At 33.8% G+C, this 72,089-nt stretch overlaps 1 long non-coding RNA gene across 1 annotated transcript; it reads left to right on the top strand.

Moving 5' to 3' along the window:
- The first annotated feature begins 54,160 nt into the window (after positions 1-54,160).
- LOC126184808 (uncharacterized) lies at positions 54,161-70,118 on the top strand. The gene is made up of 2 exons (XR_007536881.1): positions 54,161-54,584; positions 70,036-70,118. It is a non-coding gene; the product is annotated as an uncharacterized LOC126184808 (long non-coding RNA).
- The last annotated feature ends 1,971 nt before the right edge of the window (positions 70,119-72,089 follow it).

The raw sequence follows: 72,089 nt of genomic DNA, 5'->3' as shown, positions 1-72,089 counted from the left end.
GGATACCCTAATATAGGACTAATATGGAATCTTTTGCCAATAAAGAAATCATCATGACACTTTTTTCAATTAAAACCCACATTTGGTGTTGATAAACATAATGTGTATTTATTGCATTGGTTTCTACTGGCTTTTGCATCCTCATACCATTTAACATTGCTGATTCTTCCGACTTTTAGTGGCAGTTTCCCACGCCAAGGCAAGAGAGTGCATTGAACCTCTGTCTGCTCCTCTGCGCTCTTTGACATTGCCCATGGGGATGACTTATTATGCTCGAAATCTTCGGCTACTGTTGCTGTTACTCAAAATTTAAGCAATAGCTGAGTTCAACCTGGTCCCACGGCCAAAGAAATATTTTAATTTGGTGTTAAAGATGTCATCAAGCCAAGTTTTAAATCACCCAGATTTAGATTTATCATGATTTCCCTAACGTACTTACGGGAAATCTTCCGATGATACAACTGTAAGGACACTGCCAGTTCTCTTCTGGATTCTTCCTGCCACATCTCCAACGATCTCGTTGTCGATGACAATTTACATATTCAACTTCTTTATTTCTTTGCCCTTTGAAACCTGTCCGTTGGATATGATGAGTAATTCAGACCAAAACAATTCTCCTTGAATCACCACAAATGACACGATCCGCATTCACCGCCTAATTCCCTCCACCCTATCCGTCATCGGTTTCAAAAGCAAACAATATTATACGAATGTTAAACATTTCCATTTGGCGCACGATTTTCGAACCATAAACAATACTCTTTTTAACCATCAAAGGTGCAATATACGGTATGTCACCGCAAGTAATTCCTATAACCTTAAAAAAATGACACTTAATAAAAACACATGCAGTAATCTGTGAGACAACACACCGAACAAGAACGCTCCGAATGTATGCAGGAAATCTGCTTCTTTTTCAGAAACAAACTTATTGTCGCAGTGCTGTTGTTACTACACGTGTTTCTCTCGGTTTGCCGAATATTTTAGCACTGAAAGTCAAACCACAATAATAAACAACTTTATGCTTACAAAGACATTATACTCTGTGCAGACGTAGCTATGAAAATATATCTTGGTCAATGAAGAACCGCAACAGCTGTTAAATGTTACTTCATCAAACCGACCACTTTCTCATATTGTAGGTGCAGCTTTAGGTACATATCAGAGACGAAAAAATGGGAAAAATGTATCCCAAGTTAAACTATGATGTAATAATTAACGGCTTAAAATTCTCACAGTCAGTTCATATCAAATCCAAGCTGCGATTAAATCGATGACTTAACATTGTCAGTCAGGTCAAAATAAAACGTCCGTCGAAAGAGCGGTAGTCAGCTAATAAAATCGGCAGAACGATGGAGTCAACCACACCAAGTATCAAGGGCTCCTGCAATGTAAACCAAGAGAACTGATAGGGTCTAAAATTAATAGTTTGACAACGTGGAATTAGAATTACGGTAATTACTAAGAAGGGAATAAAGAAACTCAAAGTTGGGAGGGTAACAATATGACAATAGCATACGGTGGTATGCACGCAGAAACCAGACGAGTAGCAATCGCAATAAAATTGAAAGCCTAAAATATAAAAATTGAGCATTAGTAGCCAACTAAGGTAGGTAGGGAGGGGGGAGGGGGAGGGAGTGGATATAGAGAAACACACTAACTAAACTAATACATTGTGTTCTGCTTACGGCAGATCTTGTCATGGGGGAAGCCTCGCCAGAGAGTTCCTCCGCATGAGCGTCTAGGGAAGTGATTCCATTGGTGGTTTCCAGTTGCCTTCCACTGATGATGATGAAGTGATAATGAGGGCAACACAACACCCAGTCCCTGAGCGGAGAAAATCTCCGACCCAGCCGGGAATCAAACCCGGGCCCCTTGGCGTGACAGGCCACCGCGCTGACCACTTAGCTATTGGGGCAGACACACTAACCAAAAGACACTGAGAAATTGAAGAAGGACGATATTAAAGGAATTAAAAGAATGTAAAACCCAGAAGCATGAAATCGGAAAAAAGTCAGGTGAGACCGGGCAGAACACTGAGCTTAGCGGCAAGGAGCCTGCCGGGTAGGTCAGGCACACGGACATGGTAATAAGCGACAACACTCAAGCATGTTCGAAGTCATAACTGGTATATAAGGGGACAGAGAAAGTTGGGTAGCTTTCTTACACAGCTGATTAATAGAAAGGTGACAAAATATAATAAAACCTGTAACATGAATAATCTTGATAGAATGTAAAATACATTACATACAGCCAGTATTCATAACCTTAAAATAATTATGAAAACTCATAATTATAGTGATGAGAGAGGCGAAAGGGATCACAAGAAGAGAGGGGTTGTAGGAAAATAAATTAGTACTAGGATAACACTGAGAAGATAAACAGGAGTGAACGGAGCGTAAGTGGCAGGAGAAGGAAACACAAGGTCTACAGAACAGGACGAAAATATGTAACAAAAAATAGCGTTTCAATAGTAAAAATACGTATATAACTAAGTACCGTTATCGAGACAATCAATATTCGCAACAGGGTTGTGATGTCTCAATTCAGTTTCACTATTCAGTGCGCATTGTGGGAATCGATACTTAGAACGTAATATCTCCGGCTCTTCCAAAATATTTAGAGTTTTACCTTCATTTCCACCGCATAAAATTTTCACATTATTCAGTAGATTGGTAATGGAATGCCTTTGTTCGCAGAAGTGTGTACTCGAAGCCGATTCTGAATTGGTTAAATTCGGATGTTCTCGAAATCTGATGTCGAAACCTCTTCCTCCGTGACGAATGTACCACTTGGGACAGTTGTCACATCGGATACAATATACACCTGTGGTACAGTATTTTTGGACGGTAATACACTATTTGCGTCTGTATCTGCTACGTATATTATTGGGTATAAAGTACGTGGGTTCATATTTTTAGCTTGATGATTTGAGCTATCTTCTCCGATATTGTACCGAACCTAATGTTTTTCATTCACCAGCTTTATATAATCTCTGCTAGAACCATGAAAGATGGAGGGCTTTAACTTTATTAATATACCTTTGTTAATGTTATTCACAAAATTAGCGTGCTAGCCATTACTGTATGCTATGTATTGAAAGAGTTCATATTCTCTTTTTAAGGCTTTCTTGGACAAGTGGTTGTTGTACAGCATATAAAGCAGTGACCCGAATGAAGCCATTTTGTATGTTGAGAAATGATAAGAGGTATTGTGAATAACAGGACTGGTAGTAGCGGCTCTCTTTTATATGTCGAAATCAAGGTTAAAATTGTTTATCGTAATCAAAAGATACGAGTAAGGAAGTGATCTGCCTTTGTATTGTTGTATAGTGGAATGGATTTTGTGATGTAAACTGTTTAACTCATCCATGAAATGGGAACTGTCATCCTTGGTTCCCTTGCATAAACAAAAATATTGTTCACATTTTTTGGGATGATCTTACTCATCTTATTCAAAGGTAGTCATAACCATAAATTTCACATTTTGTAACCTGCCTAAAAGAAAAAATTACAGATTTACATGAAAAGTAAATTGGCAGATTATGTGCCAATGACCACCATTTTCTTAGTTGTGAGATGGCCAACAAAAATTTTAAATTTTATCTGAAAGTACGAAATCTTACTGATACAGTTTTTAGTAGTGAAGAAATGTAATTATAGCAAAAAGGTTTACCTAGTAATGTACATGACAGCCCGCCTGGCCAGCCGTGCGATCTAATGCACTGCTTCCCGAGTGGGAAGACGTGCCTCTCCCTGGCATGAATCCGCGCTGCGGATTAGTGTCGAGGTCCAGTGTGCCGGGCAGCCTGTGGATGGTTTTTAAGGTGGATCCCCTTATTCCACCTCAGTTACACTATGTCGGCGATTGCTGTGCAAACACTGTCTCCACCTCCACGCCCACCATAATTACTCTACTATGCAAACATTTGGGGCTACATTCATCTGGTGCGAGACGTTCCCAGGGGGGTGGGGGGGCGGGGGGTGCGGTGGGTGTCCGCTGGGGGCTGAGCCCCACAATAACCCTGGGTTCGGTGTGGGGCGGCGGTCAGGTGAGTGGACTGCTGTAGCCTGGCTTGGGGCTGTGAACCACTGAGGGCAATGGTGGGGCAAAGTCCCTCCGTCGTTCCTGGGTCTCCAGTTCAATACAATACAATACAATGTACATAATAGGTTATTTTATCTATAAACAAGAATTTTCATTAACGTCAAACATTAATTATCCAGGCAGATAAAAGTAAAACTTCCATGATAACACAAGGGAACCATTATGTTGAATAAATGTGAAACTGATTTTACTGTAGAAAATGTAGTCAATTTAAACAAAGTACACAATAATATTAAAATTTTCCTAAAAAAATTTCTGGAAAGAGACTCATTCCAGTGACCCCAACAGCCCATAAGTCAAGGGAACAATTTAGCTTCATAAGGATAATCTGCTGTCAGAACTTAAAGTAATACAGAAAGGTTAGGAAATTACATCAAACTTTCTGCAATTACTATGTTCAGTACAGAGAGGATCTAATTGAAACCCTGTCAACTTATCCATTACGACAGGGACACATGTCACTAGACGTTCAGAATATGTATCCCAATGTTCCTTTAGACCAAGTACTGGACATCACTGTTTAAAATTTATATACAAAACTAATTCGCCCGCAGACGAGATCAATGACATCCTCACGTTACTTGATACTGTTTTTGAAATTTAACTACTTTAAGTTCGGTAATTATGCTTTGATTCTGAATCAAGGACTGGCAATGTAATCAGTATTGCAAGCTATCTGTCCAATATTTTTATGACTACCTTAGAATATGACGTTATGGCAAATTTTCCAAGTCATCCCAAAAACTTGTATTGTGGAGTAGATATGTGGACGATATCCTGGGTTTATACGAAGGGACAAGGAATGATTGTTGAAATGCCATGTATCAGTTTAACTGTTTACATAAGAAAATCCATTTCACAATCCAATATAACGAGAGTGAAACACTTCCTTACTTGTATCTTTTGAACACTATAAACAAAAAAATGGTTCAAATGGCCCTGAGCACTATGGGACTTAGCTGCTGTGGTCATTAGTCCCCTAGAACTTAGAACTATTTAAACCTAACTAACCTAAGGACATCACACACATCCTTGCCCGAGGCAGGATTCGAACCTGCGCCGTAGCGGTCGCGTGGTTCCAGACTGTAGCGCCTTTAACCGCTCGGCCACTTCAGCCGGCCACTATAAACAATTTTAACCCTAATTCGATATATACAGTATAGCAAGTACTATCGATCTTGTTATTCATAACACCTGTACTCATCAATCAACGCACAAAACGGCTACATTCAGGTCACTGTGTTATATGATGTAAAACTTTCCCTCGAAAAAGAACGCCTTAGGAAGAGAATATAGTTTCATTCAATGCATAGTGTACAGCACTGGCTATAATGCTAATTTTGTGAATAACATTAATAAAGGGATTTTTAAAAAATTAATGCCACCCACCTTTCGTAGCTCTAGGTGAGATTATGTAACCCTGATTAATGCAGACCATGGGATTATGGATGAAGATATTTATTGTTGGTTTCAATACTTCAGTAGAATATCGGAGAAGATAGCTCCAACCACCATGCTGAAAATATAAAGCCCACCTGTTTCATAGCCGATAGTATCAGTAGCAGATACAGACACAAAGAATGTACCACGAAACGAAAATAATGTCCAAAATGTACACTGGCCAAACAGGAAGGGATTTTGACATCAGATTTCGAGAAAATCAGAATTTAACCTATTCAAAATCTTCCCTCGGGGAAGATCAGTTTGGATTCTGTAGAAATGTTGAAACACGTGAGGCAGTACTGACCTTACGACTTATCTTAGAAGGAAGATTAAGGAAAGACAAACCTACGTTTCTAGCATTTGTAGACTTAGAGAAAGCTTTTGACAATGTTGACTGGAATACTCTCTTTCAAATTCTAAAGGTGTAAGGGGTTAAATAAAGGAAGCTAAAGGCTATTTACAATTTGTACAGAATCCAGATGTCAGTTATGAGAGTCGAGGTGCAAGAAAGGGGAGCAGTGGTTGGGAAGGGAGTGAGACAGGGTTGTAGCCTCTCCCTGATGTTATTCAATCTGTATATTTAGCAAGCAGTACAGGAAACAAAAGAAAAATTTGGAGTAGGTGTTAAAAACCAGGGAGAAGAAATAAAAACTTTGAGGTTCGCCGATGACATTGTAATTCTGTCAGAGACAGCAAAGGACTGGGAAGAGCAGTTGAATGGAATGGACAGTGTCTTGAAAGGAGGATATAAGATGAACATCAACAAAAGCGAATCGAAGATAATGGAATGTGGTCGAATTAAGTCGGGTGATGCTGAGGGATTTAGATTAGGAAATGAGACACTTAAAGTAGTAAAGGAGTTTTGGTATTTGGGGAGCAAAATAACTAATGATGGTCGAAGTAGAGAGGATATAAAATGTAGACTGGCAATGGCAAGGAAAGCGTTTCTGAAGAAGAGAAATTTGTTAACATCGAGTATAGATGTTAGTGTCAGGAAGTCGTTTCTGAAAGTATTTGTATGGAGTGTAGCCATGTATGGAAGTGAAACATTGACAATAAATAGTTTGGACAGGAAGAGAATAGAAGCTTTTGAAATGTGGTGCTACAGAAGAATGTTGAAGATTAGGTGGGTAGATCACGTAACTAATGAGGAGGTATTGAATAGGAGTGGGGAGAAGAGAAGTTTGTGGCACAATGTGACTAGAAAAAGGGATCAGTTGGTAGGACATGTCCTGAGGCATCAAAGGATCACAAATTTAGCATTGGAGGGCAGTTTGGAGGGTAAAAATCGTAGAGGGAGACCAAGAGATGAATGCACTAAGCAGATTCAGAAGAATGTAGGTTGCAGTAGGTACTGGGAGATGAAGGAGCTTGCACAGGATAGATTAGCATGGAGAGCTGCATCATACCAGTCTCAGGACTGAAGACCACAACAACAACAAAATCAGAGTCGAGTGCCCACCTCCATGGATAAAGGCATTCCGTTAGCAGTCTCTCGAATAATGAAATCATTTTATACAGTAAAAATAAAAGGGAACCCTAAGTATTTTGGAAGAAACTGAGATGGTACTTTCCAAGAATCATTTCCCACAACATACACTAAATGGTCCAGTTGATATGAGACATCGAAATCCTCCTCCAAATTTTGAGTGTCTTAATACAGTTACTTAACTTTATTCATATTTTTTCTGTTACAGTACCATGTTTTATATTTTCGCCCCATTTTCTATGCCTTTTGTTTTCTCCCTCCCACGCACGTTTCCTTCACTTGCCTTTCCCTTATCAGCATTATCCAATGACTGTTTCATCTTCTTCCACTTCTTGTGATATTCTTTGCGTTTATTACCACCTTAATCTTGAGTTTTCATCATTATTTTAAGCCAGTGACTATTGACTGGGTGTTAATTTTGTATTGTAGGTATGTTATTCATGTCCCACATTTTTTATATTTTGCTGTCTTTGTGTTAATCAGCTATATAAGAATGCCACCCATCTTTCCCTGTCCCATTACACTGTAGCAGTGATTGCGTCTGCCACATTCATGTACTGTCAGCACGTACTGCAGGCGTTGACCTTTCCGTCCAGCTTCTTGCCCAAAATCCTCTCATTGTTCCTCCCACTTTCACCTGAGTTTGTTCTGGCTAAGTGACTGTCTGGAATTTACATTCTGGAAATTTCTTTAATACCACCCTCCTTCAACTTTTCAGTGTCTTTTGGTTAGTAAGTTACTCTATATCTGCCTCCCAACCCCCTCCCCCCCAAACTGCCTTTATTAGCTATTAATGGTTCATTCTTATATTCTAAGTTCTGTATTGTATTTTGCTTGCTATTTGATGTGTTTTGCTGCATATTGGGTCATCGATTTAAGCCCAGTTAGGGTTTTATACGAATTGATTGTGAGTACTTTTATCCGTTATTCACTACATTTTTGAACTTAGGGTATATACAGTACTGTTTATTATAATTTTTTTTCAGTTTTTCTACTCATATGTATGCTTGAGGATTCAGTTATAAGCTTCAAAACTGGTCTTTTAATATTGCATCACTTAACAATTGTTTTGAGTCTTCATTTATCAAGATAAATTTTATGCTTGTCAGTCCTAATGTTGCAACATGTGGTATTGCTGACAGGCGCGAAGCGCTAAGTATTGCCATCAGCTGGGCGGATGCTGGCTGTCATCAGGAGTCTGGTGGCTGTTGGCTATCACCTGTTTCATAGAGACCAGCAATGGTTCTGATAACAACAGGAGCAATGAGCTCTTACGTTAAACTGTTATTTGAAATATCTTCCTGTTTTCATCAGCCTGATACTTTTATAAGTCAAACTGTGGTCTGAAAACAAAAGAAGTAGCCTGCTCGAACTCTCGACTTATTTCAATGCAGGTTGATCTTGTCCGAGTCTGTGTTTCTTTACACCATTTTTGTGGATTCAGGTGGTCTTGTGGACTGGTGCTTGCACGTAATATGAAGGTCTCGTGATCGACTCTCACCACTGCAACAAATTTTAACACTCATAAAAAGGTATCCATTACTTCCGGCATGGCCATCTGAAGTACACCAGGCTCGATCGTTGCTCAGAATTGATTGTATGACAATCTCGACCGCTGTTAACTGGGCTGATGTTGGTTTAGGTTAGACCATCAAATAGGCGGATGGCACGGAAAACGAATATTCCTACACAAGGAATTTTTGTTTTTGTGACAGTATTGAAACATAAGTCAATTAAAAAAAACATCATCCTCTTTGGAACAGATGGCTTCGCCAAATTCATTAGGTGATACACAGTTCAATGTTTCTTTTCGTAGCATTCACACTCATACAAAGTTATGGAACAATACCGTGCATGACCACAGTAATATTTCGGGCGTGGTGGTCTAGCAGAATCGAAACCCTCATCCCATCCTCTCCTTCACGGTGACGGTCGCGACATTTTGAACCCACTCTGACCCATATCTCCAACTTCATTGTAGAGTACAGCTATGCACATGATGGCCTCCCGACCATGTGCCCACCGAGGACAATTGATTTTTCCCAGATGCTACTGCGAAATGTTCGATGTAATGACATAGAAGCCAAGCACCCAGAGGTACGATGGCCAACAGTGTGGCAGTCGATTCACATGCCCTTTCTTCTCACCACAGTCAGATCATTATGTTACCTTAATATTAAGCACGAACTTGGGATGTAGCTACGTCTCCACAATATGAGACTAACCGATTCGCCTTTGTGCCAGAATTGTCTTCGTCTGTGTACTAACGAACACTGAATGACGTGCACAAGTGCGGAAATTGGTGACACATATCCTTGCATATTACCTTCGCTCTCCTACTGCAGTTGTTGAACCACAGATGTTTCCCTATCCAGCAGACTATCACTTCCCCCCGGCAAAACATAAGAAACTCACGTGGTTTAAATGAATTTCCGCTGTGTATCTCTTCCGGGATGAGAAGGAAACGGAACTTGGTTATTGGTAATATGTCCAGGACACCCACGACATCCTCAAACGCATGCCATGATACCGACACATCCCTGCCCATCCTTCTCCCCTAACCTCCTGGCAGACCGCTTTGTTCATTTTTGTGGAAAAAATAAAAAAATAGGAGGAGATAAGGATGAACGTTCCTAGAAATCGAGAGCTAGTGGGATCGAATCTCCGTTTGACAACGAATAGTTCTGTCTTAGTTTTAACCTCACTCTTACCTCTCAACGATGGGAAGAGTCGCCAGAAACGAGACGTGATTCGGACTCCACCTTGAACAGTAGACCTCGTCTTCCCGGTTGGATAACTGGGCTAGATTAGAGTTACTTAAGTTCTGAAGTAGCGCCAACTGAAAGACTTACAATAGCCCATTTCGCCATACGAAATAATTATTATTATTACCACAATAATTTCCATGTGATCCATCAGTATTATAACAATTACTTTATCATCTTTCATTCAGATAGCCACATCATATTGAACAGTGTGGAGAACTGCAACAAAAAGTGATAATGACAGGACACAAACCATCAGAATTTATTTTTATTGATAAATGTTACGTCAGCTGGTCAGAGTTACTAAGTAAGCGTAACTTTGCAGAGCAGGTGACTTACTGGTCCCACTGTTGAGAAAACTAATTACCAGGGGAACTTGAGACTCAAAGGTTTGTTTTTGCCTGGCTTCTTTTATAACTACGTTTCCACATTGAGCCAAGATGCTTGGTAGGTTATTGTGTTGATAATGTATTTATAAAAAATTCTCATCAAACATATCACAGCTTTTATTTTTCGTAGATTTAAATTAATATTTTACTTACTGCATCTACTGTAAGTTTTAAAGCGTAACTGAGACGAGAATTAGAATGAAACAGTTGTCGTCATCGTAGCGCCTGATAAAGGCAATGGGTGGATACTAAGGTGACCAGACAAAAATTAATCATCCCAGTACACACACACACAGACGAATTGTAGAGCCTTTTCAGATGATGTAGCAATCGAATCACATGCTCAACCATGTGAACAGTGCCCCTACATAAACCTAACGAAGTGGCGATCAGTGAGACATTTATTTTGCAAGTGGATATTGTATGTAAACATGGGCAAATGTAACGACAAGAAAGAGTGGCAAAAAGGACAATCATGTCTGGTGGTGCGAATGGTCTTTGGGTGTGTGAAGTAGCTGGACTTGTTGGCATTCCACGACGAACAGTCCAACACTTCTAGATGCTGTGGTGCACCGCAAGTGGCTACGAAACTCGACCTAAGAATTATAGTCAGAAAATGATACTGGCTGAGACTGACCAGAGACGCATTTCATGGCCTGTGATTTAAAAGCATTTCCAAATTCGATAGGCAGAGCTACATGCAGTGACCTAAGGCCCATCCCAAACTTTAGCAAGAGAACATTGCGACAATAACTGCTTGCAATGAACATTTGTGTTCGCCACGTCATAAGAGGCCACTGCTCACACAAGCACATAAAGCTGCACATCTTCAGTGGACTAGAAATCATTGAACATGGACAGTAAGTATTTGTAACTGACGAATCACATTTTTGCCTAGATTCAAATGATGCATGTCGTCGAGTACGCCAAAGGCCACATGAAACATTTCAAGCTAAAATTATATAAGGTCAGGTGCAAGCCAGAGGTGGGTCTGTGATCTTTTGTGGGTGTTTTTCTCACCATGAATGGGACTCATTCACTGATGTGAGCACTGCCAGGTACCGAAATTTTTGTTTAAACGTTCTGAATGTTCAGGTGTTTCCTTTCAGTGAACAATTAAATGATAAGTATGGTATTGATACTCCCATTTCTCTAGACAACAATAGTGAAGTTCATGGGACTGAAAGAATATGTAACTGGTTCTTCAAACAGTCCCCCACCCTACTACATCTCCAATGTCCTGCAAAATCACCTGACTTGAAAATCATCGAAAATCTGTGCAGCATATTGGAATAGCGGGTAAGTCAACTGCATCAACATCTACATAATTTGGTGGAATTACGCGTTCAAATTCTCAGCGAGTGGCTTAACCTGGCTATGATGTACCTGCATAGCGTTACTGAGTCACTTCCCAACCAAATCCAGGTGTTTTCAAGTCCGGGGCCTAATTATACGGTATTTAATGACCCCTGTGACATGTGTGTAGCGCACATTGGAGTTTTATTAGGTCAGTGAACACGCCCTTCCCCGCCTCCCACTGGGAAAAGAGGCGAATTGCCTGCCAAAATCAAGGTTTCAACATTGGTATCGCTTGTTGAAAGATATGCTTTTCTAGTGGGGGGGGGGGGGATATCAACTTGCCCTAATATAGATTTGGAGAGTCATGCTATCAAAACTGGAGTCAAGGACAAGGATAGTTGTATACGTATGAGAGTTATGGACCAAAGGGAACATTTTTTAAAAATCTCTCAATATGAAATCAAGATTTTTCTGTTGCTGTCCCCATTTAAAACTCTATCTACATCTGTGAACGAGATTTTCATTTAATTGCCAAAAAAAATGTAAAAATTCTAAAATTTATCAGATTCAATAACATGAATTGAACCATCTTTATTTTGTTTGATACCTCAAAAAATAATATTTAATCCAACAATTTTCTCCAATTTACCATAATATTCTGAAAATACTTTAGTATAACGAACTGGAAATGTAATTTTATATTTCCCATCTAAAAGTAATAAAACTTTTTCAACATTTTAGTTATTAAAATTTCAGCTGTCGAAATACTGTAAGATTTATTTATTTTAAGTACTGATAATTTAGTGAAAACTTCCTCACAACCTTTACTATAACTGTTAAGTTTGCTTACTAGATTTTCTAAATTACCATTAATGTTCGTATTGTTTTACTTTTATTTATATACAAATATGTAAGTTTCCAAAAATTAAAATGTTTGATAAACATTTTACCTTCTGTATCACTCTAAAAATATTTCATAAGCAAATGTAAAATTCAAGATAACACTTTATAACTTTTTAAATTTTTTATTCATTTGTTGTTGTTGTGGTCTTCAGTCCACAGATTAGTTCAGTGCAGTTCTCCATGATACTCTACCCTGTGCAAGCCTGTTCATCTTCAAGTAACTACTGCAACCTACATCCTTCTTAACATACATACTGTATTCCTCTCTTGGTCTTCCTCTACAATTTTTACCCACCACACTTCCCTCCAATACTAAATTAGTGATCTCTTGATGACTCAAAATGTGTCCTATCACCCGATCCCTTCTTCTAGTCAAGTTGTGCCACAAATTCCACTTGTCCCCAATTCTATTCATTACCTCCCATTAGTTATGTGATCTAGCCATCTAATCTTCAGCATTCTTCTATGACACCACATTTCGAAGGCTTCTGTTCTCTTCTTGTCCACACTGTTTACTATGCATCTTCCACTGTCATACATGGATACACGCCTACATATGTTTTCAGAAACTACTTCCTGACACTTAAATCGGTACTCGATGTTAACAAATTTCTCTTCTTCATAAACGCTTTCCTTGCCATTGTCAGTCTATATTTTACATCCTCTCCACTTCAACCATCATCAGTTATTTTGCTTCCAAATAGCAAAACTCATATACTACTTTAAGGATCTCATATACTAATCTAATTCCCACAGCATTGCCTGATTTAATTCAGCTACATTCCATTACCTTCATTTTGTTTTTGTTGATGTTCATCTTATATCATCCTTTCAAGACAGCTGCTCCTCCAGTTCCTTTGCTGTCTCTGACAGGATCACAATGTCATTGACAAACTTTATTCACTTATGTAATCAAAAATTTTCAGTTCAAACTTTATTTTCTGAATCATAAGTTAAATTATTTTTACCATAGAAAATTATACATGCAATTCTACCATCAGGTATACTTTCATTAAAAATGCACATAATTTCATTTTTATTTTTGAGGAATCAAAACATTCATTCTTTTACTCTTATTTATCACATACATAGGATAACTTTGAATAAAATGTAATGGATTTACGTTTACACTGTTATTTAATTGTGTAATTCTTTGTGAATCTGTAAATGTATCATGAGCTTTTAAAAAGTTTTTTGGAGGATCAAGATTCAATAATTCTTGATGCAGAATTTAATTTCTTCAATTTTTAATATAAATAATTTGTAATTTAACATGATCAAATCAATAAATATCATTTAACTGAAATTTTTTTGGATTAGTTTGGTAAACAACGATAATGAAGTAAGATTTATCAAATTCTGCAGAATTATAATTATTAGTAATATCTGGTTGAAAATTTCTTTTTCCATGTAATACAATAAATTAAGTTGCTTGTAGTTCAGAGAAATGGTTGGAATTTTTGAGTTTTTAAGTCTTTCTCCTTCTAGGTCCAGTTTCATATTTAACAGCAGGAACACGAATTTCCATACTTTTTACAACATTTTTACATTCTTTTGAAAGTGTGCTATTATCATTATTAATAGTACATGGAAGAACAGAATCTTCTTGATCTTTTCTGGAACTCCAAGTGAAAAGTAGTCTAAAATCTCCTTCCCTAATAAATGTTTTAAACTCCTTAAAAATTTACCAATTAATTGTAATATATTAGGTACTTCATTCTGTTTGTTTTTACTTTCATCAAAGCTAAGAATATGTCCTTCTACAGCTAATTCATTTGACAGAGATGTAGTTAATTGAATTAGAGTTAATGAAGAAATAAATGGCTGTTCTATTGCAGGTAAAATATTTTCATTTTTAATTGTAATAGCATCAAACAATTTTATCAGATATTGATCAATTAGTTTAGAGATTTGATTTAGCATCACATTCTGAGAAATCTAATCCATCTCTGTGAATAATATATTAATTTCTATTTTTGATAGGAAGTTTTTAACTGTTTATTGTTTTGCCATTAACAGGAAATGAGTAAAATTGATAACTCTCGATGTGATTCATGATTTAGAAAGGAAAAATTTATTAATTCATTTTTAAAACACCTTGTACATAAGCAAAATTGAAGTGAATCAAATTAGCATTTCCATCAGTGATAGTAATAATTCAATTTTGAATAGTATCAAATACTGGAATATTTTCTGGATAATTTAGTTCTTAAATTATTGGTCCTCCAAATTAAATGTTTGGTTTAAATGAAGAAATAATGTTATATTCTCTATGAAAATGATCATTACACTTAACAGTAAAATTTATTTTTATTAATTGGAATGCAATAATTTTAGGAAAGTTATTAACAAACAATCTGTCAATAGTTTCAATAACTTGATTATTAAATCCTAAAATTTTCACAATGTAATCTTCTTTATGCATAAATAATTTAATATCACTTTCAATAATAACTCTATTTACAAATGTATCTTCTTTAATATGCATGTTAAGTTTTTTTGAGTGATCAACTTTTTCCACATTTCTTAAACTACGTTCACCAACAGAAGTTTCTATCATTTCTCCATTCATGTATAATTTATTGTTTTTTGTTGCAGTTTTGCATTAAAAAGTTGAATAAGAAGCAACTACTGAAGCACTTGTATAAGTTTCTTTTATTGAACAGTATGTTACTTTTGAAAAGATGAATTATCACTCTATCAAAATAATCTAATCTTTTATATTAGTAAAAATTATGTAAAGAATTCCTGAAAGTAAATTAAAAAATAATCATTGTAAGCTTTTACCAAATTCTATTCGATGTTTAATAATAGGACTATGCGGTTGAGGGAAACCGACATTGATGATTGATAATTATATTCTAGCTCCAGGATGATTAAACTGGAAGAAATTAATCATTTGTACATTTATTCTAAAAGTTAAATCAATCAAAATGTCAAGATGTGAAACACTGAAGATAAAATTAAAGAACAAATTGAAACTTCCTGGAAGATTAAATCTGTGTGGCAGACCGAGACTCAAACTCAGGTTCTTTGTCTTTTGTGGGAAAGTGCTCTACCGTCTGAGCTACCCAAGCACGACTCACACCCCGTCCTTACAGCTTTACTTTTGCCAGTACCTCGTCTCCTACCTTTAAACTTTACAGAAGCTCTCCTGCAAACCTTGAGGAACTACCATTCCTTAAAGAAAGGATACGTGGAGACATGGCTTAGCCACAGGGTAGGGGATGTTTCCAGAATGAAATTTTCACTCTGCAGTGGAGTGTGCGCTGATATGAACCTTCCTGGCAGATTAAAACTGTGTGCCAGACTGAGACTCGAACTCAGGACCTTTGCCTTTTGCGGGCAAATGCTCTACCATCTGAGGAACAAATTGCTAATTTTACTGCAAATAATAATGAAAATATTCCATTAGATGTAAAAGACACAGTATACAAACGATACTAGTTAATGAATTAAATAATCAGCTAAAGCTGAATATACATTTTTTAATGCAGTTGAATAATTATGTCAGTAAAACGAATTTTACTCAGCCCAATAAAACTAATCTGAATGATTACTTTACAAAAAAGGAAATAGAAAAGTCTTTTTCACATTATTTCTCATAAATGGATTAACTCCATATTTAAACAAGTTAGGTAATCTTAAAGATAAAGTATATGGTAAACAAATTATTGAATTTACAATTGTGCCTGGAAGTGAACAAAAATGCACAATTTAAAATGTATGTTATTTAATTTTTTTAAAGTTATTACTTTTGGTAAAAATGTAAACAGAAAGGTAATAATTATTTATTTTTATCTTTCAATGAGTGTTTTTGAGCAAATTTACAATCTAACTACTGATATCCAGTCAATAAAAGTAGTCCACAAATCAAATTTTCTAACTGCAGAATTCAAAGCTTCTGATAAAACTGTACCAGTTGATGTAAACTTAAATGTAATTGATGAAATAATTTAAATATTTTTTTTATTCTATATAAATGGTTAACCAGAACCACATCAAATATTTGAAATGTCAATGTTTACCTAATCCTCATAGAGTAAAAACTAAAAATGGAAATCTATATGATTTTTTCAAAATTGGCTTGCGCTATTCTACTCACAGATAAAAGAAGTAAAACATAGTCCATTCTTTTGAATACTTCAGTCAATAGAATCAAAAATGTTAGAAATAGTCAGGGTACAGAATTTTATAATAAAAAATTTCAAGAATTAAAAAAAATAATTTTAAACATCAATCAACTTTAGGTGAATTAAAAGCATCTGTTCTTGAACAATTGAATAGAACATTTAAAGAATAAATGTGAAAAAAATTTGACTGACAAGTAAATTATTAATGTTTTGAACTAGTATCAAAATTAGTTGTTGAATTTAATAACACAAAATATTCAACAATAAAATGAAACAAAACATGTAAACAAAGCCAACAAAAAACTTTTGAAAACTCTTTATGTAACAAATTTGTTGAATACTAGTACAAAATATTTAATTGGTGACAAAGAAAGAGTAAATAAATTAAAAAGAGATTTCAGAATACGATTTACAGCAAAATTTTCAATGGAAGTTTTTGAAATTGAAATTCTTATTCCTCCTAATCCAATCACACATAAATTGAAAGGTTTAAATGGTGAAGACATAAAAGGAAATTTTGGTGAACAGGTACCATTGAAAACAAATTTTCCATATGTTTATCTTATTTAAAAAGTTTGAAATGACAAAAGTAATAAAGTATACATGAATTAGTTGGGATTTTAATAATTTACACAATAGATGGCTAAATAAAAATAATCTAATTTTAGAAAAAGGTTAACATAAATGCTATATGTAATGAAGTTAGTTATTGAAAATTTAAACATGTCTCATATTGATAATAAAATTCATTATAAACACTGTATTACTAAACAAGATAGAGTGTATTTCGATAACTATACAAAGGTTAACAAAAATAATTTAATGTTTGAATTACTTGAAAAATTTAAACTGGAATTATTGCAATAAGATGGTTTTAATGAACATTGTGTATTAGAGGTATATAAATCGTTATTAATTATATATAAAATTTAATCATGAAGAAAGTAGTTGGAAATTAATTTTATTCTCTAAGAAAAATTGCTAAGGTTAAATAAAATGTCATTCATTTGTTCTTGTGGATAATTATCCAAAATATTTAAATAATTATGATTACAGACAACATTATATCTTTCTTTAATCCTTTGAAATAAAGTTATTGAATCTGAAACATAAATAATTTTTAAATTTTATTCATGATTTGAATATTTATTTCTTAGATTATTTTTTGTAATTCAACATTATAATTTAAAATGTGTTCGAATTATGTACTAATCATCATTAAAATTATTATCACATAATATTAAAATAACAAAAGTAGATCTTTATTTTTCATCAGGTGTTTGAGGAACAACATGTGGTGATAAACTATTTATTTGTTCAATACTTTCATTTAATATTAGTATAGTAATATATTTTACCTAATTTCCGTATGTTTATTCTTATCATTATTTAGATCTTTAAATGAGTTATTTGACCCCCACAGAGCTGTTTTAGATTAAATTTTATTTCATATTCACCATAATTTGGAACAGATGTAAGACTTCTGCATAAACCCAATTTTGAAAACTTTTCTCAAAATAGCATTTGTGCATTCATAATTAAAGAGTATCAACTAGGTTGATTAATAAATTTTATATGAGGATGAATATTTTTACATTGAAACCTTTCATTGTTTTTGAAATTTTCATGTTTTAAAATATTGATCCTTCACAAAATCTTTACAGCTTCTTGAGAACATTTAAACACTTAGATATCACCAACGTTATTTGCACAAATCCAAATTTTAGAGAACTTATTTATAAAGAAAAAATTATGAGATATTTTTTAATGAATGTTTGGTTCATGGATGTAGATAAATCCTTAAATGGGAGACAGGATACAATTTTCCAGGTGTTGGAGGGGTCAGTATCAAATATTTAGTGATGAGGATGAAGATGTGGCACCCAGATCGAAAAAATTCAAAAGTATTGTTCAATGTGCCTTAGTCAAGTAAGTTCTGTGCAAGATCTTAAATGATGGGAAGGTCCCACCATACTGCAATGGCTGTAATAGAATACTTTACATAAACAAAGATGGTTGCATCGCAGATTCAAGACAATTCATAACCTAGCTGACAAGCAAAACCTGATAGAAGCAGTAATCAGTGTAAGGAAATCAATGAGAGAAGCGTTCAGTGACTTTGAAAGTAAAATGTTTTCAGCTGATCTGAGAAAAGACCCTAAGAGGTTTTTCGTCTCATGTAAAATAAGTAAGTGGTTCGAAATCATCTGTTCGTTCATTCAGATACTGTATTGGCACCGAAACTGGAGATTACAGACAGAAGGTCGAAATACTGAATTCAGTCTTCCAAATTTACTTTACCCTGAAAGGTCATAACACAGTCTCTCCTCTCAATCTTCGTATGAATGTTTAAGCGACAGATACTGAGACATACGATCGCTGAATGGAAAAACAACTACAATTATTAGTGGTAAGGGATCAGGACTTGCTTCCCTTCAAGCAGATGTTTATCGTAGATCGCTGGAGCAACAAAGGGTACCTAGCGACTGGAAAAAGGCACAGATCATTCCCACTTTTAATAGGGGTCATAGGATAGATGCACACAATTATAGATCTATATCAGTTTTTTCTAGGATTATGGAACATGTTTCATGCTCAAGAATTATGACGCTTTAGGAGAATGGAAATCTCCTCTATAAAAGTCAGCATGGATTCCGCAAAGAGATATCTTATGAAACTCAGTTCGCCCTATTCCTCCATGAGATCCATAGTACAGTAGACAACGCGCTCAGGCTGATACAGTGTTCCTCGACTTGAGAGAGGAATTTGACATCGTCTCGCACTACCGTTTAGTTTAAAAATTCGTGCTTATCGAATATCGAACCAGATTTGACACTGGATTCAAGACATACATGCAGGTGGAACTCAGTAGGTGGTTCTTAACGGAACAAAATCGACAGGTGTATAGGTAACATCCGGAGTACGCCAAGGAAATGTGATAGGACCGTTACTGCTTACAGTAACACTGGGGGAATCGCACTGGTTATAAAAATGCCAAACTCTCGGTCAGGTACACACTGTGAAGAGTGCTCTGCCAGCCGAATGTAGCAGAGACGACAAGCGACAGCAACACAGCCCGTTATGTTATGCTGGTACGTTGGTATGTAAGTTCTTAGCGATTTTCAATAAGTTTAATGAAGACAATAGATACACATACGAAAGAATTTAGTCATCAACAGTATGTTCTCCATCACTGTTTACAACAGTGTGTAACTTTATAATTCCGCAACCGTTGAACTTAACGGGATTTAAGGCAATGAACCCATCGACCTATGAACGGAGCGTATTTTCATCCGAAAAGGAGGTTCCTTAAAGGTTGTTCGATAGAGAACGGAAAAGGTGACAAACTGAGAGTACAATATCCGGTGAACAAGGTGGAGGCGGAATGATTTCATAACCCAACTCCTATATTCTGATTTTTTGTCAGTCTGGCAAAATGCAGGTGGTCGTTATCATGGAGTATCACCAACTCACGAGTCTCCTTGGTCGTTGTCCTCGAACTGTCTCTGCGAGACGTCTCAGTTATTGACAGTAAATGTTAGCAGTAATGATTGTACCTTGAGAAGCAATTCCTGGTACACTACACCATCGATGCTCCACCATACGCATAACATTTCCTTTTGTGAATGAGCGCAGGTTTTGTACGAGGAGTTGCTGTTTCGTTTTGGGCTCATCCATGCCTTTCTTTTACTGATGTTAGGATCAAGACTCAATTTCTCGTCACCAGTAACAATACAGTGTAGGAATGCCCAGCGTCGTTCACGAGTCAGTTGATGACGTGCAAGCAGAGAAGCACATATGGCCAGTTGCTAATTTTTGTGATTTGACTTAGAGCATGTGGTACCCATACATCCGAGTTTAGAACCTTCCACATTGCATGCACGTGTTGCACAATGGTGGTATGAACACAGTTCATCAAACTTGCCAGTGCTCGACTATACTGGCTTGGATCATAGTGGATTAATGCGTTTAAATTATCCTCAACAAAACCTGAAGGTCTTCTTGAACGTAATAGTCACTAATCTCAAAACAATCCCCTTAACATGAGAAAAGCACTTTCTGGTCGTGCTCTGTGCAATAGCATTATCGCCATACAATGTGCAAATGTTTCTGGCTGCCTCCGCTAGTGTCAGCCCTCTACTGAACTCAAACAGAAGGATATGTCGGAAATGTTCCTATTTTTACACTTGGCACTCTATTTTCTAAAGTCCACAGATCTACTCACTATCTCGACATTTACAAAATGTCAGTATGTAAATTCAAATAGCAACAGTGAATCACAGATAAAAACTGACAGTCGATAAATAAACCCATAGAAACCGGAATACCAACAGGCAAAGCAATATGCTTGGAACTTGTATACCAGACTAATAATAACGGTTATCTGTCTTACGCAATCCACGTAACTCTTCACAGATTCTCCATGTCTCTGAGTTATCCCATTAAGGTGTTGCTGATATTATTTAGATGTGTCCCTTTTTTTATACCGTTCCACTAGTCCTTCTTGAAAATTATGTATAATCTGGTATCATCTGCCAAATTACGTTAAGCCAAACTTAACAACCTTCTTCATTGCAGTTCCATAACTTTGCAGCCATATGTACATTATACAAAAAAAGAAGATGTCCTTCCTAGATATACCCCAGAGAAGAGTGACTTGTATTGTGGTGATTGCATCTAGGAGAGACGACGTTAGGTCAGGAAGTGACAGGTCCCTTCTTTCCTCTCTTACCCAGCACACCTCTCAAATTAAATCTTCAATTCATTCTGCATAACTGATTCGGCAGGTGCTGATTTGTTTCCTGAGTTGGCGCTTTTTCATTTACTGCCATTTTGCTTATCTCTTGTTACCATAAGCGTAAAATATAGCCCAGAAATGACGAAGAAAAATACAGGAAATTATCATACATATTTAAACAGAAAAAACGGAAAGTCAGTACATACTTACGCAGTGCCGTAGAAAGCCACTGCTGTACTGCCACTGTCATTGCCCTTATTGCAAGTCTCCAAAAAATCTTCTGACATCACTTTTAAAGGTGTGCAACAGACACTGACAGATGCCAGTGATTGTAGCTGAGAGGACATTATGTCGACGCCTAGCACATCCAGGCTGCATCTGAAACCCAGCAGGAAGTCCTCATCAGATGGAAGAAGGGTGTTTGCTACCACATGGCAGAAGCCACCACAGCAGATGCCAGTTCGAGCTCTCCCTGAGTCGACATGCCCAGCCTGTCTGGACAGCCTGCTCTTATACAAGAAAAGTCAGCCCCTGTTGTGTGTGGATGAGGTCATGTACACTACCTGCCAAGTGTCATCGGAATGTCTAGAAACTTCAGCTATTGCCCCAGTGCCCAGCTCATGATCGTGAAATTGTTGGCTTGGAGTAAGTGCTGAGCTTGTGGCTGCTGGGGAGTACTCACATTTCGGCACCAGACCCCATCTTGTGGCAATGAAGCTACAACTGGAAGAAATGGGCAGTGTATTGGTTCATGATGGAGCATTGAAAAGGTGAGAAGCAAGCTTGGGCACCACTCAGAGGATGGAAGAAGAATTGGTAATTGTGTGTACGTCAGAGGATATCAACATACAAGAAACTGAGGATGTGGAAAAAGAGCAAGGTGTCTGCAGTGATTCAGAAGATGTCTGAAAAATCCACGATGAGATTAATGTTTTGACAAGTCATTTACAATATATGGTGAACAAATGTGGAAGTGAGAGGCTCGAAGCAGAACAGCTATGTGAAGAAAACGATTGAAATTCAGATGACCTGAGACAGAAAGGGAATTACAAAACAATAAGATGATGGTAGAAGAGTGGAGAAGAGAAATTTTCACGAACAGTACCTAGTAGAATAAACCAGAAACACTATTTCAGATGATATTATGCATAGTGCTGAAAGTGTGAATCGACAGTCAGTAATAGTGCAATTATAACTAGAACAAGAAGGTTTTTGTATTACTGCTCATAAGGAACACTTGGTAAGGGATAATATTTCAGTATCACATCAACATGAAAGGAAGGTAATTTTCTGTCCAGTTATAATCATGAATGTGAATAAGATTTGCACTGAAGAACTAATGGACACAGCAAGTATGGCTTATGTCATTTCGGAAAAAGCTTTCTATAAATATGTAGAGGAGTGTTCCTGTCAAATAAATCCCCTCAGGAATATGAAGATAAAAAGTGTAATTTTGAAGAGAAGCGTTGATTGAAGAAACAAGCGTTTGCAATGGTAGACTATTGTGGTCACATTACAAAACTATGTCTTTTAGTAGTACGGAACTTGAAATGTAGATATGACTATTCGAATGAATTACTCGCATGTAAATCACTGAACAATGTCAGTAAGGGCACCATTGAGCTGGAAATTGATATCAGAGTTATCGAATCAAAATCTGAACCAAGAGTAAAGTATCCAAGAAAGATGAAAGACTAACTTTCTGGAATAAATCTATGCTGAGCTTGCATTTAACTGCACGATACTATGAAGTGGAATTATCTGAGTGCTCTAGAAATTATACAGCTTTTTGCTGTTTTGGGTGGCGTTACCAGTTTGGCAGGGAACTGTTGGGAATCAGTATATTCACTCCAACGTTGATATATGTCCCGGATTTTTTATTAGAGGAACATCTCGAGAACAGATTTACTCTGTACATAAATGATTTAATCATCACTGGATGTAATTTAAACGAACATAATATGGTGATTGAAGAGATAATTTAGGCATTTGAGAAGATGGGCACAACTGCCAATATATGTAAGTCAGAATTGGACAAGAAAACAATAGAAATTTTAGGTCACATTATCTCTGAAGACATAATTGAACCAGATCTGTACAAACCAGATGGAGTCCGAAAGTTTCCATGTTCATGAAACAAGGAAGAGACACAAGCATTCCTATGAATGGCCAGTTTTTGTAGGGAATATTGTTATTGACAACATATTGATAGCACCACGTATTTGTTCACTAACCAGTGAAATGGGGATGACTGAACAGAATAAGAATTCCTTTGCAACTAATAATTCCTTTTGAAAGGACCTATACTGGCTCATTGAGGTGTATGTTACAAAATTTTTATCACAACAAACAGTTTCCAAGTTGGCATCAGCATGGAATTGTCCCAATAATCTGAAACAATTGATAAACTACTGCACTGAACGACTAATTTTGCGAAAATGTGAAAACGGCTATCCAGTATTACAAGTAGAAGCCTTGACCATCATTAGGGGTTTTACAGAATTTCATTACTATTTGTATCGGCATCATACAAAAGTCTATGCTGAGCACAAAGTACTGTAGATTTTAATGACCACATTGATGACGTTTGTCAACCTTGCATGTTGCTGCTTCAGGAATATAGTTTTGAACCTACTTATATACATGGTCCAGTCAAAGTCACAACTGATTTCTTGTCGAGATTGTCAACTGGTGCAAGACGCTGTTACAGGTGGGGAGAAGAGGGAAGGTACAGATTAATTATGTGCTGAAGGTACCATTCTATAAATACATATACAATGTGTTCAAAAAGTGTACACACACTTTTACAGCTAATAAACACACTTTTTCCCTTTTTCTAGTATAACAGCTTGAAAAATGGATAAAAGCAGGCGAAATCTTGAGAAAAGAAAGTTCATTCTGAAATGCTACTGGAATACTGAAAACGTATGTAAATTGCAAAGACAGTTCAGAATAAAATGTCAACAAAATCCACCAACGCGGCTCACAATTACTCTATTGCAAGATACATTAAAGGGAGAAAGAGCTGTCCAGAATACACGAAAGGCCATTCTGAAAGACCACAATCATCCACCGGGCCAACAAGAGAAATAAAAGTTGTACAAAGGTTTCAACGACCTCATAGAACGTCCGTGCAGTAAGTGGCTCCTCGTGGAACAGTAGTTCCAAAAACAAGGGTCTATCGCATTTTGAAGCATGTCTAATGAAACAGATTTATTCCTAGATCACCTCACGCTTTGAATAAGGATGATCATAACTGGAGAATTGAATTTTGTGAATGGTATCAAGTAAGATGAGCACAGGACAAAAAAATCCCGTAAAAAGTTGTTTGGAGTCATGAGACCACCTTCAGTTATATAGTTCAATTAATCGTCACAATTGTACAGTCGGAGACGTTGCCAAGGCTCTGGTCTTCCAGCCTAAGAGTGTTCCACCAACGTGCACACAATTTTCAAGTTCCACTGTTTACGTCAAAAGGGACTTAACAGATTTGCTGCAACTTTTCTATCGACTCTCTGTCTATGTACATCTCTATTTTGCTTTGACGCATCGTTAATCGACGTTTAGTATTATTATTTTGATAGTGTGTTCGATAGCCTTTTTGTGTCTGACATTGGCTATTCGGTCCACCGTTGGAGTATGTTTACAGATGTCTCACCAGTCTGCACGAGAGTATAGTGACATAAGTGTTAAACCTGGCGAGAGTTTCAGGAATGAAAAGAGAAAAAATAGTGCGAAATATGGCCTGTGCGCGAAATATATTTCGCTACTTTAGCTTTTGCCTGCTATCTGCATTTGCGAGTAACGTGCGTTATTAGCAAGTTTCATCCTGTTAGCAATTTTCTTTTTGTTATGAGTGTATTATTCATGATTTCAGTGAGTTTTACTTTCTTGCGAATTACTGCAGCGTATCCTGAGTTCGGAAACAACACAATATGAATTCAGTTTACAATGTATCAGATAAAATCTTGGAACGTACGGTTGGGATGAAAGTGAAGGAAGTTGGAGCATCAAGACCCGATCTAAACACCAATCAGGGACAAAAACAGTGTTAATCCAGGCAAGAGTATACCCGCTATTTTAACAGAACATTGTACAATGCAGCCGACTAGTTGTGTGGTTGTGACATGAAAAGTGTATTTTTTCGTTTCACCTGTCTTGTAATAAACAATAGTGATAGCGACCACAGACTTAAAGAATCTTCATGCTAATGTGAAAAAACACAATTCCAGTGAATAACATTGAAATTGTTTTTATTGTATTTTCAGTGTTAGGGAGAGGAGTATGGAGTAAGCTGGTGACTGCATTAAATTTTGCTGCAAATTCGAGCTTGACTTAAGGAGCCATGATGAAACATAAAACCCCAAGAATCCTGGAATTTTTCGAGGTTTGCTTGATCTGATTTCAGAACCGGACGGCGTTTTGAAGCAGCATATTGAATAATAATAAATCCTGGGTCTCGTTGGCCAGTCCAAAACAAATCAAAATGAATTACTGGAATCATTGTATGAGGTATGCCTTAATCCCATCAGAAGTGAACAGCCGAAGACAAATTTCCTCGTAATTGAAGTTGACGAAACCACTGGCTGTGCAAATTTGTCAAATTGTACATAATAATTCGGAAGGAAGATTGGGTTTAACGTCCAGTGGACATCGAGATCATTAGAGATGGAGTAACAATTCGATGTGTGTTACTAGGGAAAACATATGAAAGATTTATTTCCTTTGTACGACCAAAAAAGTTGCACTGCAGATTATGTAACTGCAGTTGTTCTTAGTGAACTAGAGGAAATGAACGTAAATGGAACACCTGAAAAACTGATAGCTGAGTGTTACGACGATGCTCCTGTTATGAGTGGCCACAAGGCCACAAATGTGGAGCTCAAATCAGAATTAAAGAGATGTATGGGAATACTCGCTTCATTCACTGATATACGCATTGGTTAAATTTATTTGTTAAACGTTGTGTGAGACAGGCAATAAGCAAGCGTGGAAATCCTTCAGAGACTCTGAAGTAGTTTCTAGCTTTTTTCCCAGTCTCTTAAAAGCACAGCCGTCCTTGACGAGATATTGAAGAAATTTTTTCCTGTCTATACTCAGTACATGAGATGGAATTCCAAATCACAGAGTGTAACTACTATATTTAAATACCAGGATGAAGTTGTTGAGGGCACGGGAAAAATTATTGATGATATTAATGATTACAGGACAATAAACAAGGCTATGGGAGTGAAGGGTTTCGTGCAAGACGAAGATTTCCTATTCTTGTTATATTTTTCTTTTGATAAAGTCATGCCTCACTGTGACATTCTGTTCAGTCAACTACAGATAATGATGCAGTGAAAATGTTGAATTTTTGTATCACATTGCAACTTCTGTCCAGCAAGTTGTGGCCTCACTTGACACTGACGATCACTGGGAAGAGGCAGAACTACCTGCAAATCTGGGACATTTCAAAGAATCAAGAATTGTGTGTACAAAACACTTCTGCAACTGCATCATGACTCAGATCTGTGATTGATTCACTTTTTAATGATCACTTGTCAATTGCACAATTGTCTAAACCGTCGTTGTTTTCGAAATATAATTTTTTTCCCAGTAGTTGATTGTGAAAGGGAAGGGAGATACAGTATGTAAACGTTTGGCTAGAATGTGGTCAAACTGATATATGTTAGTTCCGCTCGATAAACGTTTCAGCCTTTGCCAGTATGGAAACCACGAGCCCAGCGTGCCCTCGCCTGTTTGTTAGGCTCAACTGCGACGCTTAGCTGTCTGCTTTGGAGCATAACAAGCTAGGAGACACAATGCAACCAACATACTGTCAGTCTCATGAGTACCTTGTATATGTTACGCGAAATGAAAGCTGAGAGGAAAACAGTTCTTTACGAGCATAACAGCCAATAGTAACAACTTGCGCGCTTCGCTTTGCGACATAAAGTGGACGTCGCAAATGCATTTTCAGACTACTTTGATTTTTTCCCACAATGTTTTCAGCTATTCACAACGCACATTATTTTCTCCATACTTTTTATCATAGTTTCAGTGAACGAAGACGACAATAGAAATTGAAATTGCAGTTCAGGAACATTATTGAGACTTTTGTGACACATTAGAATAAAAAAGCTGCTTACGTAACATGAAATTCAGTGAACTGGAAGATGGGTAACAAATTATCGACAGTATGTAGTATTTAAAGTAACCTTGATCATACCAGATCGAGTAGACAGACGTTTTGTGAGTGTTACACCGGCACACTTGCTGGCCTCATGCAACAACATTTATTCGTGACAGGACGAATAAAAGGGGTCCTACTATACAACTTCCGTTACGAATCTCTAGGAACCATAGTGTACCCCATGTTCGGACCGGCCGTGTGACGATTTCCGCCCACCAGATCTGTCGGGCGCTAGAACTGTGAAAACTGTATGGCATGGCGGATCGCTGGTGATGTTCCCGAAAGTGAAAATTTCATTGCAGTTGTCGTCTCCACTGGTTTTAACATTTTCGGTTGAGACTGCAAGTAAAATACTAATATAAATTGAACAAATATAAAATGGCTGTGTTACCACAAACGACATTTCCCTCAATACGTGCGTTGTTGATGTAAAATGTTACCGGGCGTCGTGGATCGATCTCGAAAAGAATTCTAACAGTACTCAAAGAAAAATAAACCACTGAGTTGCAGAATGCAGTGGCTTTTAATTTGATTAACAGCATGTCTTAAGTGAATACGTAATAGAGAAACGAATTTTGTAGTTACTCGAATAAGAGTGGCTAACTCAAGTCCATTTCTTGTTTAGTACCCAAAGCTAAGAATTTCGACAATCGACTGTGACCCTTCGCAGCTGCAGCTTAATAATCAAAAGTCGCTATCTTCCTAAAATAATTAATGATCAGCGTACGATAACTTATTGGGGCCTAATGTTAATATATACGATTATTTGAAATGAAAAATCACAGAAAAGAGCAGTGCCAAAACATAAGCTTCTCTATCAACCCTCAGCAGTTGACATACCCCTGGTCAGCAAAAAGACGTCTCGAGTTCTGTTTTTTTCACATTGTTCTCTAATTTCATTATGTATTTTCCTCTCACAAAAAGAAACGCATATAAAATTTTAACGAGAATGACTACCACAAACAATACGATGAAATTATTCTTGTGATTCATAGTCTTGTTTCACAACTATGAAACAATCTGACTATTAAGAAAAGAAATATGTGCAACAGAGGACAGTGTTGCAGTAGTTCAGTTTCTCGAAGCCATCGTATGCGATCGTATAATGATGATTCAATTCCTTATTTTTCAGTAATCGCACAAAGTTACATTTTGTGAGTAAATAATTTAAGGAATTTTAAACTGCCATGACATCTGCCTGTGCGACGGTCTAATCTAATCCATTTTCACGCTAGTCAGTAGTGGGAGTACATCATGTTTGACGAGACTTCTGAATATGTCCGGGCTCGTCTTTCTTCAGTTGGTATTGCCAGAGGTGAATGATGCCTTTTGGTGCGACTGAAAATTTTTGTCGCTGGTGTGCATCGATTTCAAGACTTCTCACTTCCTAAGCAAAAGCCAAGCCAGCAGACCACCCGTACTCGCCATGCCATTGGGCAGAGGGCCGACTTCTCGAGTATTACCTTATATTGAATTCTGACACCTTTTCTAAGAAGCAGGCATTAACTTGTGAACAGTGATCCAAAGAACTTGAATAACTTGTGAAATGTAAAATACCATGCCTAAGATTCAAATTTTCGTTTGTCTTCTTCTCAGTGGCACCCGTACTGTGTGAAAATTAGGAGAAATCGAAAAAAAAATTAGGATTAAATGCTTCGTTCACCGATCTCTTCAATTTAGAAGCCGACACTTATTCTGGGACGAACGGTGATGTGGAAGGACAGCATTATACTGAGGTGGGTCTCAGTTAGTATGCAGAAATCAAACGATGGTTTCTTGTCAGCGATCAAAGGATGCTATGTTCTTACAGAAGTTCGAAAATCGGTAATGACTTTCTTCTCATTTGAAGGAGGGTGGAAGTGCTCTCACCCGTTCGATCCGTCATGATGCACACTTAAATTGGTCGAACATAAAATACAATTTTGGGCCAATCTGACGCAGATGGTATTCAATAATCATGGATGCTGTTTGTAATACATAATACCTCCCGATTATATTTGAGGATTCGTGGCGCAGGCCCACACACGATGATTCTTAAAATCGTGTCCCAGGATCGAGCCCATCTCCGAGTAGGTTTAACTTTTAATGTGCACACATGTGCTTGAGTAAAAGAAATTGCAGTCTGTATATTTGATATACAGAAATATATAAGTTATGTGTCCAATAACCACTTTTGAAGAGAGTATAGTGTCAAAGACTACTTGGCGCACCATATGCGGAGGTGCACTACCACCATGCAGGCACTCCTTGAAATCCTCAATCATAGAGACTGTGAGGCCACACAATGCACATCCCTAGCCCACCTTTGGGTGTCACATGCATATATCGGATGCATGCATTGTGGGTCTGAGTCACACAAACTGCACAGTCTGCCAGAAATTCACCTCTTCTTTCATCAGGCCAATACACTTCTTCTTCTGAGATGTTAAGCCATAAGTCTTATCAGCCATCTATCCAGACGTATCGAATTCCTCGAGATTGTAGCTAACTACTTCTTGTGCATTGTAGCCTTTCGCCCAGTAGATGAAGCTGTATGTACACATACAAAGTAACTTGACATAAACGAATTTGGATTTTGCGAACTCATAGTGGAGCGGTAGATGTGGAGTTTGGAGAGGCCCAGTGTACATATAGTGATGCAGACAGGCATTGTAAATCCATTGAAACCTTAGCCATCTCCATAATGACTTGTGTTTCATTGGAGATAGTGGCCCACTTAGAATTTGGCCTGATGATACACTACAATGGGCATCCCAATGGTAACCTAAATTAACTTCATTAATTTATAAAAATCCTTTCCAAAATCACACATTGCGGTAGCCCTCTTTCTATTATTAACATCAACATACTCCTTCAACCAAGGATGCTGGTTGAAGGACATGCCGTGGATGGTTGTAATAAGCCTCATCCAGAAACTGAGACATTGCTTGGGGTTTCTGAACCTCTGCTAATTTGCCAGGATTGTCTTCAGATTGGGTTGAAACCATTTCGCAGAACTAGGTGCTCTGGACGCAGCAGGGAGTCGCTCTGCATGTCACGGGATATATCACTTATATTTATGGAGCTCTGATCAAAACCGTATGTATCCTATATAGATGCAGGCGCCATCCAAATGCGGCCTAGGGATGTGCAATGTTTAGCCTCACAGGCTCTCACTGTTGAGGATTACACGGAGTGCCTGCACAGTGGTGGTGCATTTCAGCATACGGTGTGCCAAGTAGTCTTTCGATTGCAGCATCATGAGGTACATACTTGAGTGTAGCTGTCACACCATGTTGTATATGTGGATGGGATGGGAATCCTTCCTTTCTCACACTACTTGCTCAAATATGATTGACACCGCACACTGTTTGTACATATATGCCTGTGTGTGTGTGTGTGTGTGTGTGTGTGTGTGTGTGTTGAATGAAACTTTTGACATATTTCTGTTTATCTGCGTATGTATGTGAATAACTGAATTTGATGTGTGCTTCTTTCCAGCCTGCCGATTTTCTCTTTCAACAGCCATCAGAACCACACAGCAGCAGAGTTAGTTCTATGGCGTACCTGTAGACATTGTTAAACATCCAAGTAAAGGACTTAACTTGAATCATCACATGGCCTGTAGCTCTCCTCACTCACTCGCAGATTGTTTGCCTTTTGATACCTGTGCACACACTGGCAGGCCTCGCAATCCCATGTTGATAAAAAGCAACATACCAGGGTCAGTTAACAATCCGATGTTACATGTATTTTCTCACATTGTGTCACATAATAGCCCTGGTGCAATATAACAGAATGCAGGCTCCAGAAAGTATGTACTCATCTGTACATTCCAGAATTTCTCAGAAGTGTCTGCAACCAAGTGCACATCTGTACAATTTACTATATCCCTCTAAATGAAAGGTGTAGAACTATGGCCAAACGTTCACTTCCTGTGTGTACTCTGCATCAGTTATAGCAGTACTTTCTAGTTTGCTGGTGAATGGAGTTATATCAATCTATGTAGTTTGTGTGGAGTCTTCACACTGAATATTTGTAAGGATAGATCCCTTTCTTTATCACAAGCTGAAACTTCACATCATCAGGCTATGTGGCTCTCATGATATGCATATCATCCTGATGCATTTCTTTGGCAAGTTTCAGAAGAAGCGTGTGCATGAATCTTAATGAATTCAGGAAGTGGAGCATCATACACAGTGTAATTTACTTGGATAATGAAATGTAGTTTCCTACATTCTCTGGTATGACATTAACCTTAGCACCCTTCAATCCAAAAGCACCCAAATGCTGAACAAGAAGGTATGCATCATACCCACTCAAATTAAGGAAAAAGATGAATATGTTTCATGGTAGATTATATTTAAAGTTTCATGCATTGTGAGCTGCAAAATGGAACTTCCTCATTAGATGAACTTTTATACCCAATGGAAAAACACGAATACGACGTTCAGCTGCCTGTTCATAGAAGATATCATTCTCCTGTGACTAGGTCATTGAAATTCTGTTGTTATAAGCAACATCATCACTCAATGCAAGGTTTTTAGGCTAAGGGAGCAACAAATTCACAGGATTATCAATTATGTATAATTCAAATTTCCTGAGATTGGAGTCATATGAGCATACGACTAAGTATGCTGCCACATAAGGAACATGCATTCTGTGAATGTGGTGTCAGAGTCATCGGGATGACTTTCACATAGTGCCACAGGAACTAGTAAGCACTCAGAGTCATTGTATACAACGAAGGGTCAGCATTCCTAATGGTGAGCATTCTTAAACTTCAAGAACTTTTATCCACAAAGCACGTTTTCACATGTACCAGCTCCTGGTTTGAGCAGTAAATAAGGTATCTATGTAAACACTCACACTCAGTGAAAGAGCTGAGGCTTCTATGCTTCTATGCCTTGCCCCATTATATTTCGACAGTTGGGGGTAAAATTGGCAGAACATGTTTTTGATCCCGACATAGTGGTGCTTCTCACCTTTGGAAAATAACAGTAACGCTACATGTCTTGGTAGCGGACTGTCTACTTTGGAAAGGTAGAGTGCCCCAACCACATTATGTTTTACATCTCCTCGCTCGCTTTTTTCACACCTGCAACCAAGTCTTAGACATGAATACCATGATCTGGTTTCTGCATTTAGAATTTTCGTAGGTCTGGATTTGTGATGGAGAATGAGGTGCCTTTGAAGTTATAATATTTGCGAACATAAGTTGTTTCATATCCATAAGATCCACGTGTTTTAGGTAGATTCAGTTGCAAGTTAGGAGCGACCATTCAGAGCAATATCCATCGCCCTTTTTGGGATTCTGCAGATTAATGCATGCCTTTTTTTACCGACAATACCATCGAGAAGAGAGATGAAACTGTTCCCCCCCCCCTCCTTAACTGTATCACAAAAATGTGACTGCACATAAAGGTGGAGTACCCCACAGAGTGCCGTATCATACCCTCTCTCCTGCATATCAGAAAAAACCCTTCATTATGACATCCTTGATAAAAGTTCCATACTGTTTTGCAATGACACATGTTCTGATATCATTCCATCCTTCCCCCAAATTTTGACAATGCTTTCCTCCTGAGCATTACTGCTTTGTTTGGCGGGTGAGTCACCTCACAGTCCTGAACTGCATTGCACCTGATGGCAGGATACCACAGGTTATTAATTATTACGGCATCCTCAGCAGTACTGTTCAGTATGCATGTAGAGGATCTTGATACCTCACTTAAGTGATTTCAATGTGGGATTACAAGGTTCTGTTCGAGAAAGCACCAGCAACCACAGAGTAGTGCATATGGTTGCATGATATATGTGGTAATCCATAACAGAGCAGGCTGAATGACAGTTGTTACTGCTAGGCCCAGGATGTTGCCATGCTGATAGATTGAAAAGTGAGCACAGCAGACAGGATGCCTTAGGCAGGGGTGACAGGGTTGCATGTAGTGACCATGACAAATGTGATTGTCCAAGGTGGGGCGATGACTTCAGGTGCAGTGTTTGCAGTTCTGGTTATGGGGTTGCAAGCAATGACCACAATGAGTGTGAGGACTCAACCCATGGTGACAAGGCTACAGCATGCAGTGTTTGAGGCTACCAGTTTCATGGCCTAGTCTGAGGTGGCGATCAGCACATCATAGGTCTGAACTGGAATGACGATTCCGCACATGATGCCCACAGTGTGAAGACCTGGGCTGCGACTTATGTGGCTGACAGTTCCACAGCCCAGGTTGAGGAAATGATGATGAGCACATCATCGTCATCAGGTCCAGCTGCAGTGAGGAAAATCCACATCGAGACTGCTGCAACACTTCTGCAAAGGAAGAAATGAGATTGATAAGTATCTCTCTCTCTCTACCACTCACTCACTCGCACTCGTACACACACACACACACACACACACACACACACACACACCCGCGCGCGCGCGTGCGCACACACACACACACACAAACGCAATAGACATATACATCTATCAATAACACTAATTTATCATACTTATGTGGTGGTTGAACAATGGCAATAAGTAATTTTAGTCACTCATCATACTCTTTTATTCACCATGTTAAAATATAATTCAATACTTTTTTTGCTAAATAAAGCTTTCACATTTGTGGTTTTTTTTAATTACGTTCATCTAAAAAATAAGACAAGTCCACCCTAATCACTCTATGCAATGGTAAATTACAATAATAATAATAATAATAATAATAATAATTGGTAGGCAGAGAGCAGCATTAAGTTCTTCAGGTGAAGACCATTGTCTGGAATACATCTTTGGCTAGTTCATAGACTGTACTGGAGGGTCTAGGACATAGATTCACTACAGTATCATGATCATGAAATCGAATACTATTACTGTGAATGCCATAGAGCCCAATGATCAACAAATGACGAGATCTGGAGAGCTGGGATATTTTAAGGGAGCTGGCGTGAGGCTCTGACGTAATGCTCGGTTCGTAGTGGCCGCATGTGTCCTCCTTATTTTTCTATATTTCTTACCAGGCTGTCAATTACTGTGTCAATTCCTCTGTCTCTGACATGACTTGGGTTGGCTTGTGACAATGCGAAAGAGTTTCAAATTTTTTTCTTATTTCTACCCATTACAATTATGTGCCGTAACATCATTTACATTCTTGGAAATCTTTCTCAACAAAACCAGAGTTTCATTGTCAAAGACGGGTGACGGTTTGTCACCATCACCTGTTAAATAAGGACACTAACCCGTAACATCACCATTAGCATTGTCAGACTGACTCTTCATATTCCAACTGTAGTCATTAATGATGATCGAACTGAAGTAGGCAGAAACCATTCACGCCGTTTCTTTATAGAGGGCAGCAGCATTCCTTTTCAAGCTTCTGATGATGCAACTACCTGCTTCTGCCTAGTCTTGCGATAGGAATTATGTACAGGTATAAATGTGTGTAATAAGCAAATAATATTACGCTATTGCCAGTCCCAACTCACTGTCAGGACAGTGATGGTGATGCAACTGCCAACTTGTGCCTATTAGCAGTGTGTCCCTGAAAAGCATGTAATGTTTCACCACCATCGCTTGGTGGGCATGCATAATAAACAGATATAAAATTACACTGACGGAACATGCAGTATTCTCTGTGTGTGGGCGAAACACATAATATTTCACCAGCAACGCTTACTTTCACATGCGAATAGAAGTTGTCACATCACACATCAGTACGACACTGAAGAGCCAAAGAAACTGGTACACCTGCCTAGCGTCGTGTATGGCCTCATCGAGCTCGCGGGAGTGCCGCAACACGACTTGGCGTTGCCTCGACTGATGCCTAAAGTAGTGCTGGAGGAAACTGATACCGTGAATCCTGCAGGGCTGTCCATAAATCTGTAATAGAACGAGGGGGTGCAGACCTCTTCTGAACAGCACGTTGCAAGGCATCCCAGATATACTCAATAATGGTCAATTCTGGGGAGTGTGGTGACCAGTGAAAGTCTTTAAAGTCAGAAGAGTATTCCTGGGGCCACCCTGTAGCAATTCTGGACGTGTGCGGTGTCGCATTGCCCTGCTGGAATTGCTGAAGTCCGTAGGAATGCGCAATGGGCATGAATGGATGCAGGTGATCAGACAGGATACGTACGTACGTGTCACCTGTCATATTAGTATCTAGACGTATCAGGGGTCCCATATCACTTCAACTGCACGCGCTCCACACCGTTACAGACCCTCCACAAGCTTGAACAATCTCCTGCTGACATAGAGGGTCCATGGATTCATGAGGTTGTCTCCATACCCGTCCACGTCCATCCATTCGATATAATTTGAAACGAGACTTGTCCAACCAGGCAACATGTTTCCAGTAATCAACAGTCAAGTGCCGGTGTTGATGGGCCCAGGCGAAGCGTAAAGCTTTGTGTCGTGTAGTCACCAAGGGGCACACGAGTGGGCCTTCGGCTCCGAAAGCCCATTCGATGATGTTTCGTTGAATGGTTCGCACGCTGACACTTTTTAATGGCCCAGCATTGAAATGTGCAGCAATTTGCGGAAGGGTTGCACTTCTGTCACGTTGAACGATTGATTCTCTTCAGCTGTCGTTGGTCGCTTTCTTGCAGGATCTTTTTCCGGCCACAGTGACGTCGGAGATTTAATGTTTTACCGGATTCCTGATAGTCACGGTACACTCATGAAATGGTCGTACAGGAAAATCCCCACTTCATCGCTACCTCGGAGATGCTGTGTCCCATCGCTCGTGCGTCGACTGTAACATCACCTTCAAACTCACTTAAATATTGATAACTTGAAATTGTAGCAGCAGTAATTGATCTAACTACTGCGCCAGACACTTTTCGTCTTATATATGTGTTGCCGACAGCAGCGCCGTATTCTGCCTGTTTATATATCTGTATATTTGAATACGAATGATTATACCAATTTATTTGGCGCTTCAGTGTATATACAACGTTACGATGATAGATCACTGTCTTTTTCTGAGAGTGTGGGGAAAACATGTACTATTACACTGTCGCCGCTCCGTTGCAGATGTGAAGTGAAGTAGTCGTGTATGATTCGCATATATAATATTACATTAATAGCTTAGGTGTCCTTTCTTTATGTGGAATTAATGATATGCATACGTGAAGTTGCTGTCGTGTGTCGTGCGCTGCTTGCTGATACACGTTGTGCCGCTGGCGTCTGTTGCTTTAATGGTCTGTGCTTTGGGACTGGCCAGCCACCAGGTAATGTAGCAGGAGCGATGCACCAAATCAGTACATATTAATGCATGTTACTCTTAGCAACAGTTTCTTAAATATGAAGATATGTACAGTGAGAGCTGAATAAATAAACACAGGTTTTAGAAGATAAAATTATTCATTGATAATCCTATTTAAAAGTGTTTGTACATGTTTGGAAGCACACATGTAACTGCTTCTGTACCGAGCAGTCAGCCTTAGGCGTTTGCGCTAAACACATGTTGCGTGTGCTTGCGCCTGCCAGCATCGAGCATCGAGGTATGCAAAGAGTACATTAACTCACATATTACATGAATAAAAAGTTCTCAGGTTTCCAGCCTGGTCAAGTAATTAACAGTACATGGGTTTTCGGTCAAGCTCTCCTTGCCCAATGTCAAGTGACATGACAGCGAGTGGGCTCCTGGTAAGCCCCTTATACACAATGACTGCTGGTTGTGACTTCACTGGTGCCCGCAACATCGACGTATACGGGTATAAGTTGACTCGGCATTTGACGCGCCCGCTACAACAGCGCGATCGCTGGATCGCACGCCGTGCTGAGCTGCAGGCCACCGTCCCTATTTTGAGTGTTGTCGATGATTTTTATTTCAATGGTTTCTTTAATTATAAAATCCTAGAAGTTGTTACCGGACAATGAGTGTCACGCAGCATTCCTCCAAGGAATGACCCGTAAGGCCCATGATTTTATCACTGATTTTACTGTTATTGCAAATGTAGACCCGTGAATGGAGACAGGCAGTGCTATTTAAACATGGCTAAATATTCATGTCAAATACGTTGAATTCTTGCTTAAAGACCACGTGACTGCTTGCACAATAAACAACATTGTCTGTGTAAAATTTTACGCCCCGACTGACGATAGGCAGGTAAGAAGGCACTTTTGTACTCAAGAACTTTGTCAACTTTTGCACCGCAACGATGACCAAATTGTCATCGGTGGTGATTTTAATGCAGTGTTCAGTGATATCAATCAAATGCCACAGCCAAACCGATCTACCGAGCGTTGTGCTCTAGTCGACATTTTCCGGCCTAAAGATATGTGGCTTATCTTGAATCCAGACATAAGCCACTATACCTATTTTTACAACATAGGCCATAGTCGGCTAGACTGGATGTAATTCTCGCCTACACTTCGCCACAGAAATCATACCAGTCATCTTCTCGGGTCATTGCAGTTACTTTTGCCAAATAACGTTGCCTCGTGATCGGCCCCCATGTCGCAAAATCACCTGGAAGCTTATTGTAGTCTTTTGAACGACGTCATTTTAGCTGAAGAGTTTAACGTCACGTGGAAAAGATTACTCCATGAGCAGCACTGTGCGACGTGTAGACTTGAATGGTGGGTCACAGCAGCCATGTCTACCATCGAATGTTTCTGATCAATTACAGTCGTCAGAAAGCTCACTTGCGCAGGTCAACAGCTCAGTTTTATCGGAGCCGTTTACAAGTTCTAGTTCAGCAGGTTGCGGGACAAACCTATCTACTTCTGGTTTTTAAGGGATTTAAATCTCAGATTTTAAACGACGTGAGGTCCGCGAGGAGTGGTTACAGTCACTAGCGGTCAACACGTTTGTGCTGTACATGGGGAGTTGCTCTCCATATATCATTTGTACGGTGAACGCAGGCGTCGCGAAAAGTTATACATAAAAGACTGAAGGAAAATGGACGGTCGGAAAACCCGTGAAATGAAGGAGATGCGGCGAGAAATTTGCACTTATTTTGAACTTCTTTTGAACTTCTTTTTCGCGCCACCGACGTAACCTCCGAAGCGTTAGCAACTGTTCTGCGAAACGTTCCCCATGTTTTAACGAGGGCTCGCCTATTACACATCAACGAGATTTCTACACACGTCGACCTGTAGGATGCAATCAAAGGGAGTCCCAGGGAAAGCCTTCAGGACTTGATGAGATCCCTGTTGAATTTTATGCTAAATATTTTAACACCTTAAGTGACACTGTCATCCACGTTGCCAATGAAGTCCAGAATGGAATCGAAATACCACCAACATTTGAGGAAGGCTGCATTACGCTCGTTCCACAGTCAAAGGCGACGCTGAACATTAACAGTCTACGACCAATCGCATTGCTCAACAGCGACTATAAAATAATGGTGCGGTGTGTCGCCAGTAGTTTGAAGCATGTACTGCCAAAGTTTGTCAGTCAACACCAAATGTGGGCAATAGGGATGAAAATACATTCGAGGCTGTTCTGGCATACAGACACTGTATCGAATATGTCAAAAGTGAAAGGATGAGAAACGCAGCTATCTTACTTACCGACATTCAAAATTCGTTTGACAGAATTAATCACTCTTATCTGATGAAGGTAATGACCGGACTGGGATTTGGGATGAAGTTCATGACCGTTATTCAGAATATGTTTGGGAATGTCATTGCGAGAGTCATCGTCAATGGCTGCCCTAGTGACAAAATCCCGATCTTAGGTCAATAGGGCGAGGATGCCCACTGTCGATGCCTTTGTACGCCATAGCATTAAATCCGCTTCTCCGACATATATTCCACGAATGCCAGAGGATCACGATAAGCAACGACCAGTTGATTTGCAGGGAATATGCCGATGACCTCGCCGTTTTCGTGGAATAGCTAGCAGAAGTAGACAGGCTATACACTATAATCCACCAGTTTGAGAAGGCAACAGGAGCGATGGTAAGTCCTACAAAGACAGAGTTACTCCCCCTCACACGTCGCGGGTGGTATATTCAGCGGAACTGGTTCTGTGACCGGACACAGCACCAAGTCCTCGGAGTGGTAATGACGGATAACCCGTGGAGAATGGAGGCGCTCAAGTGGCGTACCACGCTGCATAAAATCAGTGCGGTAGCCGGAATACACTCTGTCACAACATTGGAACTTCACGAAAGGGTGGAGATCATGAACACCTATACCATAGTGAAGGCCTGGTATCAGGCTCAAGTACTGCCCGTGTCCAAACAAACTGCGTGTGCGATTAAGCAGAACATGTCTTGGATGCCGTGGAGGGGGAACATCTTCAAAGTTTCTGCTCAAACTTGCACCCTGATGCAAGCTGGAGGGCTGGGGTTAATAGACTTACATGCCAAATGCGCAGTGCGTTTCATCAAACGTACCAAAGCCATGTCTGAAAAAGGTTCTTGCAGTCCAACAGCAACATTATTTCATAAATTCCAGCCAAAATCACCCGATGCCCCAGTCCAAATCAGTAGCAACCCCTATATGCTGAACTTCCCGCGTCGGTTTTACCTCGACACCAGCTACCTCCTACATGGTGACCTGAAAGTGAACAGAGTCAACGACATCGCTACCACACTTCGTGGGTCTCCAGTTGGGAGTAAAAGAGTGTTGAACGGTCATAGTACTACTGGAAAACTGTGTGGGAAGATCTAGCCTCCAAAGTTCTATCTGGGAGTGTACACGCAACGTGGTAAAAGTTCATAAATCGCCCTATTCCGACAAACTCTAAACTCTATTCAATCCACCTACTCCGATCAAGTGACTACGACATGCGAGGTGTTATTGGAAAGTTTTAAAAATGGGCTTGTAATTGTTCAATGGTGGTACCTACATGCTACCTACATGCTACTATCCTAAGATTATTGATTCATATTAGTACGAAAGGACCATATGGTTAAAATACTTTTTATTTTATTGATTAATATTAATTAAATTACTATTTTGACAGATTAATGTGTTGAATTTAGAATTCATTTATGTAGATTTTTTCTACAAATAGTATTGATACTTTATGATTTATTTATGTTTATTTTGAATTTTCTTTTATTAGTTATTTGTGTTTTAATTAGTGTTGCTTTTTTAACTTTATTAGAGGGTAAGGTTTTAGGTTACATCCAAATTCGAAAGGGCCCAAATAAAGTAGGTTTTGTAGGAATTCCTCAGCCCTTTAGTGATGCTATTAAGTTAATTTGTAAGGAGCAGCCAATTCCTATTATATCTAATTATTTACTTTATTATTTTTCTCCTGTTTTTAAATTAATAATTTCCTTGGCTGTTTGAGTAATTTTCCCTTACTTGACTTATATGTGTTCTTTTTCTTATGGATTTTTGTTTTTTTGATGTTGTACTAGATTAGGTGTTTATACTGTTATAATTGCTGGTTGGTCTTCTAATTCAAATTATTCTTTATTAGGCTCTCTTCGTTCTGTTGCTCAAACAATTTCATATGAAGTTAGTTTGGCTTCAATTTTATTATCTTTAATTATTTTAATTGGTAGTTTTAACATGTTTGATTTTATAAATTACCAGCTTTATTGTTGATTTATTATTATTTCTTTTCCTTTAGCTTTAGCTTGTTTTGCTTCTTGTTTAGCTGAAACTAACTGTACTCCTTTTGACTTTGCCGAAGGTGAATCTGAGTTAGTTTCAGGTTTTAATATTGAATATGGTGCAGGTGGATTTACTTAAATTTTTTTAGCTGAGTATACAGGAATTGTTTTTATAAGAATATTATTAGCTTTAATTTTTTTATGTGGTGATTTTTATTCTTTTATATTTTTTATTAAGCTTGCTGTAATGTCCTTTGGGTTTATTTGAGTTCGGGGAACATTACCACGTTTTCGTTACGATAAGTTAATGTACTTAGCTTGAAAAAGTTTTTTGCCTTTATCTTTAAATTTGTTTATTTTCTTTGTCGGTTTAAAGATTTTATTTATTTCATTTATTTAGTTAAATTTTTTAAGAAAAGTTAATAGAAGAGTTAAACTTCTAGTTTTATGTTTTCAAAACATATGCTTTTCCTAAGCTAATTAACTTATTATTCCTTAATTAGTTTATCTCATGCGTTTGCAATATGTACATTAATTAAGAAGTATGTAAAGTAGATAATTGTTAAGATTTGTCCTGTTATAATGTAAGGTTCTTTAACTGGTCGTTTACCAATTCATGTTAATAAGCATACAACAACTACTATAATTCAGAATAAAATTTGGTTAATAGGATAGAATTGAATACCTCGAAATGGTGTTTTATTATAAAATGGTAAAATAATTAAGATTCAAATTGATAAGAATAGTGCAATAACACCCCCTAGCTTATTAGGGATTGATCATAGAATTGCATATGCAAATAAGAAATATCATTCTGGTTGGATATGGACGGGAGTTACTGATGGGTTAGCAGGTACAATATTATCTGGATCCCCTAGAAGGTAAGGATTCATCAATGATTCAGTTCATCATGATTAATAATGATGTTATTAATACAAATGTAATAGAGTCCTTGAAAGTAAAGTATGGGTGAAACGGGATTTTTTCAATATCTCCATTTAGTCCTAAAGGGTTATTAGACCCTGTTTGGTGGAGGAAAAATAAATGAATTGCTGCCATGCCAGCAATAATAAACGGTAGTACAAAATGGAATGTAAAGAATCGGTTTAATGTTGCATTATCAACAGCAAACCCTCCTCATACCCATTGAACTAAATCTGTTCCTAAATATGGAATTGCTGATAATAAATTAGTAATTACTGTCGCACCTCAGAATGATATTTGACCTCAAGGTAAAACGTATCCTATAAATGTGGTTGCTATAACTAAGAAAAGAATTACTGTACCAATTATTCAGGTGTGAATGTATATGTAGGATTCGTGGTAAATTCCTCGTCCTACATGTAAATAAATACAAATAAAAAATATAGAAGCTCCATTTGCATGTAAGGTTCGAATAATTCAACCATTATTTACGTCTCGGCAGATGTGAACTACGCTACTAAACGCTATTTCAATATTTGTTGTATAATGTATAGCTAAAAATAGTCGGGTTACAATTTGAATTACTAAACATAGTCCTAGTAGGGACCCAAAATTTCATCAAAATGAAATATTTGTTGGTGCAGGTAAATCAACTAAAGAGTTATTAATGATTTTAATTAAAGGATGTCTTAATCGTAAGGGTTTATTCATTAGTAAATTATCTTATTTTACGAATAGGCCCTTGGTTAATATTAGTGATTTTAACAACTGCTTATAGTGCCAAAAATAAATAAATTATTAATATTATTGTAATAATAAATGTTGGTCTATTATATAGTTTTTCTAAAGATATTGTTATTTCTTGATAATTGATTGAGTTATCAATATTTGTAGTTTCAGTATTTTTGAAAAAGTCTATAATTATTGTTATATCTAGAATAATTAATATTGATATAATAAATACTCATATAGTTGAGGTAATAATTATCGTAATTGATTTAGGTTGAAATATTTCGTTTGATGCAATTCTCGTAATATAAATAAATAGAACTAATATACCACCAAGAAACGTTAAAAATAAAATATATGATAATCAATGTCTTTCCATTATTGTTCCTGTTATTAGCCCGACTAAAAAAGTTTGTAGGATAATGAAAAGCAATATTGATATTGGGTGTCTTAATTTAATAAAATTAATATTTATTACGTTTGATAGTGATATAATTATTATTTTGATCATGTCAGGGGTTAGTTTATTAAAATATCGGTTTTGGGGACCGATGATGGAAAGCTTTTCCACCTCTGAAGTTTTAAAAGTGGGGGCTGAATTTATTTCCGGTTTACAAGACCAGCGTTTTTTTAAACTATTAAAACTAATGTTTATATTCTCTGTCTTTACTTCTTTATTGATTTATTTTGCTGGTGTTTATGTTTTTTCCTCTAAACGTAAGCATTTATTAATGGTTCTTTTGAGATTAGAATATATTGTTCTTTCTTTATTTATATTAATTTTTGTTTTTCTTATTGAGTTTGATTATGATTATTTTTTCCTGTTATTTTTTTGGTTTTTTCTGTTTGTGAAGGTGCTTTAGGTCTTTCTATTTTAGTTTCAATAATTCGTTCTCATGGGAAGGTTTTTTTTAATTCTTTTGGGCTATCTTTATGTTAAAGTATTTATTTATAACTATTTTTTGATCCCTCTTTGTTTGGTTAATAATTGTTGATGATTGGTTCATTCTTTAATGTTTATGTCTAGTTTTGTTTTTATGGTTTTTGTTTATTCATATGCGGATTTGAATATGATTAGATAATATTTTGGTATTGATTATTTTTCTTTTAGTTTGATTTTGCTTAGTTTTTGAATTTGTTCTTTAATAATTACTGCTAGAGGTTCAGTTTATTTAAGTTCTTATCATTCTATTTTTTTTGTCTTTATAGTCTTAATTTTAATGATTATGCTTTATTGTTCTTTTGCTAGATTGAGTCTTGTTTCTTTTTATATTTTTTTTGAGGCTAGATTAGTTCCTACTTTACTTTTGATTTTAGGTTGAGGTTATCAACCTAAACGTTTACAGGCTGGTGTTTATTTAATTTTTTTTATTCTGGTTGCTAGATTGCCTTTATTATTAGTTTTATTTAGGGTTTATGATTTTTCTAATACTTTGTATTTTCCTTTATTGGTTGATTTTGGTTCTTATTATTTTATATTTTATGTGTTTATAATTCTTGCCTTTTTAGTTAAGTTGCCGATATTTTTGGTTCATCATATTTAGAGCTAATATAAGAAGATCAACAGAATGATTACAAAATAACCCGCCTGCAGAACACAGCTACTCAGAACTACCAATAATTTCTAGATTCTAATATGGCAGATTAGTGCAGTAGATTTAAGCTCTACAAATAAAGGTTTGACCTTTTATTAGAAAATTTATTAATTGCAACATGATCAAATTTATCCCTTCAAGATGGAGCTTCCCCATTAATGGAGCAACTATCATTCTTCCATGATCATACTATAGTTGTATTATTATTAATTACAGTAATTGTAGGTTATGCTCTAAGTTATATATTATTTATTGCCTATACAAACCGAAACATACTTCACGGACATTTAATTGAAACAATCTGAACAGCACTGCCAGCAGTTACACTAATTTTCATTGCACTCCCATCATTACGACTACTATATTTACTTGATGATTCAGTAGATGCAATAATCACAATTAAAACAATTGGACGACAATGATACTGAAGATATGAATATTCAGACTTTATAGATGTAGAATTTGACACTTATATAACACCAGAACAAGACCTATTATATGACGGATTTCGACTCCTAGATGTAGATAACCGAACAATTCTACCAATAAATACGGAAGTACGAGTATTAACAAGAGCATCAGACGTTCTACACCCATGAGCAGTACCTGCATTAGGGGTTAAAATTGACGCAACGCCAGGTCGACTAAACCAAGGAGCATTTACAATAAACTGACCTGGATTGTTCTTTGGACAATGCTCAGAAATCTATGGAGCGAACCACAGATTCATACCAATTGTAATTGAAAGAACTTCAGTAAACTTATTTATCAAGTGATTATCTAAGATAATCTAAGGAGTTAGCTAAAATATATAACATTAGAGTGTCAATCTAAAATAACTAAACAATTAGTACACCTTGAAATACATCAGATGACTGAAAGTAAGTAATGGTCTCTTAAACCAAAAAATAGTAAATTAACGACTACTTCTGATGGGGAAATTTAATCCAAATCCCTCAAATATCCCCTCTCATATGATTCTCCCTATTCATTATATTTTCGGCTACATTAATTTTATTTAATCAAATAAACTTTTTTCGTTTAAACCAAATCTTATTAAAAGAGCAGAAAAAAGAACAATTGATATAAAAAACTTAAATTGAAAGTGATAACATACTTATTTTCAACATTTGACCCATCAACTAATATCTTCAATTTATCATTAAATTGAACTAGAACATTCTTAGGATTATTATTAATCCCATCAATGTTTTGACTTACACCATCACGAATTAATATTATTTAAAATAAACTAAACTTGACCTTACACAATGAATTTAAAACATTACTAGGACAAAATCATTTAATGGAACAACATTCACCTTCATTTCAATCTTTATTATAATACTATTTAATAATTTCATAGGATTATTCCCTTACATTTTTACTAGAACAAGACATTTAGCATTAACATTTGCAATCGCTCTACCTATATGATTAAGATTTATGTTATTTGGATGAATTAATCATACCAATCATATATTTACACACCTTGTTCCTCAAGGAACACCGCCTGCATTAATATCATTTATAGTATTAATTGAAACAATTAGAAATGTCATTCGACCGGGTACATTAGCACTACGACTAGCAGCAAATATAATTGCAGGACACTTACTATTAACATTACTAGGAAATACAGGACCATCTATAGCAATAAACTTAATTTCACTATTAATTATTGGACAAATACTTCTATTAATTCTAGAATCAGCAGTAGCAATAATTCAAGCTTATGTTTTCTCAATTTTAAGAACTTTATACTCTAGAGAAGTATACTAAACCTATGTTAACAACTCACTCAAACCACCCATTCCACTTAGTAGATTACAGACCTTGACCATTAACAGGAGCAATTGGAGCAACAGTTTTAGTATCAGGATTAGCAAAATGATTTCACCTATTTAACATTAACTTATTCATAATTGGATTTGGAATTACCTTACTAACTATAATCCAATGATGATGAGATGTAGTACGAGAAGGAACATACCAAGGACTACATACAGGATTTGTATCAATTGGATTACAAAGAGGGATAATTTTATTTATTGCATCAGAAGTACTATTCTTCGTTTCATTTCTCTGAGCATTTCTTAGAAGAAGACTAGCACCTACTATCGAACTAGGAATATTATGACCTCCAATAGGAATCCAACCTTTTAATCCTATACAAATTCCATTACTTAATACAGCTATTCTTTTAGCATCAGGAGTAACAGTAACATGAGCACATCATAGTTTAATAGAATCTAATCATACTCAAGCATTACAAGGACTATGCTTCACAGTATTACTAGGACTATACTTCACTATACTTCAAGCATATGAGTATTGAGAAGCACCCTTCACCATTGCAGACGCAGTTTATGGATCAACATTCTTTGTTGCAACAGGATTCCATGGGCTACATGTAATTAACGGAACAATCTTCTTATCAACATGTCTACTTCGACATTCAATAATCCAATACTCACCAAGACACCACTTTGGATTTGAAGCAGCAGCATGATATTGACACATTGTGGACGTAGTGTGATTATCCTTATACATCTCTATTTATTGATAAGGTAGATAATTGTTTTTCTAGTATAAATAGTACATTTGACTTCCAATCAAAAAGCTTGATATTAATCAAGAAAAACAATCCTAATTTTATCTACAAGAATTTTTATTAGATTTATTATTCCAATAATTGTTATAATCCTTGCAACAACACTATCAAAAAAATTAATTAATGACTGAGAAAAAAGATCACCATTTGAGTGTGGATTTGACCCAAAAAGATCAGCACAAATACCCTTCTCACTTCGATTCTTCTTAATTGCAGTAATTTTCTTAATTTTTGACGTAGAAATAGCACTAATCCTTCCAATTGTAATTATTTTTAATACTTCTGATATTATAATCTGAACAATATCAACAATATTTTTTATTATAGTATTACTAGGAGGACTATACCATGAATGAAATCAAGGAGCCTTACAATGAGCAGAATAAAGGGTTGTAGTTAACTATAACATTTGGGTTGCATTCAAAAAGTATTGATATAATCAATCAACCTTAAATAGAATAAGAAGCGAAATATTGCAGTCAGTTTCGACCTGGAAGGTTGGTAAATAAAATACCCTATTTCTTATTAATTGAAGCCAAACAGAGGCGTATTACTGTTAATAATATAATTGAACTATAAAGTTCCAATTAAGGAAATGTAAAGTCAATATGAAAGCTGCTAACTTTTTATATTAGCGGTTAAATTCCGTTAACATATCTAAAATTTATATAGTTTAAATAAAACATTACATTTTCACTGTAAAAATAATATATGTATATTTATAAATACCTAAAAGTAAAAATACTTCCTTAACATCTTCAGTGTTACACTCTAATCATAAGCTATTTAAGTAAACGAAAAATAATACCACCAAAATAAACATTCAAAAAATTAAAGTTAAAAGACAAATCTTAAAATTAGAATCATATCAACATTGTATATAACCAATTAAATAAATAAATAGTCTATATTTACCTTGACCACCAAATAATTCACCCCAACCATAATCAAATGATTTAGATGAATAATAACCCAATTTTAAAGGAATATATCTAATAAACTTAGTTGAAAGAAAAGGTATAAACCACATAGAACCAGCAAATCTGACATAAGAAAGTATACTTAAAGAAAATAAATTTTGAGAAAAATCAAACTTAGAAATAAGATAACCTAAATAAGCACCCAAAACAACTACAGTAATAGTTAAAAACTTTAAATAATGGGGCAAAGCAATAACATGAGGAATAGGAAAAATTAATCAAGACAAAAGACTGCCACCAAAAACAGCAACAAATAATAAACCAATTATACCAAACGAAATATAATAACCCTTATCATCAAAAGAAAATGTAGAATAAAAAATATTATCACCAGACATTGAATAATAAAAAAGACGAAAAGAATAAGAAGCAGTTAAGCCAGTAGAAAAGAAAAAAAGAAAAAATTAAACAATTAATTCATCTTAAACAAACCATTTCAAGAATTAAATCCTTTGAATAAAAACCAGCGAAATATGGTATACCACACAAAGACAAACTAGAAACATTAAAACAAACTGAAGTTAAAGGCATAAAATTAACAATAGAACCTATAAAACGAATGTCCTGAGAATCCTTTAAATTATGAATTATTGAACCTGCACACATAAACAATTAAGCCTTAAATAAAGCATGGGCTAATAAATGAAAAAATGCAAGTTTGGGGTAACCCATAGCCAAAATTCTTATTATTAAACCCAGTTGTCTTAAAGTAGAAAGAGCAATAATTTTCTTCAAATCAAATTCAAAATTCGCCGCCAAACCAGCCATAAATATAGTTATACAACCAATTAAAAGCAAAAATCAACCACAATTATAAGTATCTAATATTGGTCTGAAACGAATTAATAAATAAACCCCAGCAGTAACAAGAGTAGAAGAATGAACCAAAGCAGAAACAGGAGTAGGATCAGCTATAGCAGCAGGAAGCCAAGAAGAAAAGGGAATTTGAGCTGTTTTAGTTATAGCTGCTAAAACAATTAATATAGTAATAAGCTTTATTTCAAAAGAATTAGAAATAAAATCATAATAATAAATGTAATTTCAACCACCAAAATTTAATATTCAAGCAATAGAATTTAAAATAGCAACATCACCAATACGATTAGAAAGTGCAGTAAATATACCCGCACTATAAGATTTCACATTTTGGTAATAAATAACTAAACAATAAGAAACTAAACCTAAACCATCCCATCCTAATAAAATTCTAATCAAATTAGGACTAATAATTAAAAAACCTATAGAAAGAATAAATATTAAAACAATAATAATAAAACGATTTATATTTTTTTCTCCCGATATATAGTCCTCTCTATAATAAATAACCAAAGAAGAAATATACATAAAAAATATTAAAAAAATAAGACATTCAATCCAAAATTAAAGTCATAACAACCATAGAACCATTTAAATTAAGAAGTTCTCATTCAACAAAAACTCTATAGTCAATTATTAAATAATAAATACCCAAAATAAAAATTACAGTTCTAGAAAATAATTAAGAAAAAAACCTCAAAGAACAAATAGAAAACAAATTCACGGCCTAAGATGATAAAATTCATATCATTGATTCCACAAAACAACATTTTTAATTAAAATACTTAAGCAACCTAAAAAAAATACTCCCCCTTTAAACAAAGAATATTTAAAGGTAATCAATGTAAAAGTAAAAGATGATATTCACGAAAATAACCAGGAGAACAAGTATAAACACCAGAATAATAATTACCATGTTGAGAATAAGAATACATGTATAAAGTATAAACAGCTCTAAAAAAAGACAAAAAAATTAAAGGAAAAAATCTAAAAGAAGATCAAGACATAATTCTATTTAATAATCTAAGTTCACCTACCAAATTTAAAGAAGGAGGAGCAGCTATATTAGATGAGCTCAAAAGGAATCATCATAAAGCCATTCTTGGTATCAAATTAATTATACCCTTGTTAATTAATAATCTTCGTCTACCTAAAAGCTCATAAATAATATTAGATAAACAAAATAAACAGAAGAACACAAACCATGACCAACCACTAAAGAAAGAGAACCTATACAACCCCATCAATTCATAGTCATCAATCCTCCAATAACTATTCTTATATGAGCAACAGAAAAATATGCAATTAAAGACTTTAAATCAACCTGACGAGAACAAATACATCTAACAAAAGCCCCACCAGATAAGCCTAAAGACAATCAAAAATAATTAAACTTTAAACCCAAATAAGAAATAACCTTCTTAAGACGAAAAATACCATAACCACCTAACTTTAATATAACACCAGTAAGAATCATTCTACCTGAAATAGGGGCCTCAACATGAGCCTTAGGAAGCCATAAATGAACCAAAAATATCGGCATCTTAACTAAAAAGGCAAGAATTATAAACACATAAAATATAAAATAATAAGAACGAAAATCAACCAATAAAGGAAAATACAAAGTATTAGAAAAATCATAAACCCTAAATAAAACTAATAATAAAGGCAATCTAGCAACCAGAGTATAAAAAATTAAATAAACACCAGCCTGTAAATGTTCAGGTTGATAACCTCAACCTAAAATCAAAAGTAAAGTAGGAACTAATCTAGCCTCAAAAAAAATATAAAAAGAAACAAGACTCAATCTAGCAAAAGAACAATAAAGCATAATCATTAAAATTAAGACTATAAAGACAAAAAAATTAGAATGATAAGAACTTAAATAAACTGAACCTCTAGCAGTAATTATTAAAGAACAAATTCAAAAACTAAGCAAAATCAAACTAAAAGAAAAATAATCAACACCAAAATATTGTCTAATCATATTCAAATCCGCATATGAATAAACACAAACCATAAAAACAAAACTAGACATAAACATTAAAGAATGAACCAATCATCAACAATTATTAACCAAACGTAGAGGGATCAAAAAAATTGTTATAAATAAATACTTTAACATAAAGATAGACCAAAAGAATTAAAAAAATCATTCCCATGAGAACGAATTAGTGAAACTAAAATAGAAAGACCTAAAGCACCTTAACAAACAGAAAAAACAAAAAAAATAACAGGAAAAAATAATCATAATCAAACTCAATAAGAAAAACAAAAATTAATATAAATAAAGAAAGAACAATATATTCTAATCTCAAAAGAACCATTAATAAATGCTTACGTTTAGAGGAAGAAACATAAACACCAGCAAAATAAATCAATAAAGAAGTAAAGACAGAGAATATAAACATTAGTTTTAAAACGCCGGTCTTGTAAACTGGAAATAAGTTCAGCCCCCACTTTTAAAACTTCAGAGGTGGAAAAGCTTTCCATCATCGGTCCCCAAAACCGATATTTTAATAAACTAACCCCTGAAATGATCAAAATAATAATTATATCACTATCAAACGTAATAAATATTAATTTTATTAAATTAAGACAACCAATATCAATAATGCTTTTCATTATCCTACAAACTTTTTTAGTCGGGCTAATAACAGGAACAATAATGGAAAGATATTGATTATCATATATTTTATTTTTGACGTTTCTTGGTGGTATATTAGTTCTATTTATTTATATTACGAGAATTGCATCAAACGAAATATTTCAACCTAAATCAATTACAACAATTATTACCTTAACTATATGAGTATTAATTATATCAATAATAATTATTCTAGATATAACAATATTTATAGACTTTTTCAAAAATACTGAAACTATAAATATTGATAATTCAATCAATTATCAAGAAATAATAATATCTTTAGAAAAACTATATAATAGACCAACATTTATTATTACAATAATAATAATACTTTATTTATTTTTGGCACTATTAGCAGTTGTTAAAATCACCAATATTAACCAGGGGCCTATTCGTAAAATAAGATAATTTACTAATGAATAAACCCTTACGATTAAGACATCCTTTAATTAAAATCATTAATAACTCTTTAGTTGATTTACCTGCACCAACAAATATTTCATTTTGATGAAATTTTGGGTCCCTACTAGGACTATGTTTAGTAATTCAAATTGTAACTGGACTATTTTTAGCCATACATTATACATCAAATATTGAAATAGCGTTTAGTAGTGTAGTTCACATCTGCCAAGACGTAAATAATGGTTGAATTATTCGAACCTTACACGCAAATGGAGCTTCTATATTTTTTATTTGTATTTATTTACATGTAGGATGATGTATTTACTACGGATCCTACATATACATGCACACCTGAATAATTGGTACAGTATTTCTATTCTTAGTTATAGCAACTGCATTTATAGGATACGTTTTACCTTGAGGTCAAATATCATTCTGAGGTGCGACAGTAATTACTAATTTATTATCAGCAACTCCATATTTAGGAACAGATTTAGTTCAAAGGGTATGAGGAGGGTTTGCTGTTGATAATGCAACATTAAACCGATTCTTTACATTCCATTTTGTACTACCGTTTATTATTGCTGCCATGGCAGCAATTCATTTATTTTTCCTCCACCCAACAGGGTCTAATAACCCTTTAGGACTAAATGGAGATATTGAAAAAATCCCGTTTCACCCATACTTTACTTTCAAGGACTCTATTACATTTGTATTAATAACATCATTATTAATTATTTTATGCTTGATTAATCCTTACCTTCTAGGGGATCCAGATAATTTTGTACCTGCTAACCCATTAGTAACTCCCGTCCATATCGAACCAGAATGATATTTCTTATTTGCATATGCAATTCTACGATCAATCCCTATTAAGCTAGGGGGTGTTATTGCACTATTCTTATCAATTAGAATCTTAATAATTTTACCATTTTATAATAAAACACCATTTCGAGGTATTCAATTCTATCCTATTAATCAAATTTTATTCTGAATTATAGTAGTTGTTGTATGCTTTTAACATGAATTGGTAAACGACCTGTTGAAGAACCTTACATTATAACAGGACAAATCTTAACAATTATCTACTTTACATACTTCTTAATTAATGTACATATTGCAAACGCATGAGATAAACTAATTAAGGAATAATAAGTTAATTAGCTTAGGAAAAGCATATGTTTTGAAAACATAAAACTAGAAGTTTAACTCTTCTATTAACTTTTCTTAAAAAATTTCACTAAATATATGAAATAAATAAAAACTTTAAACCGACAAAGAAAATAAACAAAATTAAAGATAAAGGCAAAAGACTTTTTCAAGCTAAGTACATTAACTTATAACGAAAACGTGGTAATGTTCCCCGAACTCAAATAAACCCAAAGGACATTACAGCAAGCTTAATAAAAAATATAAAAGAATAAAAATCACCACCTAAAGAAATTAAAGCTAATAATATTCTTATAAAATCAATTCTTGTATACTCAGCTAAAAAAATTAAAGTAAATCCACCTGCACCATATTCAATATTAAAACCTGAAACTAACTCAGATTCACCTTCGGCAAAGTCAAAAGGAGTACGGTTAGTTTCAACTAAACAAGAAGCAAAACAAGCTAAAGCTAAAGGAAAAGAAATAATAATAAATCAACAATAAAGCTGGTAATTTATAAAATCAAACATGTTAAAACTACCAATTAAAATAATTAAAGATAATAAAATTAAAGCCAAACTAACTTCATATGAAACTGTTTGAGCAACAGAACGAAGAGAACCTAATAAAGAATAATTTGAATTAGAAGACCAACCAGCAATTATAACAGTATAAACACCTAATCTAGTACAACATAAAAAACAAAAATCCATAAGAAAAAGAACACATATAAGTCAAGTAAGGGAAAATTACTCAAACAGCCAAGGAAATTATTAAATTAAAAACAGGAGAAAAATAATAAAGTAAATAATTAGATATAATAGGAATTGGCTGCTCCTTACAAATTAACTTAATAGCATCACTAAAGGGCTGAGGAATTCCTACAAAACCTACTTCATTTGGGCCCTTTCGAATTTGGATGTAACCTAAAACCTTAGCTCTAATAAAGTTAAAAAAGCAACACTAATTAAAACAACAATAACCAATAAAAGAAACTTCAAAATAAACATAAATAAAACATAAAGTATCAATACTATTTGTAGAAAAATCTACATAAATGAATTCTAAATTCAATACATTAATCTGTCAAAATAGTAATTTAATTAATATTAATCAATAAAATAAAAAATATTTTAACCATATGGTCCTTTCGTACTAATATGAATCAATAATCTTAGGATAGAAACCGACGTGGCTCACGCCGGTCTGAACTCAGATCATGTAAGAATTTGAAGGTCGAACAGACCTAATCACTGGGCTACTGCACCCAAAATTTTTCTTAATCCAACATCGAGGTCGCAATCTGCTTTGTCGATATGAGCTCTCAAAAACAATTACGCTGTTATCCCTAAGGTAACTTAATCTTATGATTATAAATTATGGATCAAAACAACAAACATAAATAAATGATATTATAATGAAGAGTTTATTTATTCTTCATGTCACGCCAACAAAACATCATCATTAAATATAGAAAGACAAACAAAAAACTATATAAAAATAAAATGTTAAGCTCCATAGGGTCTTCTTGTCCTAAAGAAAAATTTAAGGCTTTTGACTCAAAAGTTAAATTCAAAAATTTATTAAGAGACAGTTGATTTCTCGTCAAGCCATTCATTCCAGCCACTAATTAAGAGACTAATGATTATGCTACCTTTGCACGGTCACAATAACGCGGCTCTTTAAAAATCTGCTCAGTGAGCAGGCCAGACCTCAAAGTATTTTCAAGAGGACATGTTTTTGATAAACAGGCGGAAATCAATTTTGCCTAGTTCCTTATAATAAATTCACAAGGTAAAAATTATATAGAAATAAATATACTAATTCTATCATTATTACAAAAATTTTAAAATTAAATAAATAATCTTAATAAAAAACCTAAAATAATTATAAAATCAAAATAAAAAATAATGAACTAAAAAGGAATCTTAAAGATAGCTGGTTTAAAGCTTACTATTATATTTTATAAAACAAATTATAGGTTATTAACTTCAAAGCTCATCCCTTAAAGAATAAATAAGTTAACATTTATACTTAAAAAATTAAATAAAAACAATTAACTTCAAAAAATTAAATTTTTTCTTAAGAAACTAGATATCTTGGGAAACAATTAACATCTCATTTCTATAAATAATTTAATAATAATTATGACACATTAACTATAAATTATTTATAAATCAACCCAAATCGAGAGAAGTAAAATAAATACTAAAATTTTGATAAACCCTGATACAAAAGGTACAATAAATAAAATCTACTTTTAAAAATTTAAAATAATATTTCATAAAACAATTACATTACCAATAAACTATAATCTAAAAAATCAATTCTACAAAATATACTAAGACAAAATTCGACAAAATTATTTTTATTAAATAATTAAATAAATAAAAAATAATAGTAATAATATATGTATACGCAATTATATGCAATTATGAGAATCTCTTCAGAGGCAGTAGGAAATGATGGAGTGAGCATTGGCATGATTAAGAATGTCGTAAACACTATTACTCCAGTTATCACAGACATCTTCAACCTGTCTCTTGTCAGTAGTACATATCCTACTGAGTGGAAGCAAAGTTTAATTCAACCTATACCCAAGACTGACAACCCTAAGTCGCCAGGTGACTACAGGCCGATCAGCATACTACCTGCAATATCTAAAGCCCTAGAATACATCGTCCATGAACAGCTGACGGATTACCTCAAAACTCATAACATCCACGACAATTATCAGTCAGGCTTTCGAAAGCACCATAGTACAGCAACTGCATTAATCAAAGTAACTAATGACATTAAACATGCTATGGACAGACGTGAAGCTACCATCCTAACACTGCTTGACTTTAGCAAGGCTTTTGATACAGTTGACTTTGATATATTACTAATTAAAATGAAGCAGCTGAATTTCTCAAACAGCGCAATACACTGGTTCGACAGCTACCTCAAAAACAGAAGTCAACAAGTCATTTGTGGGTCGGAAAAGTCATCATGGCAAAACGTGCGCTCTGGAGTTCCCCAAGGCTCCGTCCTTGGTCCATTACTCTTCTCACTGTACATTAATGATATTTCTCCAGTGATTCACTCCTGCAACTACCATCTATATGCCGACGACATCCAACTGTACGTAAGTGCAAGCCCCAAGAACATTGCTGACGCAGTAGCGAGTATGAACGCAGATCTTTGCTCTGTTTCTCGATGGGCACAGAACCTAGGTCTGAAACTAAAACCCAAGAAATCACAGGTCATACTTATATCTCATCCAAAGTTAATCAGTCGGTACTTTCGCGAAACAGTCCCTCAAATACTCCTCAATGGTACCCAACTACCATACCAAAAACAGTAAAAGACCTTGGAATAATCTTGGATGAACACCTAAACAAGGAAGAACAAACAGTCACAGTTTGTCGGAAATCGCTCTCCTCCCTACATGCAATTCAAAAATTTAGAAAAACATTTCCAACCCATGTTAAGCAAAAATTATTCCAAACACTAGTCTTGCCTAATCTTTACTACTGTGATGTAGTTCAACACGGCACAAGTAGTGAAAATTCGAGATGCCTCGAGCTAGTGATGAATGCTTGCGTTAGATACGTATGCAATATACGGTTGTATGATCATATCAGTCCTTCATACTCCCAGCTAGGTTGGATACGCCCACATAAGGCACGCGATCTCCACACGATGTGCTTACTTCAACGATTTCTTAGCCACTGGTGCCCCCAAGACTTATCTTCTCACATTAAACACCTATCATCATTCCACAACTGCAATACCAGATCGGATACGTCTAGCATCTTGGCTGTACCTTTACATAACACAAAATCTTTCTCCGTGTCATTTTCCATCTCAGCCATACGACTATGGAACGCGCTCCCCTGTGATCTGCATCTTATTCAGAACCACTTAACATTCAAGAGGGAACTCAAGACTTACAAATTAGGGACAGTATAGCCACCATTGTTGTGCCCCTCTCATCTTTTTCTTTCTGCTCTCCATCATAGCTTCGAATTTTACCATTCTATTTCCCTTCCTCTAACCTATCTACCTCTTCAATAACTCTTTCACCCCATTCTATCGTCTTATGTCTCTGCTTGATGAGAATAACTCACAAGCTGCGAGAATATAACAAGAAAATTCCCAAATATAAATAGGACTGACATTCATAAAAGAAAAATATGTTTACTTTCATATACATAGTCATTATTATTATTATTCTTGATTGATATAATTATTTTTTGATTGTTATAATTATCATTGTACTACTTTTATAATCTCTATTTTTTCTTTTACATTAATACTGTATAACATTTTATATGCCCTTAATGTTCTGTAGAAACTGAAATTTGTTGAATCTGAGTATGCCTGGTTAGGTGTAAGAGAGGGCCTGAACGCCCTAATATTGCCAGGTAAAATAAATGCATAAATAAATAAATATATGTATATTTATAAATACCTAAAAGTAAAAATACTTCCTTAACATCTTCAGTGTTACGCTCTAATCATAAGCTATTTAAGTAAACGAAAAATAATACCACCAAAATAAACATTCAAAAAATTAAAGTTAAAAGATAAATCTTAAAATTAGAATCATATCAACCTTGTATATAACCAATTAAATAAATAAATAGTCTATATAAACCTTGACCACCAAATAATTCACCCCAAACATAATCAAATGATTTAGATGAATAATAACCCAATTTTAAAGGAATATATCTAATAAACTTAGTTGAAAGAAAAGGTATAAACCACATAGAACCAGCAAATCTGACAAAAGAAAGTATACTTAAAGAAAATAAATTTTGAGAAAAATCAAAATTAGAAATAAGATAACCTAAATAAGCACCCAAAACCACTACAGTAATAGTTAAAAACTTTAAATAATAGGGCAAAGCAATAACATGAGGAATAGGAAAAATTAATCAAGACAAAAGACTGCCACCAAAAACAGCAACAAATAATAAACCAAATATCTGTGAAATCATCAAAAGAAAATCTAGAATAAAAATTATTATCACCAGACATTGAATAATAAAAAAGACGAAAAGAATATGAAGCAGTTAAGCCAGTAGAAAAGAAATAAAGAAAAAAATTAAACAATTAATTCATCTTAAACAAACCATTTCAAGAATTAAATCCTTTGAATAAAAACCAGCTAAAAATGGTATACCACACAAAGCCAAACTAGAAACATTAAAACTAACTGAAGTTAAAGGCATAAAATTAACAATAGAACCTATAAAACGAATGTCCTGAGAATCCTTTAAATTATGAATTATTGAACCTGCACACATAAACAATTAAGCCTTAAATAAAGCATGAGCTAATAAATGAAAAAATGCAAGTTTGGGGTAACCCATAGCCAAAATTCTTATTATTAAACCAAGTTGTCTTAAAGTAGAAAGAGCAATAATTTTCTTCAAATGAAATTCAAAATTCGCCCCTAAACCACCCATTAATATAGTTATACAACCAATTAAGAGCAAAAATCAACCACAATTATAAGTATCTAATATTGGTCTAACACGAATTAATAAATAAACCCCAGCATTAACAAGAGTAGAAGAATGAACTAAAGCAGAAACAGGAGTAGGAGCAGCTATAGCAGCAGGAAGCCAAGAAGAAAAGGGAATTTGAGCTCTTTTAGTTATAGCTGCTAAAACAATTAATATAGTAATAAGCTTTATTTCAAAAGAATTAGAAATAAAATCATAATAATAAATGTAATTTCAACCACCAAAATTTAATATTCAAGCAATAGAAATTAAAATAACAACATCACCAATATGATTAGAAAGTGCAGTTAATATACCCGCACTATAAGATTTCACATTTTGGTAATAAATAACTAAACAATAAGAAACTAAACCTAAACCATCCCATCCTAATAAAATTCTAATCAAATTAGGACTAATAATTAAAAAACCTGTAGAAAGAATAAATATTAAAACAATAATAATAAAACGATTTATATTTTTTTCTCCCGATATATAGTCCTCTCTATAATAAATAACCAAAGATGAAATATACATAACAAAAGACATAAAAATAAGAGACATTCAATCCAAAATTAAAGTCATAACAACCAAAGAACCATTTAAATTAAAAAGTTCTCATTCAACAAAAACTCTATAATCAATTATTAAATAATAAATACCCAAAATAAAAATTACAGTTCTAGAAAAAAATAAAGAAAAAAACTCAAAGAACAAATAGAAAACAAATTCACGGCCTAAGATTAAAAAATTCATATCATTGATTCCACAAAACAACATTTTTAATTAAAATACTTAAGCAACCTAAACAAAAAAATACTCCCCCTTTAAACAAAGAATATTTAAAGGTAATCAATGTAAAAGTAAAAGATGATATTCACGAAAATAACCAAGAGAACAAGTATAAACACCAGAATAATAATTACCATGTTGAGAATAAGAATACATGTATAAAGTATAAACAGCTCTAAAAAAAGACAAAAAAATTAAAGCAAAAAATCTAAAAGAAGATCAAGACATAATTCTATTTAATAATCCAAGTTCACCTACCAAATTTAAAGAAGGAGGAGCAGCTATATTAGAAGAGCTCAAAAGGAATCATCATAAAGCCATTCTTGGTATCAAATTAATTATACCCTTGTTAATTAATAATCTTCGTCTACCTAAATGCTCATAAATAATATTAGATAAACAAAATAAACCAGAAGAACACAAACCATGACCAACCATTAAAGAAAGAGAACCTATACAACCCCATCAATTCATAGTCATCAATCCTAAAATAACTATTCTTATATGAGCAACAGAAGAATATGCAATTAAAGACTTTAAATCAACCTGATGAAAACAAATAAATCTAACAATAACCCCACCAGATAAGCCTAAAGACAATCAAAAATAATTAAACTTTAAACCCAAATAAGAAATAACCTTCATAACACGAAAAATACCATAACCACCTAACTTTAATAAAACATCAGTAAGAATCATTCTACCTGAAATAGGGGCCTCAACATGAGCCTTAGGAAGCCATAAATGAACCAAAAATATCGGCATCTTAACTAAAAAGACAAGAATTATAAACACATAAAATATAAAATAATAAGAACGAAAATCAACCAATAAAGGAAAATACAAAGTATTAGAAAAATCATAAACCCTAAATAAAAGTAATAATAAAGGCAATCTAGCAACCAGAGTATAAAAAATTAAATAAACACCAGCCTGTAAACGTTCAGGTTGATAACCTCAACCTAAAATCAAAAGTAAAGTAGGAACTAATCTAGCCTCAAAAAAATATAAAAAGAAACAAGACTCAATCTAGCAAAAGAACAATAAAGCATAATCATTAAAATTAAGACTATAATGAGAAAACAATTAGAATGATAAGAACTTAAATAAACTGAACCTCTAGCAGTAATTATTAAAGAACAAATTCAAAAACTAAGCAAAATCAAACTAAAAGAAAAATAATCAATACCAAAATAATATCTAATCATATTCAAATCCGCATATGAATAAACACAAACCATAAAAACAAAACTAGACATAAACATTAGAGAATGAACCAATCATCAACAATTATTAACCAAACAAAGAGGGATCAAAAAATAGTTATAAATAAATACTTTAACATAAAGATAGACCAAGAGAATTAAAAAAATCATTCGCATGAGAACGAATTATTGAAACTAAAATAGAAAGACCTAAAGCACCTTCACAAACAGAAAAAACCAAAAAAATAACAGGAAAAAAATAATCATAGTCAAACTCAATAAGAAGAACAATAATTAATAGAAATAAAGAAAGAACAATATATTCTAATCTCAAAAGAACCATTAATAAATGCTTACGTTTAGAGGAAAAAACATAAACACCAGCAAAATAAATCAATAAAGAAGTAAAGACAGAGAATATAAACATTAGTTTTAATAGTTTAAAAAAACGCCCGTCTTGTAAACTGGAAATAAGTTCAGCCCCGCATTTTAAAACTTCAGAGGTGGAAAAGCTTTCAATCATCTGTCCCCAAAACCGATATTTTAATAAACTAACCCCTGAAATGATCAAAATAATAATTATATCACTATCAAACGTAATAAATATTAATTTTATTAAATTAAGACACCCAATATCAATAATGCTTTTCATTATCCTACAAACTTTTTTAGTCGGGCTAATAACAGAAACAATAATGGAAATAGATTAATTATCATATATTTTATTTTTAACGTTTCTTGGTTGTATATTAGTTCTATTTATTTATATTACGAGAATTGCATCAAACGAAATATTTCAACCTAAATCAATTACGATAATTATTACCTTAACTATATGAGAATTTATAATATCAATATTAATTATTCTAGATATAACAATATTTATAGACTTTTTCAAAAATACTGAAACGATAAATATTGATAAATCAATCAAATATCAAGAAATAACAATATCTTTAGAAAAACTATTTAATAGACCAACATTTATTATTACGGTAATAATCATAATTTATTTATTTTTGGCACTATTAGCAGTTGTTAAAATCACCAATATTAACCAGTGGCCTATTCGTAAAATAAGATAATTTACTAATGAATAAACCCTTACGATTAAGACATCCTTTAATTAAAATCATTAATAACTCTTTAGTTGATTTACCTGCACCAACAAATATTTCATTTTGATGAAATTTTGGGTCCCTACTAGGGTTATGTTTGGTAATTCAAATTGTAACCGGACTATTTTTAGCTATACATTATACATCAAATATTGAAAAAGCGTTTGGTAGTGTAGTTCATATCTGCTGAGACGTAAATAATGGTTGAATTATTCGAACCTTACACGCAAATGGAGCTTCTATATTTTTTATTTGTATTTATTTACATGTAGGACGAGGAATTTACTACGGATCCTACATATACATGCACACCTGAATAATTGGTACAGTAATTCTATTCTTAGTTATAGCAACCGCATTTATAGGATACGTTTTACCTTGAGGTCAAATATCATTCTGAGGTGTGACAGTAATTACTAATTTATTATCAGCAATTCCATATTTAGGAACAGATTTTGTACAATGGGTATGAGGAGGGTTTGCTGTTGATAATGCAACATTAAACCGATTCTTTACTTTCCATTTCGTACTACCGTTTATAATTGCTGCCATGGCAGCAATAGGAATCCATCCTTTTAATCCTATACAAATTCCATTACTTAATACAGCTATTCTTTTAGCATCAGGAGTAACAGTAACATGAGCACATCCTAGTTTAATAGAATCTAATCATACTCAAGCATTACAAGGACTATTCTTCACAGTATTACTAGGACTATACTTCACTATACTTCAAGCATATGAGTATTGAGAAGCACCCTTCACCATTGCAGACGCAGTTTATGGATCAACATTCTTTGTTGCAACAGGATTCCTTGGGCTACATGTAATTATCGGAACAATCTTCTTATCAACATGTCTACTTCGACAATCAATAAACCAATTCTCACCAAGACACCACTTTGGATTTGAAGCAGCAGCATGATACTGACACTTTGTAGACGTAGAGTGATTATTCTTATACATCTCTATTTATTGATGAGGTAGATAATTGTTTTTCTAGTGTAAATAGTACATTTGACTTCCAATCAAAAAGCTGGATATTAATGAAGAAAAACAATCATAATTTTATCTACAAGAATTTTTATTAGACTTATTATTCCAATAATTGTTATAATCCTTGCAACAACACTATCAAATAAATTAATTAATGACCGAGAAAAAAGATCACCATTTGAGTGTGAATTTGACCCAAAAAGATCAGCACGAATACCCATCTCACTTCGATTCTTCTTAATTGCAGTAATTTTCTTAATTTTTGACGTAGAAATCGCACTAATCCTTCCAATTGTAATTATTTTTAAAACTTCGGATATTATAATCTGAACAATATCAACAATATTTTTTATTATAGTATTACTAGGAGGACTATACCATGAATGAAATCAAGGAGCCTTACAATGAGCAGAATAAAGGGTTGTAGTTAACTATAACATTTGGGTTGCATTCAAAAAGTATTGATATAATCAATCAACCTTAAATAGAATAAGAAGCGAAATATTGCAGTCAGTTTCGACCTGGGAGGTTGGTAAATAAAATACCCTTATTCTTATTAATTGAAGCCGAAAAGAGGCGTATTACTGTTAATAATATAATTGAACTATAAAGTTCCAATTAAGGAAATGTAAAGTCAATATGAAAGCTGCTAACTTTTTATATTGGCGGTTAAATTCCGTTAACATTTCTAAAATTTATATAGTTTAAATAAAACATTACATTTTCACTGTAAAAATAATATATGTATATTTATAAATACCTAAAAGTAAAAATACTTCCTTAACATCTTCAGTGTTATGCTCTAATCATAAGCTATTTAAGTAAACGAAAAATAATACCACCAAAATAAACATTCAAAAAATAAAAGTTAAAAGATAAATCTTAAAATTAGAATCATATCAACCTTGTATATAACCAATTAAATAAATAAATAGTCTATATAAACCTTGACCACCAAATAATTCACCCCAACCATAATCAAATGATTTAGATGAATAATAACCCAATTTTAAAGGAATATATCTAATAAACTTAGTTGAAAGAAAAGGTATAAACCACATAGAACCAGCAAATCTGACAAAAGAAAGTATACTTAAAGAAAATAAATTTTGAGAAAAATCAAAATTAGAAATAAGATGACCTAAATAAGCACCCAAAACAACTACAGTAATAGTTAAAAACTTGAAATAATAGGGCAAAGCAATCACATGAGGAATAGGAAAAATTAACCAAGACAAAAGACTGCCACCAAAATCAGCAACAAATAATAAACCAATCATGCCAAACGAAATATAATAACCCTTATCATCGAAAGAAAATATAGAATAAAAATTATTATCACCAGACATTGAATAATAAAAAAGACGAAAAGAATATGAAGCAGTTAAGCCAGTAGAAAAGAAATAAAGAAAAAAAATTAAACAATTAATTCATCTTAAACAAACCATTTCAAGAATTAAATCCTTTGAATAAAAACCAGCGAAATATGGTATACCACACAAAGACAAACTAGAAACATTAAAACAAACTGAAGTTAAAGGCATAAAATTAACAATAGAACCTATAAAACGAATGTCCTGAGAATCCTTTAAATTATGAATTATTGAACCTGCACACATAAACAATTAAGCCTTAAATAAAGCATGGGCTAATAAATGAAAAAATGCAAGTTTGGGGTAACCCATAGCCAAAATTCTTATTATTAAACCAAGTTGTCTTAAAGTAGAAAGAGCAATAATTTTCTTCAAATCAAATTCAAAATTCGCCGCCAAACCAGCCATAAATATAGTTATACAACCAATTAAAAGCAAAAATCAACCACAATTATAAGTATCTAATATTGGTCTGAAACGAATTAATAAATAAACCCCAGCAGTAACAAGAGTAGAAGAATGGACCAAAGCAGAAACAGGAGTAGGAGCAGCAGGAAGCCAAGAAGAAAAGGGAATTTGAGCTCTTTTAGTTATAGCTGCTAAAACAATTAATATAGTAATAAGCTTTATTTCAAAAGAATTAGAAATAAAATCATAATAATAAATGTAATTTCAACCACCAAAATTTAATATTCAAGCAATAGATTTTAAAATAGCAACATCACCAATACGATTAGAAAGTGCAGTAAATATACCCGCACTATAAGATTTCACATTTTGGTAATAAATAACTAAACAATAAGAAACTAAACCTAAACCATCCCATCCTAATAAAATTCTAATCAAATTAGGACTAATAATTAAAAAACCTATAGAAAGAATAAATATTAAAACAATAATAATAAAACGATTTATATTTTTTTCTCCCGATATATAGTCCTCTCTATAATAAATAACCAAAGAAGAAATATACATAAAAAATATTAAAAAAATAAGACATTCAATCCAAAATTAAAGTCATAACAACCAAAGAACCATTTAAATTAAAAAGTTCTCATTCAACAAAAACTCTATAATCAATTATTAAATAATAAATACCCAAAATAAAAATTATAGTTCTAGAAAAAAATAAAGAAAAAAACTCAAAGAACAAATAGAAAACAAATTCATGGCCTAAGATTAAAAAATTCATATAATTGATTCCACAAAACAACATTTTTAATTAAAATACTTAAGCAACCTAAATAAAAAAATACTCCCCCTTTAAACAAAGAATATTTAAAGACAATCAATGTAAAAGTAAAAGATGATATTCACGAAAATAACCAAGAGACCAAGTATAAACACCAGAATAATGATTACCATTCTGAGAATAAGAATACATGTATAAAGTATAAACAGCTCTAAAAAAAGACAAAAAAATTAAAGCAAAAAATCTAAAAGAAGATCAAGACATAATTCTATTTAATAATCTAAGTTCACCTACCAAATTTAAAGAAGGAGGAGCAGCTATATTAGAAGATCTCAAGAGGAATCATCATAAAGCCATTCTTGGTATTAAATTAATCATACCCTTGTTAATTAAAAATCTTCATCTACCTAAACGCTCATAAATAATATTAGACAAACAAAATAAACCAGAAGAACACAAACCATGACCAACCATTAAAGAAAGAGATCCCATACAACCCCATCAATTTATAGTCATCAATCCTCCAATAACCATTCTTATATGGGCAACAGAATAATATGCAATTAAAGACTTTACATCAACCTGACGAAAACAAATAAATTTAACAATAACACCACCAGATAAGCCTAAAGACAATCAAAAATAATTAAACTTTAAACCCAAATAAGAAATAACCTTCATAACACGAAAAATACCATAACCACCTAACGCCAGCAAGAATCATTCTACCTGAAATAGGGGCCTCAACATGAGCCTTAGGAAGCCATAAATGAACCAAAAATATTGGCATCTTAATTAAAAAAGCAAGTATTATAAACACATAAAATATAAAATAATAAGAACCAAAATCAACCAATAAAGGAAAATACAAAGTATTAGAAAAATCATAAACCCTAAATAAAACTAATAATAAAGGCAATCTAGCAACCAGAGTATAAAAAATTAAATATAAACCGACCTGTAAACGATCAGGTTGATAACCTCAACCTAAAATCAAAAGTAAAGTAGGAACTAATCTAGCCTCAAAAAAAATATAAAAAGAAAGAAGTCTCAATCTAGCAAAAGAACAATAAAGCATAATCATTAAAATTAAGACTATAAAGACAAAAAAATTAGAATGATAAGAACTTAAATAAACTGAACCTCTAGCAGTAATTATTAAAGAACAAATTCAAAAACTAAGCAAAATCAAACTAAAAGAAAAATAATCAATACCAAAATAATATCTAATCATATTCAAATCCGCATATGAATAAACACAAACCATAAAAACAAAACTAGACATAAACATTAAAGAATGAACCAATCATCAACAATTATTAACCAAACAAAGAGGGATCAAAAAAATAGTTATAAATAAATACTTTAACATAAAGATAGACCAAAAGAATTAAAAAAATCATTCGCATGAGAACGAATTATTGAAACTAAAATAGAAAGACCTAAAGCACCTTCACAAACAGAAAAAACCAAAAAAATAACAGGAAAAAAATAATCATAATCAAACTCAATAAGAAAAACAATAATTAATATAAATAAAGAAAGAACAATACATTCTAATCTCAAAAGAACCATTAATAAATGCTTACGTTTAGAGGAAAAAACATAAACACCAGCAAAATAAATCAATGAAGAAGTAAAGACAGAGAATATAAACATTAGTTTTAATAGTTTAAAAAAAAACACCGGTCTTGTAAACCGGAAATAAGTTCAGCCCCCACTTTTAAAACTTCAGAGGTGAAAAAGCTATCCATCATCGGTCCCCAAAACCGATATTTTTAATAAACTAACCCCTGAAAAGACCAAAATAATAATTTATCACTATCAAACGTAATAAATATTAATTTTATTAAATTAAGACACCCAATATCTATAATGCTTTTCATTATCCTACAAACCTTTTTAGTCGGGCTAATATCAGGTAACAATAATGGAAAGATATTGATTATCATATATTTTATTTTTAACGTTTCTTGGTGGTATATTAGTTCTATTTATTTATATTACGAGAATTGCATCAAACGAAATATTCCAACCTAAATCAATTACGACAATTATTATCTTAACAATATGAGTATTTATTATATCAATATTAATTATTCTAGATATAACAATATTTATAGACTTTTTCAAAAATACTGAAACTATAAATATTGATAATTCAATCAATTATCAAGAAATAACAATATCTTTCGGAAAACTATATAGTAGAGCAACATTTATTATTACAATAATAGTAATAATTTATTTATTTTTGGCACTATTAGCAGTTGTTAAAATCACCAATATTAACCAGGCGCCTATTTGTAAAATAAGATAGTTTACTAATGAATATACCCTTACGATTAAGACATCCTTTAATTAAAATCATTAATAACTCTTTAGTTGATTTACCTGCACCAACAAATATTTCATTTTGATGAAATTTTGGGTCCCTACTAGGGTTATGTTTGGTAATTCAAATTGTAACCGGACTATTTTTAGCTATACATTATACATCAAATATTGAAATAGCGTTTAGTAGTGTAGTTCACATCTGCCGAGACGTAAATAATGGTTGAATTATTCGAACCTTACACGCAAATGGAGCTTCTATATTTTTTATTTGTATTTATTTACATGTAGGACGAGGAATTTACTACGAATCCTACATATACATGCACACCTGAATAATTGGTACAGTAATTCTATTCCTAGTTATAGCAACCGCATTTATAGGATACGTTTTACCTTGAGGTCAAATATCATTCTGAGGTGCGACAGTAATTACTAATTTATTATCAGCAATTCCATATTTAGGAACAGATTTAGTTCAATGGGTATGAGGGGGGTTTGCTGTTGATAATGCAACATTAAACCGATTCTTTACATTTCATTTTGTACTACCGTTTATTATTGCTGCCATGGCAGCAATTCATTTATTTTTCCTCCACCAAACAGGGTCTAATAACCCTTTAGGGCTAAATGGAGATATTGAAAAATCCCGTTTCACCCATACTTTACTTTCAAGGACTCTATTACATTTGTATTAATAACATCATTATTAATTATATTATGCTTGATGAATCCTTACCTTCTAGGGGATCCAGATAATTTTGTACCTGCTAACACATTAGTAACTCCTGTCCATATCCAACCAGAATGATATTTCTTATTTGCATATGCAATTCTACAATCAATCCCTAATAAGCTAGGGGGTGTTATTGCACTATTCTTATCAATTAGAATCTTAATAATTTTACCATTTTATAATAAAACACCATTTCGAGGTATTCAATACTATCCTATTAATCAAATTTTATTCTGAATTATAGTAGTTGTTGTATGCTTATTAACATGAATTGGTAAACGACCTGTTGTAGAACCTTACATTATAACAGGACAAATCTTAACAATTATCTACTTTACATACTTCTTAATTAATGTACATATTGCAATCGCATGAGATAAACTAATTAAGGAATAATAAGTTAATTAGCTTAGGAAAAGCATACGTTTTGAAAACATAAAACTAGAAGTTTAACTCTTCAATTAATTTTTCTTAAAAAATCTCACTAAATAAATGAAATAAATAAAATCTTTAAACCGACAAAGAAAATAAAAAAATTTAAAGATAAAGGCAAAAAACTTTTTCAAGCTAAGTACATTAACTTATCATAACGAAAACGTGGTAATGTTCCCCGAACACTTATAAAAACAATTCTTGTATACTCAGCTAAAAAAATTAAAGCAAATCCACCTGCACCATATTCAATATTAAAACCGGAAACTAACTCAGATTCACCTTCGGCAAAGTCAAAAGGAGTACGGTTAGTTTCAGCTAAACAAGAAGCAAAACAAGCTAAAGCTAAAGGAAAAGAAATAATAATAAATCAACAATAAAGCTGGTAATTTATAAAATCAAACATGTTAAAACTACCAATTAAAATAATTAAAGATAATAAAATTAAAGCCAAAATAACTTCATATGAAATTGTTTGAGCAACAGAACGAAGAGAACCTAATAAAGAATAATTTGAATTAGAAGACCAACCAGCAATTATAACAGTATAAACACCTAATCTAGTACAACATAAAAAAAACAAAAATCCATAAGAAAAAGAACACATATAAGTCAAGTAAGGGAAAATTACTCAAACAGCCAAGGAAATTATTAAATTAAACACAGGAGAAAAATAATAAAGTAAATAATTAGATATAATAGGAATTGGCTGCTCCTTACAAATTAACTTAATAGCATCACTAAAGGGCTGAGGAATTCCTACAAAACCTACTTTATTTGGGCCCTTTCAATTTGGATGTAACCTAAAACCTTACGCTCTAATAAAGTTAAAAAAGATACACTAAGTAAAACACAAATAACTAATAAAAGAAAATTCAAAATAAACATAAATAAATCATATAGTATAAATACTATATGTAGAAAAATCTACATAAATGAATTCTAAATTCTACACATTAATCTGTCAAAATAGTAATTATATAATATTAATCAATAAAATAAAAAATATTTTAACCATATGGTCCTTTCATACTAATATGAATCAATAATCTTAGGATAGAAACCGACCTGGCTCACGCCGGTCTGAACTCAGATCATGTAAGAATTTAAAGGTCGAACAGTCCTAATCACTGGGCTACTGCACCCAAAATTTTTCTTAATCCAACATCGAGGTCGCAATCTGCTTTGTCGATATGAGCTCTCAAAAACAATTATGCTGTTATCCCTAAGGTAACTTAATCATATGATCATAAACTATGGATCAAAAGATCAAAAATAAAATGTTAAGCTCTATAGGGTCTTCTCGTCCTAAAGAAAAATTTAAGCCCTTTGACTAAAAAGTTAAATTCAAAAATTTATTGAGAGACAGTTGATTTCTCGTCAAGCCATTCATTCCAGCCACTAATTAAGAGACTAATGATTATGCTGCCTTTGCACGGTCAAAATACCGCGGCTCTTTAAAAATCTGCTCAGTGAGCTGGCCAGACCTCAAAGTATTTTCAAGAGGACATGTTTTTGTTAAACAGGCGGAAATCAATTTTGCCTAGTTCCTTATAATAAATTCACAAGGTAAAAATTATATACAAATAAATATACTAATTCTATCATTATTACAAAAATTTTAAAATTAAATAAATAATCTTAATAAAAAACCTAAAATAATTATAAAATCAAACTAAAAAATAATGAACTAAAAGGTAATCTTAAAGATAGCTGGTTTAAAACTTACTATTATATTTTATAAAACTAATTATAGGTTACTAACTTCAAAGCCTATCCCTTAAAGAATAAATAAGTTAATATTTATACTTAAAAAATTAAATAAAAACAATTAACTTCAAAAAATTAAATTTTTTCTTAAGAAACTAGATATCTTGGGAAACGATTAACATTTCATTTCTATAAATAATTTAATAATAATTATGATACATTAACTATAAATTATTTATAAATCAACCCAAATCGAGACAAGTAAAATAAATACTATAATTTTGATAAACCCTGATACAAAAGGTACAATAAATAAAATCTACATAAAACAATTACATTACCAATAAACTATAATCTAAAAAATCAATTCTACAAAATATACTAAGACAATAATCGACAAAATTATTTTTATTAAATAATTAAAATAAACAAAAAATAAATATAATAAAATAAATAATCAAGATATCCTGATTTGCACAGAAAAATTTTCAGTGTAAATGAAACACTTTACTAATAAGTTATATCTTGAAACTCTTACTAGATACAATTTCCAGTACATCTACCATGTTACGACTTATCTCATCTAAATTGAAGCTAAATTAAAACAATAAAATAGAATAATCAATAATGAGAGCGACGGGCGATGTGTACATACCTCAGAGCCAATATCAGTTAAATTAAATTACTATCAAATCCTCCTTCATTAACAGTATTTCACCATCAAATCCGTTATAAACAAAAATCTATTGTAACCCACCTCCTCTTAACTATAAGCTGCACCTTGACCTGAAATATTTTATAATTATAAATCTTGAGAATTATAACTGTAAAAAGATTCTCTGATAACGTAGATATACAAACAAATAAATCAAGTAGAGTAAATCATGTATTATCAATCACAGGGTAGGTTCCTCTGAATGGAATGAGATACCGCCAAATTCTTTGGGTTTAAAGACCTTAACTAATAGTACCCTGGTAAATATAATTAACATTTAAAATAATAGGGTATCTAATCCTAGTTTATTATTTAAATTTCACAGATTCATAAAAAGAGCTATAAATAAATTTTAACATTTCACCTTACAAATTTATATTTTAACCCTAAAAATATAAACAAGTGTTTTAACCAATAATATTCACTAGTACCAATCGTATAACCGTGGCTGCTGGCACGAATTATGCCAATACTAAATCAATTGCTAAATTCAAAATCACTTTATAATTAAATCAAATTACTGCAAAATAGAACATTTAGTTTAACAAAACTTACAAATAATACAAAAGAAAATGTGAATAAATAAACAAGAAGAAAACTTTTGGAAACAAAATAAGAATTTCAAAAATTTTTAAAATTAAGAACAAATAAAAGATTCGAATATTTAAAGAAAAAAAAACAAAAAAAACACAAAAAGTGACAAAAAAAGAAACGCGCCATCGAATGACCACAACAACTTCTCTATTATATACAAATAAAGATTAATATGGAACATGTATACCAATAAATGTATTATATTCTTTCTCATTTAATCTTTCTTTTCACTAATAATAAAGAAAGATTAAATAATATAATAAATATATTTTATACAATAATGTAAATTAATGTAATATGTTATTAATATAAAATTAACTTTATTTTTAGTTAACTTAAATATTTATTAATTAAATAATTTAATTATAGAAAATATATATAATTATATTATTATAATTAATAAAATTATTTATAATAATATAATATTTTATATTTAATAATATAGATAAATTTTTTATATCCAATTATAATAATACTTAATATTAATTTACATATTATTATATAATTTATAATATAATAATTTCTTTTAAGCTAAAAACATAAGTAGCTATAATCCTAGGTAAATAAATGTATTAAAATAATCACTTAATATTAATAAAATAAC

Source organism: Schistocerca cancellata, chromosome 4 (genome assembly GCF_023864275.1).
Source record: "Schistocerca cancellata isolate TAMUIC-IGC-003103 chromosome 4, iqSchCanc2.1, whole genome shotgun sequence".
In the NCBI taxonomy this organism is placed as follows: domain Eukaryota; kingdom Metazoa; phylum Arthropoda; class Insecta; order Orthoptera; family Acrididae; genus Schistocerca; species Schistocerca cancellata.
The sequence above is the reverse complement of the archived record's forward strand: the minus strand, read 5'-3'. Positions and strand labels throughout refer to the sequence as shown.